Genomic DNA, 60,948 nt, shown 5'->3' on the forward strand with positions numbered 1-60,948 from the left:
GGGGTTAAAAAAAAAAAGATAAAATATTAAGTATTTTAACGAGATAATTGCATTGAATTTTTAATTCGATTGAGTTTTTAAAATTTTAGATTTATATTATTTTCAGAAAATGTGAGAGTGGAATGAAGGTGACTTACTATATTATTTAGAATTTTGAAATTCAAAATTATAGATAATTAGTGTCTTTATTTTTTTTATTTGAATTTTTTTGATCAATATTATTTTTGGAAAGAGTGAGGATGACTGTGGAGAAGTGGTTTGGAAATACTCTTCTAATCTTGGGGAACGCTCGTGATCCTCTTCTAGTCACCTAAAAAGGAATAAACACTCCGGTCAGGGGTGCCGGAATTAGCACTCCGACGGACAAGTCAGTCTCAACGCTCAAGAATGCTTGTATTCTAAGTTTAGCACAACAATTCTCACATGCCTCTCTTATTCTGCCGCTCATTTATTTATACTTGTTCCTTGGCCTCGGGGCCAGGCCCACTTTTCACTCATCATCCTTTTATTTACTCGGTTACATAGTTCAATATCTATTCGACCTATCTGTATTATTCGGCATTTTGATCGTCCAGGATAGAGCCGTGTAGTATATGTCTTCCAGAGTACGCTTCCGACTCTTCCAATTATCCGGCTCCCACAATTGCCCCCCAAACACCCCACTAGCATCAGTTAATCGGCGTGTTTGGCTTCTAGTCTAGGCAGTCAAAAATTCGGCGGTTAACCCTCTTCTCAATGCGCGTCAGAACGCATACATGCCTTTTGGTCACTGCAACACTTTCCCGCCTCATTCATGCTTCTCTCGCATTTATTACGATTTGAAACTTCAGTCCCTTCGAATGTATGCTTTTTTGAATATTTGAACCTCCCGGATTGCCAGTCGGTGTCTCTCCTCCAACGCGTTTTCTGCGACTCCTCTCCGTCTTCTCCTTTGCCTTTCGTAAGTTTTCTTCTCTTCTCTTTGCAACCCTACTTTCCGTATTTATCTTTGATTTTAGAATATCCTTGGGTCCTTACCAGAATGGCTAAGCATTTGAAAGACCTCCTTTCTGAGGGTCGAATTTCTGGGTTCTGAAGACATTTCTCTATCCCCGATGATGTCCATCTATTTCTAGTAACGGACAATACCCTTGATATGGAGAGGGATGACCAAAATACAATCGTCTTTCCTCTCCTATCCATTGTGGAGGGCGGAGTTCACTTTCCCCAACACCCATTTCTTAGGGCCGTCCTCCGCTATTGGAGTTTGATTCCTTCGCAATCTAATGTGAATTTTTTTCGAATTGTAATGGGAATCGTAGAGTTGAACCGGCGTCTCGGGATCAATCTTCGCATTCCGACGATTCGGCACTGCTACACTTTAGCCAAATCCTCCGGTCGGCTCGGGCGCTATTTTCTCAGGGCTAAGGACACCGACCATCACTTGGTAACGATGTTTGCCAGCTCTAGCAAACGAGTTGATGATGTAATGGTCAATGTCCGAGGCAATAGGGAATTCGACGAAGGCAAAGATCACCTAGACCCTATTCCCAGACGGAGGGGTGAACCAGGTTATCGTATAACTCCTTGTTTGTTGATCTTTCTTTTATTCAGCTTTTTCTCTAAGTTTAACCCTTTGTTTCTACAGGCAATAAGTTGAAGAGGATTCTGACCTCGGCAGACGACGAAGTCCTTACGGAAATTAAGACTGCACTAAAGTACTTTGGCCGTCCAAATGTATATAAGCAAGGGAGAGTCACCCATATTCTCCTGCAGTACGAGCCTACCTATACTACATTCTCGGCCGCAGACGACATTCTGATCCCAACCGGGGAACAACACCTTACGACTCTTGTCTTTCCCAGCTTCAAGACCCTCAGGCAAATTGGTCTTGAAGCTTCTGATTCGGAGCAAGACTTAAAGCCGGTGGTCGAAGTAGTTGCCGAATCAATGAAGATGTTCGCTGCGGAGGCCGAAGAGGTTGACGAAGCTTTGAAATCAGCGTTTGCGGCAGCCAGTCTTAACCAGCTTAACTCTCCGTCCACTTCGAGTCGGACAGAGTTTTCCTTCGGAGATATTTTTACAAACATGGGAGATCTACCCGGTGCTTTTTCTGAAGGCATGGCTGGGGAAAATCTCACGCAGATGGCAAGAAAGAGAAATGCTGAGCGAATGGCCGCCCGAAAGAATGCCGAGGCCGCTCGTTCTGAGCCTGCCCCGGTTGAATCTTTACAACCGGTTACTGGAGAAGAAATGACTCAAGTTATTGTGGCCGAGATGGAGGGGGCTAAACAGCAGGTTACGGAAGAACGGCTGGTTTCAAAAGAGCGGGGCGAAAAACGTTCCGCCGAGGGAGAGGCCAGCTCAGAGGATAGTCCTGCTGACAAACGGCCTCGCTTAGAGGAGTCTGACGTGGTTGTCCCTTTCGTTGTTCAACCAAAGATCAAAGACACGTTAATCTCCGCTGACGCATCTGCCATGAAGGATCCAGCCGTGGCGTTGAGCTTGGCCACCTCAGTTTCGCTACAGGCTGACAAGGCCACCTTTCGAGAAGAGCCGAATTTGGTAGCTATAGCGTTCGCTGCCCAGTCGGCCCTTCTGGTATGCATACGATACTTTCTTTTTTTGCCCGTTTGGTTTGGTTTGCAAATGATGTTGCTTGATGTGGTGATCCAAACTTGTTTTGCAGACGGTTGGATGGATAGCCGAACTAGGCCGCCGGCAGCGTGATGCCATTAAGAGAATTGGTCGCTTAAAGTTTGAAGTTGAAGGTAAAAGAAGCAGGGCCGAGTTCGAGGCGATGAGAGCCGCAATTGGAAGTGCTCGAGTTGAAACTAAAAAGGAGAGGGCTCGGATTGCTGACCAGCTCAAATTCGAAGCCGAGGATAGGGCGAACGCAAGTGAGGAGTCGCTCAAGTTAGCCCAGGAGGCACTTTCCAAGGCAGAGGCTGAGTTAAAAGAATTGAAAGCGGCCAAGGAAAAAGTTGAATCTGAAGCTTCTAAGGCGCCAGAGGCTGGGAAGAGCGCCGCCTTGAAGGAATACGTAGATGAGGCCTCCAACTTCGAGAATCGGGGATTCAAACATGGGTGGCTTAAAGCCCTTGTTGCCGCTAGAGTTACATTGGCCTTGCCAATTCCATACGAGCAAGTGGACGTTGAGCCACTTGAGTCTGATCCCGAGGATTGATCTAGGAGACATTCTAGTTTTATTAGGTATCTTCAATTTCAATGTACGTTTTTGTTTAGTGGATTCTTGTTAATTCAAGGTAATTTTCATGTATAAATTAGTTACTATTTGCGCTCAATTTATTAATGAAAATTTCTTTCCCGTTTCACTATTACTTGTACGCAGCTTTTGATATTAATGAAGAGTTTTGCCTTCCATTACTTTGGATAAAATGATTATTGTCCATTGTGCCTTCTAACTATCGATTGGATAGCAGTGTAATCTTGGCAATTATATTAGTTAAACTTTAATTTATCCGAACAAGTAAATCAACTCTTGGTGCCGAATAGGACTAGTAAATCGATTCGTGAAGCGGCTGCGGCACTCAAGCCGAATAGATTGATGAATCTGCCCTTGCCCCAGCTGGTTCATGAACATTAAATGCCGAATCAGACAATATTAATGAGTTAATTCGTGAAGCGGCTGCGGCACTCAAGCCGAATAGATTGATGAATCTGCCCTTGCCCCAGCTGGTTCATGAACATTAAACGCTGAATCAGACAATATTGATGAGTCGATTCGTGAAACGGCTGCGGCACTCAAGCCAAATAGATTGATGAATCCGCCCTTGCCCCAGCTGGTTCATGAACATTAAACGCCAAATCAGACAATATTGATGAGTCGATTCGTGAAGTGGCTGCGGCACTCAAGCCGAATAGATTGATAAATCTGCCCTTACCCCAGCTGGTTCATGAACATTAAACGCCGAATCAGACAATATTGATGAGTCAATTCATGAAGCGGCTGCGGCACTCAAGCCGAATAGATTGATGAATCTGCCCTTGCCCCAGTTGGTTCATGAATTTGCCCTTGCGAAAGTTAAGACTGCCGAATAATAGTGTTTGATGGGGGCACGACTTGGTCAGCGCCGGCTATTAAGGTTTCAATATTAATGAGATTGCCTCGGTGGTGCTGCCCTCGTAGGGAATAAATGAATGAAGGTTCTATCTATGTGCTCAGTGAGCAACTCAGTCCAAGTCTTTGATAAAGAATAAACAAATGCGAATGTCAAATAGACTCTTCTTTAACAGCAAAGGGGAAGCAAGGACGCTAGCTGAGTTGGGAGGAGACATGAATCGAAGTGGTGAACCTTCACGCGCGGGAGGTAGGATTTCGAGGGATCGGGAGAGACGTGAATCTCCTCGTCGTCAAAGTAGGTCGCCTAGGAGGGACAAGGAGCCACAGGGCAAATCCCCGCAACCCCATTCTGGAAGGGAGCCCGGTGCTAACCCACGCCTATTGAGTTTTGCAGTCTTCGTGGGAAATAGACCCATGATAGATGTGGACTCAATCATTCGAGATTCAAGTGTTGTAGTCGAATTTGCTCGACAGATTTTTCCTCCCGAGGTCCAGCAGTCGATGATAGGTCGGCAAGACTTCGAAGTGTTTCGTGAAGGCATTCACGGTGCAATGAAGGGGCTCTACACCGCCTACGAAATCGGCATGCGTCTCCGTACTGCTCGCCAAGAAATAGAGAAGAGGGATGAACGCATCCGAAGTTTGGAGGCTCACGCGAAGGCGGCTGAGCGTGAGCTAAGAAAGGTCAAGGCTGTTCAGGCACAACTCGTTGGACAGGCTAACCCAATCGTGGAAGAACGGGTCACCCAGTGGCTTATCAGTACTGCGCTCGCTGATCGCAATACGACGAGCATGTTCGCAATGGAATCCGCGAGGGGGAGGGCCTATGAAAAAGGCTTCCACGAAGGCCGAAAAGTAGAGATACGGAAGACCAAGGAAAAGCTCGCCGATGAGGTTTGCCGATGCAAAAATCGTGGATTTAAGCATGGTTGGATCAAGGCGCTTCAGGCCGAAGAAGCTCTCCGAGCAGCGGGCGTCGACTCGGCATTGCCACTGTACCAACGTAACCATTTTCTGTTTTCCGCCTTTGAAGTCGAGCAAAGTGAGGATAAGGGCGACGTCGTGTAAAAACACTCAAATGTAACGTTCGAACGCAGATCGCGTTCATTACTATGTAATTATTGCCTGATTGAATAAAATGTTTCATTGTAATTTGCATTCGGCACACACGTGTTTGCATGTGTTTCATTGTATAAACATTGACCGGCTCGAGTCAACTAGGCATTTTAATTCCAAACAGTTATATGCCGGTTCGTCATGAGCATTCTTCATTAAATATATATTTGGCATGTGTCGCGCATGGTCCATTGCGTCGATAAGGCTCCGAATTCGGAGGCTTAACTGGCCCAAAGGTGTCATGCACTAGGGGCTCCGAATCCGAAGACAGTCAGCCCATCTATAATTGTCGTTTATATAATTAGGCCATTTTAACTCCAAAAAAGCCAAAAATTAGTACATGGAGTGGTTGTGGCCAATATCGCTTGGCGTCCTTTTTTTGGGGTTGTGTTAATGAAATCGCCTCGGGATCGCTGCAAGGATTTAGAAATAAATTGCCTCAGACTTTTCGCTCTAGTAACTTCGCTTACTGTGTTCAGACTCGATTTAAAACAATTTTGTTGCGTGGGGTTAGATAAGTGTGAATGTCAAATGGAGTTTTCTTCAGCAGTAGAGAAGAAACTTGGACTTTGGCTGAGCTTGACATTGCAATGAATCGCAGCAGAGAACCCACTCGCGCGGGAGGTAGGGCGTTCAAAAAATGGGAAAAACGTCAATCTCTAAGTCGTCGAAGCAGATCGGCCCAAAGGGAGGAACAGCAATGGGGGAGTTATCCACAACCGCCATCGAGAAATGAGGCTGACGTAGCGCCGCAACCGTTGAGTATTACTATTTTCGTGGGGAATTCCTTTCTTGTCCTGGATCTTGGCCTTGACGTTGTCTATGGTGTCGAAGCTCTCCACCTCGAGAGTGATTGTCTCGCCGGTGTGAACATCATGGATTCAAGCATGGTCAGATCAAGGCATTTCAAGTTGCGGATGCTATCCAATCAGCGAGCGTTGATTCGGCGCTGCTGCTGTACCAACGCGACTCCGCATGAGAATAGATATTGTAATGCTTCGAGCGTGGATTGCATTTTTGTAATTACTGTTTAATCGAATAAAATGTTTTATTTTAAAAGTTTATCTCATTCTGAATTTTTATATGCTTAATTAAGTATCTTATTTTGAATACTGGCACGTTTTGTCTTGTTCATGCGGTTGTACTGGCTCAATCTACATATCCCTACCTTGATGTGTAAATGTTTTCATTCTGGGAGGCGCTCCGAATTCAGAATATTACTCGGCCCTTGAGTGTCGCCAGGTGGCACTATCTGGTTAGCCGAATTTGGAAGCTTTATTGGCCAAAGACGTCTTGTGCCGATGGGGCTCCGAATCCGGAGGCTTTTTCGGCCCAAAGACGTCATGTGCCGATGGGGCTCCGAATCCGAAGACTTTTTCGCCAATCGTGATATCCATGAAAGGTGCTCCGAATCCGGAGGCTTAATCGGCCCAAAAACGTCATGCGCCGATGGGGCTCCGAATCCAGAGGCTTTTTCGTTGGAGCGCTATTTTAAATAAGAATCCAACTTCTAAACAAGAATCCTTCCAATACAAAGGTGAAATGTGTACATGGCGAATCATTTAGAACTAGGATCATTCCCCACACGTCAGGGTTTGATGACAGAATTTTCGTGAGTGCTTCAGGAGCAATGCTGCATACCTAATTTTCCATTAACTAGTCTCCTATCATTCGGAAATACCTTCAGGAGCAACTTTCCCGGTGTGTAGCGGCGCGGCTGAATGCAATGATCATACGTCCTGGCAAGCTGCCGCTGGTATCGTCTAGAGCTTCCGTGGCTTTTCGCTAGGGAGCCGTCTGACGTCGTCGACGCTGTTTCGATTCAGCACTTCAGTGGAGTTGACCTACGACTCCGTTGGTGTCTTTCCAAAAAGGAGAAAACATGCTTATGTGGATTGCCGAGAACCACAGATCTGCTCAATGCTTGTGCATAGCAGCTGATGATAAGTGCTTGGCACGGCCTGAATACGATGCAACCAAGTTCGCCCCATGATGAGATTATACGGTGAAGGGAGCTTGACGACCAAGAATTCCACATCCACTGTTTGGGAGCCCGCTCGAACGAGAAGTGTGATTTTCCCCAACGGGTACTCTGGATTTGCGTTGAAGCCGAATAATGGATGAGGAGCCAAAGTCAGGTCTGATTTGTTGAAGCCGAGTTTGATGAAGGTCTCGTAACACATAACCTCCGAAGTGCTCCCCTGGTCTATGAGGACGCGTTCAACGGTAAATCAGTTTACGTGTAGTTCGATGACCAATGGATCAATATGGGAGAGTGTTATGCCGATAAGATCAAAATCGTCGAAGATAATACTCGGAGCTTCATGGGGCTGTTTCGTTGGTGTGCGTTGCCTCTGGGGGACTGAATGAATTACGTGTACGGTACGTGGCGTTGGAAGGCTGTATATTATATGAATAATGCCGAGCGGAGGTGAGTTCTGCCAAAGGGCAACTGTTTTGATTGCGCTCTTTCGGACATGTTGCTGGAGCCAACCATCTTGGACCAATTCCTCAATGTGGTCTTTCAAAGCATAATAACTGTCCGTATCATAACCGTGATCTTTGTGATATTCACACCGCCTGTCCCGCCTTCTCGTGTCAGGGGGTCCAACCATTTTGGACGGCTATTTGAACAATGGAAGATGTTTGATTTTGGACATAATCGAGCTGATTGGCTCTGATAGCTCCGTATATTTCTTATCGACGCGCTTTGTGCGCCTGCTATCGACCTGCGATTGCTCATTTGCTCGGTGTGAGCATTGATCTCTTGATCGACGAGAATCCCATTTCTTGTCTCGTTTAGCTCGTTGTCGTGGTTCAAGACTCTGAGGTGGTACGGAACTTATTGGCTGAGCAATTTCAAGAAGCGCCGTTTTGTTGGCCATTTGTCCGGCTTTAACTCGCAAGGCGTCGTCTTCCACTTTGCAGTATTCCTCAACTTTCTTCATCAATGCCCAGAATTTTTTGGGGGGCCTTCTTGTCAGGGAACTGCGGAGGGCGCTGCCTAGGTGTAATCCTATTTTAAAGGCGGTGATGGCCATTGAGTCGTTGCAGGCGTCATCAACAAGATTAAAGCACTCCCAATATCGTACCGAATACGCCCTTAGTGTTTCTCTTAGCTGGATCTGCATTGCCCAGAAAGAGTCGGCTTGTTTCGGTTGGACCTCGTTAGTGATGAATCTGGCCCTAAAGGATTTCTGTAATTGATGGAAAGTTTTGATCAAAGCCGGCTCCAGTTTATAATACCACTTGACAGCTAATGGTCCTAAACTGCTGGGGAATATTCGGCACATGAGGGCCTCGTCATCTGCATGCAATGTCATGGCTTGCTTGTAGTGGCGGATGTGGTCGGTGGGGTCTAATTTGCCGTCGTACAAGGTGAATGACGGTGCTTTGAATTTCTTGGGTAGCATCGCCTTTGCAATCCGTCGTACGAAGGGATCGTGTTGATCTTCGTCCGAACTGTGCCTTCTTCGCTTGTACCTGATACGGGGACTTTCTTCAGAAGAACATGTAGTTTCAAGTTGCCCCTTCTTCTTGGGCTTCGGGGATAACGAGTCGAAGCCGTTGTCTGTGTCGTCTTGTCGGGCTCGAGGTCGTCGACCACCTGCCTTCGGAGATTGATCCGTATTTAGGTGTACAGCTTGTTTGGACTTCGCCACTTCCAAGGCCAAATCTTCACGAAGACGTTCGTTCTTCGCGATCATGTTCTCTAACCTTTGTTCGTTTTGCTTTGCTTGTTCCATGATCGCTTGCATTGCTTCATGCTCTGGAGTCAAGGGTGAGGCGAAGTTCAAAGCTCGTCTTACAGGGATGGCGTCCGGTCCAAGCATGTTTGATGGAGTGAGGTCGTCTCTTTGCATCGTTTCATCAGTGGCTATCGGAGGGTCTTCCGTTGCGCCCGCCATGGATGTGTTTGAGTATTCCCACAGACGGCGCCAATTGTGGAGAAGTGGTTTGGAAATACTCTTCTGATCTTGGGGAACGCTCGTGATCCTCTTCTAGTCACCTGAAAAGGAATAAACACTCCGGTCGGGGGTGCCGGAATTAGTACTCCGATGGACAAGTCAATCTCAACACTCAAGAATGCTTGTATTCTAAGTTTAGCACAACAATTCTCACATGCCTCTCTTATTTTGTCGCTCCTTTATTTATACTTGTTCCCTTAGCCTCGGGGCCAGGCCCACTTTTCACTCATCATCCTCTTATTTACTCGGCTCCATAGTTCAATATCTATTCGGCCTATCTATATTATTCGGCATTCTGATCGTGCAGGATAGAGCCGTGTAGTATCTGTCTTCCAGAGTACGCTTCCGACTCTTCCAATTATCCGGCTCCCCTCATATTGTTTTGAATTTTAAAATTTACAATTGTAGATAATTAGAACTTTTTTTATTTTTGGACTTTTGACTTAAAGAATTAATCAATAATTTTTTTTTAATTTCTTTAAAAATTAATAAATTAAAAAAATTAGAACTTCCACCATCATTATTCAAAAAAAGATCATTCTTCATATATATGTATATCAATAATTCTTCGTAACTCGAATTTTTCTCTCCCGAATCCCCTAACTGCCCAAAACAACGTCGTTTTGGGCAGTTTCTTTTTTTTTTTTTTCTTCCTCCTTATGTCTGAAAACAAAGAGAGAGCAGAGAGAAGAGAGGAAGAGGAAGAGAAAGAGAAAGAGAGAAAGAGAAGAGAGGGCATGGAGAGAGAGAGAGAGAGGGTCGGTCGCCTGGCGGAGAAGAAGACGATGATTTGTTGATCTGGATGATGATCAAGAAGACGATGATTTGTTGATCTGGATCCAGAAATGGTATATTTAGATCCAGGGCGTGATGATGATCCAGAAGGGTATATTCAGATCCAGATCAAGAAGACGATGATTTGTTGATCCAGATCCAGATCAAGAAGATGAAGATGATGATTTGTTGATGATTGTTGATGTTGATGATGGTTGATGAATTTATGATTGAATTTTTTTTTTCAGATTTGACAAAAATTATGATGTGTTGTTGAATGTATGATGTTGTGTTGTTGATGAATGTGTTGTTGTTGTTGTTGTGTTGATGAATGTTGTTTCTCTCTCTCTCTCTACTACCCTCCTCCTCCTCTTCTTCTTCTTTGTTCTTTTTTTTTTATTTTTCTTCTTCTGCCAGTAATTGAGAAAAAAAAAATCAGAACGAAGAAACAACATCGTTTTGATTTTGGGCCAAATTCGAACTCGAAAGTTTCGAGCTATGTAGCACAATTGGTATATATATATATATATATGTAGATAGATAGATTTCCCTCTACATCTCGTGAGGAGTAGCCTTTTTATTAGGTAAAGTAGGTAGGATGTAGTTATTGTTAACCAGACTTGCACAGCATTGATTGCGTTGATCATTTTCATTAGAGGAAGGCTAGAGATCTAGAATTTTTATCAAATATTTTATGTAAATGTAAAATTCTATATAAAATACATAATATAATTATTAGTAGAATTTTTAATAAATTTTTTTGAGATTTGTAATATTTTTGTTTCGGTTATCGCAAACAAGTGCATGGATTAGACTTTGGGTCAACACTGTGAGATAATTAATTCCTGACAGCCAATTTTAAACGACAAAAGTGGTGACGTGATGACTTGGTTTACTCTGTTCACCATTTAATCATCATCTTTGCTCCTCCCTGTGAAATGCCAAAAAATAAAAAAATTAAAAACAGAGAACACCGTGAAGAAATCAATGGAAGGTTTCACCATACCTCTTTTTTTCCTCTACTTTTTATTTTCCATCGTAACAACCTCCAAAGCACTTGACACCATAACCAAAACTCACTTCATCACATATAACAACACCATAGTTTCACCCAGCGAAAGTTTCGAAATGGGGGTTTTCACTCCAGGCAATTCCAAGAACTGGTACATCGCAATAGGGTACAAGAAGATAGCCTCAGGGACCATTGTATGGGTTGCCAACATAGATAACCCACTTCCCAATTCCTCTGGTGTCTTGAAACTCATCGACCCAGGAATCCTCGTCCTTCTCAATTCCACCAACAACACCGTATGGTCCACCTACACCTCTCGATCCACAAACAACCCAGTTGCCAGCCTTCTCGATTCGGGAAATCTTATCATCCAAGACCCAAACGATCACAACCCAGAAAATTTTCTCTGGCAGAGCTTCGATTACCCTTGTGATACTCTGTTACCGGGCATGAAGCTTGGAAAGAACTTGGTCACAGGCCGAGAATGGCACATGTCTTCGTGGAAGAGTAAAGATGACCCAGCCCATGGTGATTACACTTAGGTCATGTTTGTTTGGGTGGACATGAGCTTGGGATTGGATTAATAGTCCAATAAAATTATTAATCCGATGTTTGATTAAACAATTGAAGTACGGACTAATTATTTTAAACTTGACTTTTAGTTAAGATAGGATACATAATCCAATGAATTCGTAATCCCAGGATTATTAGTCATGGGAATGCTAATCCAGTCCGCCCAAACAAACATGGCCTTACTGGTTAGATCTTCGTGGATACCCACAAATGTTCTTCAGCAAAGGCTCTGTTGTGTTGTTCCGAGCCGGACCTTGGAATGGTCTCCGGTTCACCAGCACTGTGACGATAATAATCAAGAATCCAATTTTCAAATTTGGAATGCATTTTGAAAAGGATGAGATTTACTACAGGTATAATTCCTTAATAGCTCTGTTGCTTCCAGGTTTATCTTGACTCCCAATGGTTTTCTACAGAGACGGACATGGATTAATCAAAACGAAGGTTGGGTGCTTTATGTGAATCAACCAACAACTGTTAATTGTAATAGTTATAATTTGTGTCGTGCTTATGGTAGCTGTGATGTCGACAAATCCCCTGTTTGTGGATGTTTGAGTAAATTTGTGCCCAAAAACCCGAAAGATTGGAACACGACGAATTGGTTGGGAGGGTGTGTTCCGAGGACGGTGTTGGATTGCAAGAATGGAGACGGGTTTTTGAAGTATTCAGGGGTGAATTGCTATACAAAGAGAAGAAAAGATGTTAATCTATGAATTCATGCCTAACAAAAGCCTAGACTTGCTTAGTTTTGGTTTGGCTCTCAAAATTTTTTGAATTTTTGTTATGGAACCTTTTCTTGTTCATGGACTGACTTGTGTGAAACTTTGCATAGATGAAGGCAGAAGAACATTAATGGGATGGCCTAAGTGTTTCCACATTATTAATGGAATTGCACTTGGACTTCTATATCTTCATCAAGATTCTAGATTGAGAATCATTCATAGAGATCTTAAGGCTAGCAATATTTTGCTAGATATAGACATGAACCCAAAAATATTAGATTTCGGCATGGCTAGAATTTTTGGAGGAAATGAGACAGAAGGAAATACGAATAGAGTGGTTGGCTCATAGTAAGAATATCTCATAACATGTCCTAAATAACAATTCATTAATTGTCCTAAAATATGTTTCATAACTCAATGCTTTGTTGTAGTGGCTACATGTCTCCAGAATATGTAGTGGGTGGGCTTGTTTCAATAAAATCAGATGTTTTTAGTTTTGGTGTTATGGTGTTGGAGATTGTGAGCGGGACGCAAAACAGAGGTATTCATCCAGATCACCATTTCAACCTTCTCGGGCATGTGAGTATCAAGTATGGAAATATTTGCTCTTGTATTAAAAACTAAAGGTGTTAATACCAATCGTTGTGAATTGTTTAGGCATGGAGACTGTATGAAGAAGGCAAGTCAATGGAATTGGTTGATGGGTTTGTAAGGGACTCATGTTGTCTATCTGAAGTGTTACGATCAATCCACATGGGTCTATTATGCGTGCAACAACATCCAGAAGATAGGCCAACCATGTCGTCTGTGGTTATGACGTTAGGAAGTGAAGGTGAATTGCCATGGCCTAAACAGCCTGGCTTTTTTACTGAATCTGCTGGTTCATCCAGCAAGTATGCACCATGTTCAGCCAATGAACTTACCCTTACAACAATGCAACCTCGATAGTCGCATTCTCTAGGAATTGATTGTAATATAATCATGTGGTAGAGAGAGAATTTGAGACAGGAGAGAAAAGATAGGGCCAAGAACCATTGTATGACATGATATAATTGCATTTCTCTGAAAGCCAGAGGAATGTGGACTATTCTATTACCTTGGGCTAATTGTATTTGGATTATCTTCTCATGATCCATATCCTCTGTAAACATTCTGACTCATCCTTTGGTTGTTCCTATAAACTGTGCACTGGTTGTCTCATGTCCTCTGTTCTTTCTTTTGCTTTCTCTTTGAAATTCTTTTTTTTTTTTTTAAATGGTAACCTTTTAGTTAAAACATTAAATACTTGATGATCAATTTAACCAAATACCAATCCAACCAAGCAAGGCAACAAATCAAAACTAGATCTAAATAACTAATGGAGACACACACAAGTTTAACAATTCAAAACACTGTGGATCATCTTCAGCCTGTTAAATCACATCAGCTCTAAGTTGTAGCTTAAGTTCATGAGAGGGATTCACACACACAAGAACATGACTTGAACTATGTTAAATATGATTTCAAATACAAACATGATTAACACTGAAATAAATGATGGGATTGCCAAAACTAAGTCTTAACACTATTTCTTCCAATGCCGATGGCCCATGCCAAAAAAATAAAGTAAAATTTTAAATTAAAAAACTAGGGCCCTGTAAACAATAACAATGGCTTATGTACCAGGGAGTCTCCAATATACAATACATCAGAATAAAATAGTTCCGTGAAGATATACATACATATTTATGTCATCGAGGCTCTAGTATTGTAATGGTGAATTCATTGGTTGAAGTAGGTGCCTTTTTACTAGAAGGATTATCAGCTTCAATTAGATTCCTTTCAGTAAAAAAAACCAGGCTATTTGGGGCAAGGCAATGCACCTTCACTTCCCAACATTAGAACCACATATGACATGGTTGGCCTATCTTTTGGACTTTGTTGCACACATGATAGACCCACATGAATTGATCTCAACACTTCAGATACATGACAAGAGTCCCTTACAGCTTCATCAAGCAGATCCAAGGACTTGCCCTCTTTATATGCCGTCCATGCCTAAATAATAAGCAAACAAATTAGGACTATTGCTTTTAATTTAATGTAGATATCAAAATAGCATTACCAGTCTTGATTTTTACATGTCCAAGAAGGTTGAGGTTATGACCTGGATGAAAGAATTCTCTATTTCTCTTCCCGCTCACAATCTCTAGAACCAACACGCCAAAGCTGAATACATTTGATTTTACTGAGAAATGCCCATCAACCGCATATTCGGGAGACATGTAGCCACTGCAATAAGACATCGAACAAATTGAGAAATTTAGGACCATTAAGTGCATTACAGATTACATAGATCAAGTTACAATAGAGATTCGTACTATGTTCCGACCACTCTATTTGTGTTTGCTTCCACCTCATTTCTTTTGAAAGTTCTAGCCATGCCGAAGTCTGATATCTTTGGGTTCATGACAATATCTAACGAAACATTGCTAACTTTGAGATCCCTATGGATAATTCTTAGTCTTGAATCTTGATGAAGATAAAGAAGTCCCCGAGCAATTCCATTGATAATGTGGAAGTGCTTTGGCCAATCAAGTATGGTGCATCGGATTGGATCTGGATATCTTTGACTAAGTTAATTGTGCTTATATATTTGAGTGTAAAAATGTATTTTTAACTTTGAATACACGGACATTCAATTGACAGCAAATTCACATAGGCAGCCATTTAAAAATAATAATAATAATAATTGCAAGATGGCAGATACTTCATTTCTCTGCTCACATAGGCAGCCATTTGAACTTGGTCCAACCAAATTCTAGAGGAACTATGTGCCAAAGCACCACACTAGTAGAGGGAATACTTTAAAAATATAGTGCACTTTTTGATCTAAAAATTACTATGGTTTTGACAGAGCCGGACCAAAAATAAAGGAGTCCAAGCTTTTGTTATGTATTCATAGATCAACATCTTCTCTTCTCCTTGAATGCAGCACCCTAGAAGCTTTACAAGATTCCGATGCTGAAGTTTGGCAATACATATAACTTCATTCTTGAACTCATCAGTTCCTTGTCTAGAGTTTCTCGAAAGCCTCTTCACAGCTATTTGTTGTCCCCCTTCCAGCGTACCCTGAAGATTGGCAATTGTTATAAACCAAATATCCAACCCTTGGAGAAAGGCACTTTTGTTCTTACTTTCCTTACCTCTTTTCTTTTTCTTTTTTTCCTTTTATATGAATTACTCCCTATCAACATTAAAAAAATTACCACCTTTGACACTAACTACATAGAGTTTATTTAAATGCTTACCTTGTAGACGGTGCCAAAACCACCATCTCCAAGCTTATTGCCTGCTGAAAAGTTACTGGTAGCATTCATTATTGGAGCTAAATCAAACAATGGTAGCTCTAAATCTTTCTTCTGGCTTTCATTGTTGCTACCTTGTTTAAAGATATCTCTCATTGTTCCTGCACAATAGCAGATAGAGTGAATTTGAATGAAAGAACCTGTTTAACTAGGTAGAGATATGCAGTGATACTTTTTTTAGAAACACACAAGCATGCGTGCACACACACAAATTTTGCCACAGAATGTGTCATTTGAGTACCTTTTCTCTTTATCTGCTGCTGCTGCTTCTTTCTCCAATCATAAAAGATGAGACAAAAGATTAGTAGGCCAAGTCCCATTGATAATGCCAAGCTGATCTCGATTTTCTCTCCTTTCTTCCCCACAGAGCTAGCTTTGGAAATTGTCGAGTATACTATCCAATTGAAGAGATTAATTAATATCAAAGGTACAATCAAATAGTTACAAATTTAGAAGGATTGCTTTTGCCACATAGTGAAAATATTTTGTTTAGTACTAAAAGATACAATGACTTGCAATTTATGATGTTAGTTGCTTCATAAAAGTTAAAGGACAACAATACAAGTAACAAAATATTATTGTGACATCAATATATATGATGCTTAATTGTCTGATTACCTCTTCCTACAAGCTGACTCATATGAGAGTTGGAAATGGAAAGATTGCAAGTCTGCTACACTTTTCAAAAACTTATTGGAGACAAATATAACATAATTTTTTTGCACCAGAAAGGAAAAACCAGTAATATATAATTTCATACCTAACTCAGAGGAGGTCATCCTTATGTAGAGGTCTTGTCCATTTTCATCTTCTTTAATGCCAATCAAGTCACCAAACCAAAGTAAGTAGCCATTTCCTTCTCCACTACTTATATTCAATGTTGCGTATGCCATACAAGTGCAATTGTGCAAGCACGCAGTTTGGCATTCTTTAAGGGTCATGCTCTCATTAAACCAGGAATACCGTGTGTCTGGTAGCTTAATCCCCAAATACTTGAGAAAACCATCGCTATTTTGGCAATCCAAGGCCTTCCTCCTAACATAACCACTCGATGAAATTCCCATTGCCCATTTTGTTGGGAGCCTTGGCACAAATTTATCCAAACACCCACATATTGGTGAGTTGCCAATGTTGCAACTGGCATACGCGCCACACATGGCATAACTGTCACAGGTAGTTGTTGGTCCGGTTGTGTAAAGCACCCAACCTCTTCTATCCACCCATGTCCATCACTACATGTAACCGTTCTTGTTGATCAGAAGCTTTGACACAATTGAACTGTTAAGTAGCTCATAAATATAATACGCCTCCTGTTTACTAAAAACAAAACTAAAATTGTAAATGCTGTTCTGATTCAAACTGGGATACCCAGTAAAACGCTGACCATTCCATGGTCCATACCTATACCACTCAATTGAGCCATTGCTCCCCCAAAACTGTGGATATCCATGAAGATCCAACCAATATGTATATAATCCTCGCGCAGGATCATCATTGCTCTTCCAGGAAGATAGGTACCAATCACGACCAGTTACGAAGTTCTTTCCAAGCTTCATGCCTGGTAAAAGAGTATCACACGGATAATCAAAACTTTGCCACAAAAAGTTATCTGGGTTATCATCATTTGCATCTTTGACAACAAGATTTCCAGATTCCAAGAGTTGTGCAACTGGGTTCTGCACAGATCTTGAGGTATTGGTAGACCACATGATTTTGCCAGCGGTTTTTTTGAGAAGTACAAGAATTCCAGGGTTGACGATCTTTATATCGCCTGAGGGATTCGTGATCGGAATTTCTCTGTTAGCAACCCATACCACTGTCTGAGTTGTTATTTTCTTGTACCATATTCCCCAGTACCATTATTGGAGCTTCCGAGGCTAAAAAATCCCATTTCAAAGCTTCCACCGGATGAAACTATGGTTTGGTTGTCTGTAATGAATTGTGTTGTTGTTATGGTGTCAGATGCTTGGCAGATTATTGAAATTGAAAATAAAAATGATAGGAATAGAAGCATGGTAATGAAGGCTTCAGTTGATGTGTTCATGCTGCTTGTGAAGATCATGCATGTATTCTGTTTTCCAATTTATTCATTCATTAATCCATATACTCAACTCAACAACACCTCCTGAATTTGACCGCCAGCCTTATTTTCCTGCAAATATTTTTCCATGATCTGTGGCACCAGTGGAGACTTTTCATATGATCACATTTAATTCTTTCTAAATGTTCAAAGTGAAGTCAACCCTTTTAGTGACTTGACTAATAATAAGGCCTTTTGATAATGGCATGCACCCCAAACATTCTATCAAACATCCCACCTTTTCCCCTCTCTATTTCTCCATTTTATCGTCTGAAGCAATGCATTACCAAATTCTACAGAAGAGAAAACTATCCAAAAATCTGATGACAATATCACCAAAAACCTCTTTTTAGACCATCTCTAACGATTCATCAATTCTCTCATCAAATTTAAATTTGATGAAAAAAATAACCTCTCCATGAGGAAAAAGGTTGTTCCTCATAAAAGATGAAAGGATTAGATCATCAAAGTAAGAGTCAAGATAAGTTCACAAGTCTATACGAGACTGATGTAATAATCTACAGTGTAAATTAAAAAAAAATCCAATCCCCATTTTTTTTGTAGGTGCTGTTTGGAGCCTAGTATTTTTATTCGTAATATGCCATAACATTGTTCAATTTTTCTTGAATGGTGCTAGACTTTTGCATATTGTTACTTTTCCAGCGAAGACTTGGAAAATGGTGTGCAGAGAACGCAAGTCAAAAGTCAACATGTATGTGGAGTGTACGTAGTTTCAGCATATGTGTGCCAAATACAAAAAGCTTGATAAGTCTGATTTAGGAAACCTTTATGTGTGTGTCAATTTCCGATCACATTACCAATCAAGCACTCAGCTGGAGAACACTGGCAGAATAGGTTAAGCCCGAACAACCTGCAACAGAAAAAAGAGATTCCGGCGGTGGCTCGTCCACCTAGGGGCACTCCGATGATCAAGTCAGTAAAATATCTCTCAAAGATAACCAATAGTGCTTAACTCACTAGACAGAGCATAAAAGATATACCTTAGACCCATGGGGGTGCCTCTCTTTTATAGCCAACATTTACCTAATCCCAATAGAAGCCTAGCTCTAATGGACTTAGGATTACTGCTAATCTTAGACTCCCAGTAGAATTAGGATAAACTCTCTAAGAGTTTTATCTTTATCCAAACTGAAGTCTTCTCCCATTCTAGGACTCTTGTCCGTTATCCGCTTATCTCGGATTCCGGTATTCTCGTAGATAACCTCGGCCTAACCGAGATCCTCTCGGTATCATGACCAGGACACGTGGCACCTCGGCTGGCACTTCGGTGATATCTCAGCCACGTGTTGTCATTCAAAAATTATGTCCCCACACTTTATTATCGTCTTTGTCTGACTTTTGTTGCTGGGATAGTTTTTAATTCAAGAATCTGAGCTTTTACTATTACAGGATAAGGAGATGGAATGGAATTGCTCATTTTGGGAATCCCAGAATAAGGGAGGCAAGGGACGATAATAAATTCTCTCTCTTCATGGGTGGTGGTGGTGGTGGAGTTGTCACGGGAGTGAGGGGTGATGGGTCTGTGACGGTGGCTGGGGAAGGGGATTAGGGGGGCGGCTGTTGAGGACAGCAAGAGACAGGTGCTGAGGCTAGTGGTGTGTATTAAAAAAAAAAGGTTTTTACAATTTTGTATATAAAAAAAATGTAATTTGATTAAAGGTCAAAAATATAATTAAAAGAATTACCGAGATGATGTATATTAATAGATGACCGGATGGATGATTGGTCAACCGGGTGAACAAACGGATTGGGAAAATTTTGAAAAAAATTTACACGTTGGTGGACGACTGCTTGGACATCTTTCGATCGACCGGTTGTTTGATGAAAATTAAAAATTTAACGTTAGAACATTTGATATAAGATAAAGGAAAAAATTGGTAGCTCGAAAAATAGTTGGCCCGAATGGCTCAACTGCCCAAATCGACGTCGTTTTGGGCAGTTTTTTTTTTTAATCGCGTTTATACCTGAAACAGAGGGCAAGAGAGAGAGAGAGAGAGAGAGAGAGAGAGAGAGAGGAAGAGAGACCTTGCGACAGTGATAAAGGGTATGTTCTTCTCTCATTTTTGATGATGATGATGATGTATAGATCCCTCATATATATATATATAGATGTGTGTATGATGATGATGATTTGGTTTTGATGATGATGATGATTTGGTTTTGATATAGATCCCTCTCATATATATGTATATATATAGATATGTGTGTGTATAGTAGATCCCTCTGGTGTTGATTTTGATTTGGTTTTGATGATATAGATCCCTCTCATATATATATATATATAGATATGTGTGTGTATAGTAGATCCCTCTGGTGTTGATGATGATAATTTGGTTTTGATTCTCTCTTTCTTCTTCCTCTTCTCTTTTTCTTTCTTTCTTCTTCTCTGTTGAAGAAGAGAAGACACATATGAGAAACGAGAAAGGGGAAAAAAAAAAACAAAAACAAAAACGATGTCGTTTTGATTTTCGGGCCAGTCGAGCCATGCGAAATTCGAGCTACGTAGCCGAGTCGTTTTTTTTCAATCAAATCTTTGCTAAAAATTGATTGAAAAAAAATAAGCATTGGAAATGCTTTTACCTGCAAATCTCCTTCCTCCCAAAATCAAGCCCTAACACCCATTCGAGCCCCACCCATCATCAAACTCTACAATCAGCAATGTTTCGGCACTATAATCCTGCTTCGTAGCCATCCATCCTACTTCCTCACCTCCTCTGGCTTACCACCCACTGCACATCATCCCTACTTCAACCATCACTTGTGACGACTAGTGTGGTTCAAAAATATTTTTGTATCATTTTTTTTTTTTTATGTTGATATTTTCATTTTTGTCATACATTCTATATTTTGCAAATTTTAAAAATAATTCCAAAAATTTGAGTATTTTAAGAACATTTTCTCAAACATAATTTTTAGAAATAGTTTGCCGATGTCCTTTTTTTTATTATTTATTATTTCTACATTCTAGATAAAAAAGAATATTTACTATTTTAATTTAACAAAAAGACCTATAAATACATGACTTTTTACAATTGGAATAATGAGATTTTTTTTTTAGAATGTCAAATCAGTCGTCTTTATAAAAAAAAAACTATAAATCGGTAATAAATTTTATAAATATTAATAATTAAAAATATAATTTTTTTCATGTATTAATTATTTTTTAAAAAAGTACGCTAAATGGTATTTTTTTTTTTTTGGAGAATTTTTTTTAAGATGCCTGATATTAAAATTTATAAAATAAAAAACATACAATATTTCATAGTAGTTAGGATCCCTTAACATTTTTACAAAGAAAATTTGACTTAGAGAGAAATTTATGCTCGACTTAGAAAAATTTCAACCCCACAGAGAAATTTTAAAATTTTTTTGGTATGATCACGGAAAAATTTCATTAAGGGACCTTAACTAATAAAAAATATATATATATTAAACCTCTTCTACTATACAAAATTGAAGAGGGATGTTTCACAAATTTTCTCTTTTTTTATATGTATATTTTTTTCTCACGTCCCTGAATTCTATGAAAGAGTGTTCTATGTAATTTCCCCAAAATTTTGCTTGAAACAATTTTTGTGCGACTATCACCACACTCCAAACAAGGTTCCACTGAAAAAGGCTGAAGGAATATATGAATTAACTACTCGAGCATAGTGTTATATATGAAAATGTTATATATATTTATTATCTTTTTGTATGATTTCTTACATAAATATTTATTATTTTTTTAGGGGCTTTTGATTTGGTTTTTTTTCTTCTTCATTTTGTTGTTCCGGTGGCCGTTTCGAGTCTTCCTTGCACTGATGTTTTTTTAATAATACAGTTTTCCTTGTTCTCCAAAAAAATAAATAAATAAAAGAGTCAAATAAGGGTAAATTAAGCATCTTTTAGCAAACTGAGATTTAAAGGGGTTCAAAACATCACCTTCAGTCTTTGAAATGAAAAAAAAAAAAACTTTAGTCAAGGCATTCACACACACACAAGACCATGTACAGATGGACTATGCTAAATGCTACTTAAAATATAAGCAATATTCCTTGCAAGAGCAATGATTTATAACTCCAAATTTAAAACTCTAACAATGGTATTAATGATGTGGTATGAAACAAAAATAAATAAATAAATAAAAAAAAAGACACATACATCAAATCATTCATGAGTGGAGCCCACTGCAACATAAGTAGAGCTCTCATTAACGCTCTACTTTTAATGCTCTTAAACATTTTTGTTACCTACAATTGAAATAAATGTTCGTCAAATGATATTGCCAAAATTAATGTGTTTGGTAAAACTTTTCAATCACAATTCCACCTCTTCATGTGAACAAAACATTTGGATAGGGTTTTTAAAAATTAATTTCACCACACATTTCAAAACACATTTTTGTTTCACATTTGGCAAAATTCCTTCCAAAAACAAACTTCCAAGACAAAGCTCTCACCTTTTCGTATAGTTTTTTAATTTTTGAGTCTACCCGATTGTCGGATGTCCAGCCGATTGACCGTTACAGTGATTTTTTTATATTACTTATTTTTATTTTTTAGTGGCAATTGCCACCAGAAAAGACACCAAGAAAGAAATTGGTAACTCTTTCATACATACATACATTTGTTTACAACAATCTAGACGATATTTGACACCGATCTAGAGGACAAGAATAAGTGACTAACCTTAGTATCATATCCCTGAGGCAACTGAGAAATGAAATTATGAGCATACGAAGCTTTTGCAGCCTCAATAACTTCATCCATGTCAGCCTCCTCCTTGTCGAAAAGTATGTTCTTGTAATCGTGGTCGCAAACAGCGCCGCCTCTTGACTCACCAACCCCATCTGTGACCTCAGCCTCTTCTGCATCTTCTCTATCCCCACGCCATCAACCAATATCTCTTCCCCCAAGTGGATCATAAAATCTCTAATTGAATATTTATTTTGAATTTTTTTTTATTTCTTTTGTAATATTTGCAATTAAAAAAATTGATTAATATTATTTTTTGTTAATAATTAATTTTTTAATTGAATTTTAAAAAGAATTTGCTTATGAATATTGATCAAAATTTTTAATAGAGTTTTGAGTAGTGTGTTTGGTTATGAGTTATAACAATTTGAATTAAGTTTTGAAAATTCTTTTCAAAACTCATAATCAAATAAATTTTTTTATTTTACATGTCACATGAAACATTAAAAACTCAACTCAATACTTAACTCAAAACTCAATTCAAAACTCATAACCAAACAAATTTTCTACACTCAAATCATAATTCCAAAACTTACAAACTCAAAATACAACTCTATTCTCAAATTATATTTAAAAAACTCTACTAAACGCTAAGGGCGTGTTTGGTAACGTTTACGTTTTCAGTTTACATTTACAAAAATTTTAGAAACTGATTTTTGTTTATTTTTTATTTATTTTTAGAAAAATATAAACTACAAACGCGTTTGGTAATTGACAAAAATGTTTAAAAAATTTTAAAAATATAAAAAAGAGTGAGAAATGGCAAGTAGTGACAAGTGGCGGCGGAAGACGGTGGTGGAAAGTGGTGACAATGGGTGGTGGGTAGCTGGTGGTGTTGGGTGGGTGGGTGACGGTGGCGGGTGGTGGGTGGTAGCGAGTGGGTGGTGGTGGTGGTGGCACGTGGATGGCGGATGACGGATGGTGGTGGGTGGGTGGTGGTGGTGATGGTGGGTGGGTAGGTGACGGTGGGTGGGTGACGGCGGTGGGTGGTAGCGAGTGAGTGGTGGTGGTGGTGGTGGTGGTGATGGCGAGTGGGGGGTGGTGGTGGCAGGTGGGTGGTGGTGGTGGTGGTGGTGGTGGCGGGTGGTGGTGGTAGGTGGGTGGCGGATGGCGGGTGATGGTGGGTGGTGGGTGAGTGGGTGACGATGACGGGTGGTAGATGGTAGTGAGTGGGTGGTGGTGGTGGTGGTGGCGGGTGGTGGGTGGCGGGTGGCGGGTAGGTGGCTGGTGGTAGTGGGTGGCTGGTGGTGGCAGGTGGGTGGTGAGTGGTGGTGGCAAGTAGGTGACGGGTAGTGGTGGCGGGCGGTGGATGGTAGTGGCGGGTGATGGGTGGTGGTGGTGGCGGCGGCGAGGGGTGGGTGGTGGTGGTGAGTGGGTGGCAGGTGGTGGTGGCTGGTGGATGGTGGTGGCGAGTGGTGGTGGCGGGTGGGGGGTAGGTGGCGGGTGGCAGAAGACGGTGGTGGAAAATGGTGGCGGGTAGTGACTAGTGTTGGGTGGTAAAAAAAAAAAACTCAAAACTCAAAACAGAAATACATTTTTGTATTTTCATTTTTTTGCCAAATTTATAAACTGAGACCACTGATTTATAAATTAAAAATTTTACCAAACAAGTTTCTATTTGAGTTTTTTGAATTTTTGTAAATATAAACAGAAAACTGAAAACGTAAGTGTTACCAAACAACACCTAAGTATTGCTCTTTTCTTCCCATCTCAAAAATTTGAAGAAAAAAAAAAAACAAAAGAAAAAAAAGAGAGAGCCCCATAAACAGTAGCAACGGCTTCCCTACTATGGAGTCTCCAGCATACAAACACGTGAGAATAACACAATTTGGTACATGCACACGTACACATTTATGTCATCGAGGCTCTAGTATTGTAATGGTGAATTCATTTGTTGAAGTACGTGCATTTCTGCCAGAAGATTTATCAGCTTCAGTTAGATTCCTTTCAGTAAAAAAACCAGGCTGTTTGGGACAAGGCAATGCACCTTCACTTCCCAACATCAGAACCACAGAGGACATGGTTGGCCTATCTTCTGGATGTTGTTGTACACATAATAGACCCACATGGATTGATCTCAACACTTCAAATAGATGACAAGAGTCCTTTACAGCTTCATCAAGCAGCTCCAAAGATGTGCCCTCTTTATACACCATCCATGCCTAAACAATAAGCAAACAAATTAGGACTACTACTTTTAATTGAATGTAGATATCGAAATAGTATTATCAGACTTGATTTTTACATGTCCAAGAAGGTTGAGATTGTGATCTGAATGAAAGAATCCTCTGTTTCTCTTCCCGCTTACAATCTCTAGAACCAAAACACCAAAGCTAAATACATCTGATTTTATTGAGAAAAATCCATCCACTGCATACTCTGGAGACATGTAGCCACTGGAATAAGACATCAAACAAATTGAGAAATTTTGGACCATTACAAGTGTATTACATAGATCAAGCTACGGTAGATATACGTACTATGTTCCGACCACTCTGCTTGTGTTAGCTTCAGTCTCTTCACCTCTGAAACTTCTAGCCATGCCGAAGTCTGATATCTTTGGGTTCATGTCAATGTCCAACAAAACATTGCTAGCTTTGAGATCCCTGTGAATAATTCTTAGTCTTGAGTCTTGGTGAAGATAAAGAAGTCCTCGAGCAATTCCATTGATAATGTGGAAGCGCTTCGGCCAATCTAGTATGGTGCTTCGAGTTGGATCTGCATATTTTTGGCTAAGTTAATCGTGCTTATGTATTTGAGCGTAACAGAAAAAGTATTTGGCCAAGTTAAAATTACTATGGTTTTTGAAAGAGTCGGACCAAAAATAAAAGAGTCCAAGCTTTTGTTAGGCATGTATTCATAGATCAACATCTTCTCTTCTCCTTGAATGCAGCACCCTAGAAGCTTTACAAGATTCCGATGCTGGAGTTTGGCAATACATATAACTTCATTCTTGAACTCATCAACTCCTTGTTTAGAATTTCTCGAAAGCCTCTTCACAGCTATTTCTTGTCCCTCTAGCATACCCTGAAGATTGCCAAATGTTATAAACCAAATATTCAGTACTTCAAAGAAGGCCTTTTTGTACTTCTTTCCTTATCTCTTTACGAGAAACTGCATAAAAAATACAGAAAATTCTCTGCATATATAAAATTTATTCAAAAAACTTCACAAGAATGATGTGACAATGCCATTTCTGTTAATAAACTAATATTCAATGGTGTATTGTTTTGAATTGAAAGGTCCACAATGAGCCATATCATTATGTATAAAAATTATGTAAGAATTTTTTATTTGCATAGCATTACTCAAAAAATACACATATATCCTCAATTTTTGTCTCCATTGAATAGGAGTATGAGAGGAGTAGATTGGATACAGATCTAACTTTTGACAATAATTGCATAAGAATTTGCTTCAATGCTAACCTTGTAGACAGTGCCAAAGCCACCCGCTCCAAGCTTATTGCTTTCCGAAAAGTTATTGGTGGCATTCATTATTGTAGCCAAATCAAGCAATGGTAACTCTAAATCTTTCGTCTGGCTCTCATTGTTGTAACCTTGTTTAAAGATATCCCTCGTTCTTCCTGCACAATAGCAGATAGAGTGGATTTGAATGAAAGAACTTGTTCAACTTGATATATATATATATATATGTAATACTTTTTCTTTTAGTTTTTACAAGCATGCGTGCGCGCGCACATACACAAAGTTTGTCACACGCTACAAAAATTTGCATTTTCTCGCAACAGTCTTTGTGGACAAACACAAATTTTGTCGCCACATATTGAACATTTGGTGACAATATTCATGACCTGTAGCTAAAATATGATTTTTAGTGACAAATTCTTAAAATCGTCACAAAATTGTTACATTTGGTGACGAATAATATGTGGATAAATGTGATTTTTTTGCATAGTCACAGAAAGAGTCATTTGAGTTACCTTCTCTCTTTAGCTGCTGCTGCTGCTGCTTCTTTCTCCAAACATAAAAGAGGAGACAAAAGATTAACGAAAGTGTTACCATTGATATTGCCAAGCTGATTCCGATTGTCTCTCCTTTCTTCTCCTTAGAGCCACCATTGGAAATTGCCAAGCCTTCTATTCAATTGAACCAGTCAAATCAACTCACAAATTTAACTTGTTCGATTCAAATATAGCATAATTTCTTCACACCATAATGAAAAAAAAAAAAGAAACAAACAAACAAACAAAACAGTAATATATAATTGTTGAGGCATAATATCATACCTGACTCGGATGAGGCCATCCTTATGTAGATATCTTGCCCATTTTCAGTGTACTCTTTGATGTCAATCAGGTCACCAAACCAAAGCAAGCAGCCACTTCCTTCACCACTTATATTCAAAGTTGTATAAGCCATACAAGTGCAATTGTGCGAGCACGCGGTTTGACATTCCTTAAGTGTCATGCTCTCATTAAACCAGGAATACTGGGTGTCTGGCAACTTAATGCCTGAATACTTCAGAAATCCATCGCCTTTTTCGCAATCCAATGGTGTCCTCCTAATACACCCATTTGTTGAAACTCCCATCGCCCATTCTTTTGGACGGCTTGGCACGAATTTATCCAAGCACCCACAAACCGGTGAATTCCCAACATTACAACTGCCATACTTGCCACACAAGGCATAAGTGTCACAAGTATCTGTTGGTCCGCTTAGGTAAAGCACCCAACCCTTTCCATCGACCCATGTCCACCGCTGCACGAATCCATTCTCGTTGATCGAAAACCTCGACACAATCGAGCTGTTAAGTAACTCATAACTGTAGTACACCTCCTGTTTGTTGAAAACAAAATTGAATTTGTAAATGCTGTTCTTTTTCAAACTGGGATTCCCACTAAATCGCAGACCATTCCACGGTCCAGACCTGTACCACTCAACTGAACCATTGCTCCCCCAAAACTGTGGATATCCGCGAAGATCCAACCAATACGTAAAAACCCCTCGACCTGGATCATTGTTGCTCTTCCAGGACGATAAGTACCAATCGCGGCCAGTTACCAAATTCTTTCCAAGTTTCATGCCCGGTAAAAGAGTGTCACAAGGATAATCAAAACTCTGCCACAAAAAATTATCTGGGTTATCGTCATTTGCATCTTTCACAACAAGATTTCCAGATTCCAGAAGCTGTGCAATTGGGTTCTGTACAGTTCTCGACATGTTCGAAGACCATATGATGTTGCCGGTTTCATTGAGGAGAACGAGGATTCCCGGGTTGGTGATCTTTAGGATGCCTGATCGATTAGTGATCGGAATTTCTCTGTTAGCAACCCATACCGCTGTTTGAGTTGCGATTTTGTTGTACCATATTCCCAAGTACCGGTTCTTGGAGTTTCCAGGGCTGAAAAATCCCATTTCAAAGCTTCCATCAGATGAAACTATGGTTTGATTGTCTGTAATGAACTGTGTTGTTGTTATGGTGTCTATTGCTTCAGAGATTATTGAAATTGTAAATAAAAATGATAGGCGGAGAAGTATGGGAAAGGCTTTAGTTGAGGTGTTCATGCTTCTGATCATGCTTGTACTGTGTCTTCCAATTATTTAACAACAGCTCATGTGTACACCAAATCCTGATTTCTCCTTCTTTTGGTCTTTAAATTTGACCTTTGTTATTATTTTTCTTGAAAATATCTTTCAATAATCAGTGGACTGGGAAACTTGGAATTTTATATGCTAGATTAATAATCGATCACTTTAATTTTGAATGCTCAAAGTCAAGTCGACCCCTTTTGGCAGTGTTAGCGACTTCTAAGGCTCTGCCTCGCATTATAAACGTTTGAAAATTATTATTTTGACAACAATATTGTTGCCTAATAGTGCACTAATTTTACATTTATATCATACATCTCATTTTGATTTAAATTTTCAAGCAAAAATTCATGATAGATAGCACTTTCGTGACAAAGTTTAAAAAATAAAAACAAAAACTTGTTTGGTATCTAGGAAGCATGGATATGGATACAGATATGGAATACGGCGATAAGTCAAAATCTAAAAAAGTAGAATACCGGTACAACAGGCATATGTTTATAAAAAAAAAAATATTTTTTATAATTTTAATAATGTTAATATGCATGAAAATAAAACCTTAATAAATAAATAGATGGATTCCTATTAAGCTAAGAGTCTTCAAACATTCATAAAACATCCAAAACTAAAAGCAAAAGCAGATGCAAATGTAAATGCAAATTAAACATCATCTTTACATGCCAACACCAAAAAAAGAAAGAGCAGAGAGAAGAAACGTGAGAGCGTAAGAGAGCGAGAGAGAAATGAGAGAAACAATAAGGATATATTAATTTGATAAATTATATTACTTTAACTCTCACTATATTCCTATTATCAAAGAACCAAACAAAATATTAGAAGTAATATATGATTTCGAATATCCGATACTTTAAAATTAAGTATCCGATACTCCAAAATTAATAAAAAAATTAATTAAGGAGTATCCGATATGTATTCGTGAATATCCAAAGAGTATTGGTATCCGATAAGTATCTTACACAAATACGTCTCCCCTTTTGAATATTTGTGCTTCATAGTTTGGTATCTGTTTATATTTACAAAAAAATTGTAATTCATTACAAAAATCTACTAAATTCTATAAACATTAAAAAAAAAAAAAAAAAACGTTTTTATTTATTTTATGGGTGAATTACAATGAATTACCCAAAGGTTTGGAAAAAATAAGAACAAATTCTAAAAAATATAAATACACGTACCAATAAAATAAAATACACATTTCAATATAAAATAAATAATAATATGTACCATATTTTTAAAAAATATAAACACACATACCATGTATTTTCGTTCTCACCAATAATAAATTATAAACTTGCCCAGTCGCACCAAACATATTGGATTTGTACAGAAAACAATGTATTGAGAATTCTTAAGTAAATCTAGAACACACCAGAAAGATTAAAAAAAAAAAAAAAAAAAAAAAAAACACATAGTGGTCGTTTTCATATTTTAACACCAAGGGCGACTTTGTGTGACACATTATTGGAATTTAGTTGCAACGAATTCAGAGAATGAAACTAACCAAGTGATGATTACCCTATATACAATAATTTTTGATCTGTCAAGTTGTCAACTTTTGAGTGCTGTTGATTTTGCGATGCATTTGAAAATGTGCGTCGGAGGACCGGCATTATAGCCCATCATGGTTGATTCCCACAGTGACCAGGACCCAGACCGGCCCAACCCAAGGATGGGCTATCTGCCTCAGCCCTGATATATGATTTTGATTTGTGCTGATGGGACAAAACCCATATCCTAGCCCGATGGGTTACTTGAAGCTATGTCTGAAGCCTGGTCCATAGGCTTAGCCCAGAGTCCGGTATTAGCCGCTATTTTCATTCCACTTTGCTTTAAATACACTCTATTTTTTCACTCCAAATATATTAATACCCTTAAAATTTTGGTTTTTTCAAATAATGTATTTTGTGTAAAAGAGTATTATGTAATTATGTATAATAAAGAACAAAAAAGAGAATGTATTTAAAGTAAAGTGGAGTGAGATTAGTAGCTCATTTATTACCATATGATTATAGTTTTCTAAATTATGGGCACACTTATATTTTTGTGAATGTTTGAAGTTTTTTTTTAAGGCAACAAAATTAAAATTTAAAAAACAAGTAGCATGTCAATTGTGAAACTAAATGTAGATAATTTAATAATATAACAGATGAGAATTTTTATTTAAATAACAAAGATCATTTTTTTTCATTACTTAATATTTAAAAAACAATATATATATATATATATATGATGAATCTTAGGCTCTGTTTGGCTAGAAAGAAATAAATTATGAAAAGTGAAATCACAAGAGAGAAAAAATTAGTCGAAAGCAAATTACACAGACCAGTCCAAGCAACTACTGTAAAACAAAGAATGTGATGTAAAACTGGGTACTGATTGTCATACTCCACAAATTAACCCAAGCAGAAAGACATATGACCTAAGCTAGAAATTACAAAAGAAAAAAGAAGAAGACAAGTTTCATGATTTACATGTTAAGGAACATGCAAAATACCTATATCAACCATCTAACAGAGTAACCGTTCCGACAAAAAACCATCTAACAGAGTAACGGTGACTAACCTTGGTTGAACTTGGTGCATCTCTGCTTGTCGAACAATCAGTATCACCTACATTCCTCTCTGTGAAAAAAACCGTACTGTTTAGGCCGAGGCAGTTACCCTCACTACCCAACATCAGAACCACTGAGACACTGTTGCACACATAACAAACCCACATGGATTGATCCTAGCATTTCAGATAGATAACAGGTTGCTTTGAACATATTTGCAGACAAGGGCAGACCCAGGATTTGTCGATGGGATGGACTAATATGAAGGCAAAATTATACAATATATTTGAAGTATAACCACATAAGGAAAAAGATAATTTAACAATATAATTTAGATTAATATCTAAATTTATTGATTAGAAACAATCTAACTAAATTGTGCTTGACAAGTCTTTAAAGATTCGAATTCATCGATTACAGAATCTAGATCAATTTTCAGTATCTAGATCAATTTTCAAAAAATATGAAAAACAATATGCTTTATCCTTTGAAGGAGAATACTCTAACCAAGAAAATTGTTTAAACCAAATATGTTAAAATCGGCGATTCTGTTTTCCAAATGAGGACTTAGGATACTCAAGTTTAGGTTGATAAGACCTTAAGTTCATATAAGCTCGTCTAACCTCATCCCGTTGATTAATCAGATATTCACAAATTTGTAAGCGTAAACCAGGAACCCGTTTAATAACAGTTGAATCAAATTCGTTTGGTTTATTTGCTTGAGGCATGGAAGGCGGTTGCACATCAGAAAATGAGGTTTCAACAACATTGGATGTTGTACTGTTAGACTTCTGTTTTGATTAATCGAATGAGAAAAGGGTTTTCCCCTTTTTGAGTGTGGAGGTTCCATTATTTATAACCTAAAAAAAATTAAACAATTAAAAATTTAGCCCTATTTAATATTAAATCAGAGTATATTCGCAATAATTTTAAATATTAGGATTTTTATATATATCCTCAATAATTTTTATTTAAGCTTTCATTATTTTTATATATGTCCAAAAAAAACTCCTTCAGCAATATAAAACATTAAACAAGGCAACATCACAAAAAACTAAGGCCAAGTTTGGCTATCCTAAATAAGTACACACTTTTTATCTTTTTTCCATCACATCATCTCTCTACTTTTCTGTACATCTTTTCGTAAAAAGACAAAAAGTGCACTTATTTAAGTCATCCCAAACAACCCCTAAGAGCAATATAATATTTGTTGCATAAAGACAAAATTTCAAAACCATTGTTAATCAAATCTATTCTCAACCAACGAAATAAAATAATTGGTTAATTACACTTACTAAAAATGTTATGAAAGTGAAGCTGCTGGAGACGACGGAGAAGGCGTCTATCTATTGAAAGATGTGAGGATTGTTTCGGAAGATTTGTTCTTTAAACAAATACAAACCTATTGGGGTGCCTATCTATTTTTTTTTTTTTTTTGTAAGTATTAGACTGCTATTGGACTACCTATCTTAAAAACAAACAAAAAAACTATTGGCCCTTATTTGGGACAGGGCTGGGCTAGGAGAGGTTGGGAGGCTGGGCTGGGCTAGAAAAAAAAAAATTTCTACAATTTTTTAAATTTTGAGCTGGGCTGCAACCACCTATGCCCAGCCCTAGATCCGCCCTTGTTTGCAGATATTATGTTTGAATCCTGGAATTACTTAAATTCTTTTCTAAATTTCTTGCACCCCAAAGTCCAATGTTCTCGGTCCTTGGATGCTCTCATGAGCTAGTAAAAGATTGTGAATTGAGGACTATAATGTAGAGGTTTTAAGAATTATCTCTTGTGATTGTTTTCTATTTGTAAATTAAGAAATAGTTTGGTTGTTTCCTATTATTATATCTGTAGATTAGGAAATAGCTTGATTATAGTTTTGATGATAGGAATAGCAAATTATTGGACTTACTAATTACTGGTCATCCATCTCTATAAATAAGTAATTGTATAATGTATTGAATTAAGATGAATAAAAATATTCTTCTCAAAATAATTCTTATTTTGATATCTTTATGAAGATTATGTGAAAGTATGTTGGTCAATTACATACAACCACCAACACTAGGGCCAAGCAATGCAGGGACTTGGCTGTAATTGCATTATGACCTGATTAGCTTTTTGTACATGGACAAAATGCAACTACAGACCATTTTAGAGTTCAAAATAAAATTAAGAAACTTCCTTAAAAAAATGTTAAAAACTGTTAGTAAAGTTTGTTTAGTAGACCTGGTTATGAATAGACGATTTTGCCCTTGACAACAAGCTAAAGTCTCCCCAAGAATTCAGCATACCTTCCGCATGAATGGACGATTATACCATTTGTAGAGAGCTTCTCCGAAAGCGAGGAAATTTGCTGGATCAACCACTGAACCGACCTTTGCGTTAACTGTACCTGAGTTGTCATCCCATTCCATGGCCTCTCCTTCTCCGAAATCCCAAACCCCCTATTTATCTCAATCTCAATCTCAATCTCATCCCCACAACCCATCTCTTTCTTTCTCTACAACTTTCTGTGTCTACGAATCTTTACATCTCCTTGAATGGCGTCCAATACCCAATCCAATTTCGAAGATTTGTTGCCAATCATGGCCGACAAGTTGGACGGGGAAGGCTTGATCGAAGAGCTGTGTAATGGGTTTAGGTTGCTGATGGACGGTGATAAAGGGATCATCACGTTCGATAGCCTCAAGAGAAACGCTGCCCTGTTAGGGTTGCAGGAATTGAGGGACGATGATCTGAGGGGAATGTTGAGAGAAGGCGATTTCGACGGTGATGGAGCACTCAATCAGATGGAGTTTTGCGTTCTGATGTTCAGATTGAGCCCCGAGTTGATGGAACAGTCTCAGTTTTTGTTAGAGGAAGCCCTTCAACAGGAATTGAGAGACTTGTATTAATTTTTTTTTTTTTTTTTTGGGTTACAGAAAGACTTGTATTAATTCTAATTATGATTTTCTTTTTACATACAAATCTTTGTCCTGTTGAATCAAAAAAAAAATGAATCAAAAAAATTCTGTCTTGTTGATTGCTTCGGATGGATTCTGGCTTTTTATTTTTTATTTGTCTTTCAAAAAGGATAAAAATTATATAGGTATTTTTCAAACTTCCTAATATTTTAAAATTTATTTCTTTTATTATATTACTTTCATATCTATTAGTTCTCCTGTTAAGTCATCCTCGCAGCGTGTTTCAAAGTAAAATTTTATTTTAAATCATAGTAAAATTTACTCTGATTCAGAATAAAAAGTAAAATTTTACTCTAAATCAGAGTAAAGTTTACTATGATTCAAAGTAAAATTTTGTATCATTAAACAAATCAATATGTTTTTAATCAGAGCAAAATTTTACTGTTACAAAAAATAAAATACATACTAAATAAACGAACCAGAATCAAATTTTACTCTTAGATCTATTAACAAATTAAATAATAATAAAAAAAAAAAAGCCAATTGAAAACACCAATCAATCTCTCTCTCTGTGTCGCCTTTTCTATCGCTGCCAAGCTAGCCACCGCCACCACCACCGGTTTCTCCACTCAATCTCCTCTTTCCAATCTCTCTCTTTCGACACTAGTCATGAACTCGGATTGGTCCTCACTATCGCCCGTCGCGGGCATGGATCCACCGTTGCAGCGGAGATCTGAAAGACTATCCGTCGCCGCCGTCTTCAATCTCATCTTCCGCTGTCACTGCTCTGACACCTTTGGTTCGATCACAAACTACAGATCTACTCCTCATACCAAATTTGCTCTATCGTCTTCGATCTCTATCTCCGCCAACTAGATTTGCTCCTTTGACCAAATCTACTCCGCCAAAGGATCCGAGGATATGTGTATACTTATCATCAGATCAAAAAAAGGTTGCTTCATTTTTTCAGATCTCCTCCCCAATTTCCAATGCTACAATTTCGATTTGATCAATTTATATACATTATATATCCATACATATATACATATATATACACATACATCCCTAGTTAAACCTCAATTGCGTGCTCATTCGATCGTCTCTCTCCTTTTACTTTTCCCTAGCTTGCATTTTAGTTGATGATTTCGCTTCGAACTTCGTTGTGTACTGAGGTTGATTATGAGGAGAGACGGAGAAGGTGGGGAGTGAGTAAGCGGAGAAGGTGAGAAGATTTAGTTGAGGGTACGATAGTCTAATAAAATATTTAAATAATAATTTTTGTCCTTTATACAAGACTTTATAATAATGAGGGGGTTTTGAAAGTATAATTTTTTTCTTGATCCTTTTAACAATAAAAGAAATGTAAATTATAACCAAATTTTCCATATAATATACATGTTTTGTAAGACAATAAAATTAAAATTGAGAAACTGAGCAACATGCTACTTATGAAACCAGCACCTATATTTCTATGAGATTGAAGATGTATATAATTTAATCACATAATGAATGATTTTTTTTTTTTTCCATAAATAGAGTTTAATTTAATTTTACTTTATGCAATATAAAAATGATGATCTCATCTAAGGGTGTGCGCAGTGCGATTCGGGCAGTTTGAGAATAAAATTATAAACCGAATGGCGGATTAGCAGATTGACAGATTGCGGTTTGAGCAGTTTTTAACGGATTTGACGGATTGAAAAATATTCTAACTAATTATCATACATTTACATAATATATGACGCTAATTTGTATAATATTTTTTAGATATATGACACAAAGTAATTTTACATATTATGTTTCATATATATAACTACTAGTTTGTAATAAATTTCATATCTTAAATCTCTTTCACACTCATTTTTACATTGATATTTCATTGGAAGTTAAAAAATATACATGTATTAATTATAGCGGAGCGGAGCGGTTCGGTTGATGGATTATAAATTTTGAAGTTTAAACCATGGTTAGCGGTTAGAATAGTGCGAATTTATCTAGATCGGTACGATTTTAACGAATTTGACGGTATTTTGCATAATCCGACACCTATGTCAATCACAAAAGAGGAAAACCATGGCACTACCTCTCTATATGCAAAAATTGCTCAAACTTTGCATACTTCTTCATTCCCAAAATAATAGTCATTTTTTTTTGTAGAATCTTTTTTTTTTTTTTTGATAGTACAATTGTTGTACCTTAAAAATATTAATTTTTCAAAATTATCCTTTAATAGTACATTTTTTTTTAGAAATATCAATTGTTATATTTATACTTTTTTGTATTGTTAATGAATTTAAAAGAAGGGTAAAATAAGAAATTCATTTTATCTTAGTTCTTGATTTTTGAAAATGGACTAATATTTTGGAACAATAAAAAATAGAATAAGGGACTAATATTTTGGGATTGAAGGAATATCAAGTTTTAAGGGGGTTGAATCAAATTACTGCCTATTTTGGCATCTGGGTTAAAAGTTAACTTTTTAGTTTTTTGACTTTTTGGGGTCACATTACCTCTCTAATTTTTTATATATCAACCCGAAAATTTAAGTTGCTATTTAAATTTTATACTAATATTATGGTTGTATGTGATAATATATTATTAAATAAATAATAATAAATACAGAATCTAATTTGGCATTGAATTATCAAATATGAGATTAATTAAGAATTATTATTTGGAGCCAAATTAACAGAAATATAGAATTATAATATTAGTTGGGCCAAATTAAAGTTAAAAATAGTAAATAAATAAATATAAAAGTAAGAGCAAATAAATAATAATATTAATAACAACAACAACAACAACAACAACAACAACAATAATAATAATAATAATAATAATAATAATTGGTGTGGTAGTAAAATAAATAATTAATTTTCTGTTGGTATATGATAGAGTATAATTTAATTAGGGATTAATTTATTTATATAATTATATTACAAAATTGGGCCAAAGTGTAATTATCTTAAATATTTATTAAAGATAAGCATAAATCTATATAATTTATGAATCAAATTTGGGGAAGATACGCGGGCCACGTTCTTATCTCCCTATAAATAGGGAGGAGGTGATCAACTGGGCCGAAAGAAAGAAAGAAAGGGAAAGAAAGAAAGAAAGAAATGAAGGAAAAGGAAAAAAAGAGAGGAAGGAGAAGGGAAAGAAACGAAGAAAAGGAAGAAAAAAATAACGGAAGCCGAGAGGGTTTTGATAGTGGAAAAAGGAGTGAGGTATTAAAGTTAAGGTGAGTTATATTATACCTTGAGTTACCAACGTATGTTTTGATTTACAATATTTATTTTATACAAGTTACATTTTATAAATTATTACAAATTATATTAATATCTCAGTCACATGGATTAATTTCTAAACTCTATTTGTTTAAATGAAACCCATGGATATATTTGTTTATATTTTAAAGAATATTTGACTATAACTTTATAAACAACTATGTTTCGTAAGTACCACCACGGGAGTCTCATGCCTTGGGGGACTTAAATAACCATTGGCTTCTGTTTGATCACTTTGTGACCCTCTGTTGTCATGGATCCATTGACCTCTGTTTTGTACAGAGTGAAGTGCTGTGCGGAGATAAGTACTACACCATTGTAGGAGCCACCTCTATGATCCGTACGAGTCACCTCTTGAATCTGTACCTCTGCTCTGACTGTCACTCCTGTGACCTCTGTTCTATTCTGTTCGGTACCATGATTATGGTTATTTATTTACATAATCTCAGTTTTGCTGCTTAAATGATTATTTGCTCAGACTAAATTATCTTAAATATTTTAGTTACATAACTATCCATGGTTATTTTGTGTTCCTTATACTCTTGGTATAATATTTCTCACTCTGACATGTGTTTATAGTTGTTTACCAATTTTCAAGAAACAATGCAATTCAGACATAGTTTTTGGAAAGTCTTAGACGCAGGGCTGCGGAATAGACATACACAGCACTTTTATAATATTTTTATATATAAATATCGGCCTTTTTGGTCAATAAATTTTGTAATAAAAATAGAAGCTCCGATGATTATTTTGGTACCCTCACTTAAATATTTTTTCCGCTCGCGTTTATTAATTTTTTTAAGAATTGGCCGTAGGTAAGCTCAGTTACTGGCCATCGCGATGCTTAACCCTTGGGTACGGGGAGCGGATCGTGACATTTTATATATTTTTATAAAAAAAATCAAAAAAAAAAAGTTAAAAAGTTAATTTTTAATCTATTTCTCAAAATAAGCCAATAAAAAATACCAAGACTATATATCATGGCAACTTACAAGTCAGTCAAAATGAAATGACTCCAAGAGTAAAGGGTTAAAGAAAACTAATATCCTACAAAGAATGTGATGCAGAATTGGATATATTCCACAAATTAACCCAAGCAAAAAGATAAATGGCTGAAACAAGAGAAAATAAAAGGAAAGAAAGAGAGAGAAAGTTTCATGATTCACAGGTTTAGAAACATTCAAACATTGGCTTAATTATGTTCTCTATCGACCGTCTAGCAACATAATAGTGACTTCATTGGTTGAACTCGATGCATCCTTACTTGTTGAACAATCAGCATCACCTAGATTCGTTTTTGCGAAAAAAACCAGGCTGTTTAGGCCGAGGCAATGCACCCTCACCATCCAACATCAGAATCACTGATGACATATTCGGCCTATCTTCTAGACACTGTTGCACACATAATAGACTTACATGGATTGATCTTAGTATTTTAGATAGATAACTTGAGTTCCTTAGAGATGCATCAATTAGTTCTATTGACCTTCCTTCTCTATAGAGAATCCACGCCTGAACAATTCAAGATGATATTATCAGTATATGTTTAAAAACAATCATATGTAAAATGTTAAAACATTTTAGTATTATACTAGACTAAAACTCACGTGCCCAAGAAGGTTGTGATGGTAATCTACATGAACGAAACCTCTGTTTTTCTTCCCACTAATAATCTCCAGCACCAAAACACCAAAGCTAAATACATCCGATTTTACTGAGAAATACCCATGCACTGCGTACTCTGGAGACATATAGCCACTGCAACAAAATAAACATTGAAGGAACATAAAAGAAATAAGTACAAAGAAAATTTATTTGCATAGAGACAGTTATAGATATTATTACTATGTTCCAACAACTCTGTTTGTATTTGCTTTTGTTTCGTTTCCTCCAAAACTTCTGGCCAAGCCAAAGTCTGAAATTTTTGGGTTCATGTCAATATCTAGCAATATATTACTAGCTTTGAGATCTCTATGGATAATTTTCAGTCTGGAATCTTGATGAAGATACAAAAGCCCTCGGGAAATTCCATTGATAATGTGAAAGCGCTTAGACCAGTCCAGTAATGTGCTTTGAGTTTGATCTGTTCAACATTTTTGCTTCATTAAACCAAGCTTTGCTAACCGAATTCTTGAATATAACTAGAAATTAGTTTTTACAAATCAACCAAGGATTTTCCATGCTAGCAAATTCTTGCAGCCGCTCATGTAAAGAATTTGGAATATAGAACATCAATGATATCTTCAAAAAAAACACAATAGTTTAAATATAACAAAAATATTTAAAAACAAATCACTTTTTGGAAAATTACTTCATTTCTCTGCATAGATGAGACACCACTTGACCATTTTTGGTAAATTTCTATTGAATCCATGGGCTGAATTGCTGGCATAGTACTTCATTTCTACTCAGACTTGATCCGCCTTTACCTATATGAACAATTGCTATCGAAACCAAAGACTAAAAAATCACTCCAACATGGTGTGATGAGAGTATAATTAATCCATAGATACCAGGTTCACTGCCTCCCCACACCTTATGTATCCATGGGGTTCATTAGCTCCTTCTCCATATGGATTATGGATATTCCACAATACCAAAAAGGGCAAAAGCAACATGTAGACACCCCATTTTTGACCGACCTTAAGATTCAGACATCACCAGTTGAGCGCTCGGTGATGTTGCATATTGTGCTCGTTCTGAGGTTTCAGAGTCTCGGCTGCGAACCTTGCCTCCGGACTTCGGGGCTCTTTTGTGCTTTGCCTCGGTTTGCGAACTAGGTCCTGTTTTCTCTGTTTCCTCTTCCCGAAGAGAGGGAGAGGTCTCATAGACCATCTCTCAGTGGCCGTAGGCCACGTTTCGTGGTCGTAGGCTATTTTTCCCGTTTGGAGTCCAGTTTCCGATTTTCGGAGCCGTCGGCCGTGTGCCTCGGTTCGGGACTGCTTAACTACCTCCGTTTGCTCCGGTTTTTGTCACACACCTTATTTCCTCCCTTTAGAGGGACACTGTGGCCCAGGAGACCACCTTCGTAGTCATACGCCACTTCCGGTGCTTAACAGCCTATTTTCAGGGCCTCAGACCGCGCGTTTTGGCCCCCAAACCTTCGTTTTGCATCCGTTTTGGTCCATTTTTGGTAGAAAGCCTATTTTCACTATTAGGGAGGGGGTAGTATGGTGGCCGGCCACCTTTTCCCCTGAAAAACCAGTTTTCTCTTTTTCTCTCTCCAAAAGCCCTTTTTTTTTCTAACAGAAAGCTGGTTTTTCTCACTTTTGAGCCACAATTTCTGGTTTTTCACACCATCATTGTGTTGTGCTCATCTGGGAGGCCACCAATATGGGTAGGCCGACCAGTAAGTCTTCTTGACCCTTTTGAACCCCTATAAAAGGCTGGTTTTTCTCTCTCCTAGGTCACATTTTCTAGTTTTTCACCATACAGCTGTATTCTACTCATCTGGGAGGCCACCTTTCTGGGGAGGCCGACCAGCTTTTTTGCTTGACCCTTTTGACCCCTGGTCGGCTAACCAGGGGGGGTGGTCGGCCGGCCACTTTAGCTGGTCGGCCAGCTTTCTGCTTTTTACTCTTCTCAAGTGCAACACAGCTGTGCCAGCTATGAAGCATTTGACCTACTGTCCGAGACTTTGACCATCCTTTTGATCCTTTTTAATTGGTTTTGCCCCCTTTGCTTAACTTCTCTAGAAGCTTGACCATTTTGGTCTAGCTTCCTCAAGAAGCTTGACCCTTTTGGTTAAAGCTTCTTTGAGAAGCTTTGAACCCCTCTTAAGGCTTCTCCAAGAAGCCTTGGCTCTTCTCCTCTATATAACCAACCCTCCATATCATTTTGCAAAGGTTAGAAAGTTTGGCCAAGGCACATGCACTCCACCCTCCATAGCCTTCTTCTCCAAAGCTCCAAACCCTAATTTTCTTGGCCATTTACACTACACCTCTAAGCCTAACACCTCCACCATCCATTCCAGCACCTTGGAACTCATTTTTAGAGGTTCAAAGCTCATTTTCTTGGTCCGAGGTTGGCTGCATTGCTGTGCTACAAGGGTAAGTCCTCATTTCTCCCATTTTTTGTATTATTTTGCTACAAGGGTAAAGTTTGTTTAGTAGACCTGGTTATGAATAGACGATTTTGCCCTTGACAACAAGCTAAAGTCTCCCCAAGAATTCAGCATACCTTCCGCATGAATGGACGATTATACCATTTGTAGAGAGCTTCTCCGAAAGCGAGGAAATTTGCTGGATCAACCACTGAACCGACCTTTGTGTTAACTGTACCTGAGTTGTCATCCCATTCCATGGCCTCTCCTTCTCCGAAATCCCAAACCCCCTATTTATCTCAATCTCAATCTCATCCCCACAACTCATCTCTTTCTTTCTCTACAACTTTCTGTGTCTACGAATCTTTATATCTCCTTGAATGGCGTCCAATACCCAATCCAATTTCGAAGATTTGTTGCCAATCATGGCCGACAAGTTGGGCGGGGAAGGCTTGATCGAAGAGCTGTGTAATGGGTTTAGGTTGCTGATGGACGGTGATAAAGGGATCATCACGTTCGATAGCCTCAAGAGAAACGCTGCCCTGTTAGGGTTGCAGGAATTGAGGGACGATGATCTGAGGGGAATGTTGAGAGAAGGCGATTTCGACGGTGATGGAGCACTCAATCAGATGGAGTTTTGCGTTCTGATGTTCAGATTGAGCCCCGAGTTGATGGAACACTCTCAGTTTTTGTTAGAGGAAGCCCTTCAACAGGAATTGTTGTATTAATTTTTTTTTTTTATTTTTTTTTTTTTTTTTTTGGGTTACAGAAAGACTTGTATTAATTCTAAGAAAAATGATTGGGAGCTCTAAATTAGGAGCACTAAAGGAGCTCTAGAGAGTGGGTCCCACTGACTGATGTGATGTTTTGGCCTTAAGTTCTTTTTTTTTTCTTTTTTTTTTTGAATTTCCACCTCATTAGTGGTCCATTAGTGCTCCCAAATTAGTGGGATGTATCATTGTTGTAATTCTAATTATGATTTTCTTTTTACATACAAATCTTTGTCTTGTTGAATCAAAAAAAAAATGAATCAAAAAAATTCTGTGTCTTGTTGATTGCTTCGGATGGATTCTGGCTTTTTATTTTTTATTTGTCTTTCAAAAAGATAAAAATTATATAGGTATTTTTGAAACTTCCTAATATTTTAAAATTTGTTTCTTTTATTATATTACCCTCATATCTATTAGTTCTCCTGTTAAGTCATCCTCGCAGTGTATTTCAAAGTAAAATTTTATTTTAAATCATAGTAAAGTTTACTATGATTCAGAATAAAAAGTAAAATTTTGTATCGTTAAACAAATCAATATGTTTTTAATCAGAGTAAAATTTTACTGTTACAAAAAATAAAATACATACTAAATAAACGAACCAGAATCAAATTTTACTCTTAAATCTATTAACAAATTAAATAATAATAATAAAAAAAAAAAGCCAATTGAAAACACCAATCAATCTCTCTCTCTCTCTCTGTTGCCTTTTCTATCGCTGCCATGCTAGCCACCGCCGCCAAGCTAGCCACCGCCGCCACCACCGGTTTCTCCACTCAATCTCCTCTTTCCGATCTCTCTCTTTCGACACTAGTCATGAACTCGGATCGGTCCTCGCTATCGCCCGTCGCGGGCATGGATCCACCGTTGCAGCGGAGATCTGAAAGACTATCCGTCGCCGCCGTCTTCAATCTCATCTTCCGCTGTCACTGCTCTGACACCTTTGGTTCGATCACAAACTACAGATCTACTCCTCATACCAAATTTGCTCTATCGTCTTCGATCTCTATCTCCGCCAACTAGATTTGCTCTTTTGACCAAATCTACTCCGCCAAAGGATCTGAGGATATGTGTATACTTATCATCAGATCAAAAAAAGGTTGCTTCCTTTTTTCAGATCTCCTCCCCAATTTCCAATGCTACAATTTCGATTTGATCAATTTATATACATTATATATCCATACATACATATATATATATATACACATACATCACTAGTTAAACCTCAATTGCGTGCTCATTCGATCGTCTCTCTCCTTTTACTTTTCCCTAGCTTGCATTTTAGTTGATGATTTCGCTTCGAACTTCGTTGTGTACTGAGGTTGATTATGAGGAGAGACGGAGAAGGTGGGGAGAGAGTAGGCGGAGAAGGTGAGAAGATTTAGTTAAGGGTACAATAGTCTAATAAAATATTTAAATAATAATTTTTGTCCTTTATACATGACGTTATAATAATAAGGGGGTTTTGAAAGCATAATTTTTTTCTTGATCCTTTTAACAATAAAAAAAATGTAAGAAGGGTTTATAACCAAATTTTCCATATAGGTATATATACATGTTTTGTAAGACAATAAAATTAAAATTGAGAAACTGAGCAACATGCTACTTATGAAACCAGCACCTATATTTCTATGAGATTGAAGATGTATATAATTTAATCACATAATGAATGATTTTTTTTTTTCAATAAATAGAGTTTAATTTAATTTTACTTTATGCAATATAAAAATGATGATCTCATCTAAGGGTGTGCGCGGTGTGATTCGGGCGGTTTGAGAATAAAATTATAAACCAAATGGCGGATTAGCAGATTGACAAATTGCGGTTTGAGCAGTTGTTAACGGATTTGACGGATTGAAGAATATTCTAACTAATTATCATACATTTACATAATATATAACGCTAATTTGTATAATATTTTTTAGATATATGACACAAAGTAATTTTACATATTATGTTTCATATATATAACTACTAGCTTGTAATAAATTTCATATCTTAAATCTCTTTCACACTCATTTTTACATTGATATTTCATTGGAAGTTAAAAAATATACATGTATTAATTATAGCGGAGTGGAGCAGTTCGGTTGATGGATTATAAATTTTGAAGTTTAAACCATGGTTAGCGGTTAGAATAGTGCGAGTTTATCTAGATCGGTACGGTTTTAACGAATTTGACGGTATTTTTCATAATCCGACACCTATGTCAATCACAAAAGAGGAAAACCATGGCAGTACCTCTCTATAAGCAAAAATTGCTCAAACTTTGCATACTTCTTCCTTCCCAAAATAATAGTCATTTTTTTTGTAGAATCTTTTTTTTTTTTTTGATAGTATAATTATTGTACTTTAAAAATATTAATTTTTCAAAATTATCCTTTAATAGTACATTTTTTTTTAGAAATATCAATTGTTATATTTATACTTTTTTGTGTTGTTAATGAATTTAAAAGAAGGGTAAAATAAGAAATTCATTTTATCTTAGTTCTTGATTTTTGAAAATGGACTAATATTTTGGAACAATAAAAAATAGAATAAGGGACTAATATTTTGGGATTGAGGGAATATCAAGTTTTAAGGGGGTTGAATCAAATTACTGCCTATTTTGGCATCTGGGTTAAAAGTTAATTTTTTAGTTTTTTGACTTTTTGGGGTCACATTACCTCTCTAATTTTTTATATAACAACCCGAAAATTTAAGTTGCTCTTTAAATTTTATACTAGTATTATGGTTGTATGTGATAATATATTATTAAATAAATAATAATAAATACAGAATCTAATTTGGCATTGAATTATCAAATATGAGATTAATTAGGAATTATTATTTGGAGCCAAATTAACAGAAATATAGAATTATAATATTAGTTGGGCCAAATTAAAGTTAAAAATAGTAAATAAATAAATATAAAAGTAAGAGTAAATAAATAATAATATTAATAACAACAACAACAACAACAACAACAACAACAACAACAATAATAATAATAATAATAATAATAATTGGTGTGGTAGTAAAATAAATAATTAATTTTCTGTTGGTATATGATAGAGTGTAATTTAATTAGGGATTAATTTATTTATATAGTTATATTAGAAAATTGGGCCAAAGTGTAATTATCTTAAATATTTATTAAAGAAAAGTATAAATCTATATAATTTATGAATCAAATTTGGGGAAGATACGCGGGCCACGTTCTTACCTCCCTATAAATAGGGAGGAGGTGATCAACTGGGCCGAAAGAAAGAAAGAAAGAAAGGAAAAGAAAGAAAGAAAGAAATGAAGGAAAAGGAAAAAAAGAGAGGAAGGAGAAGGGAAAGAAACGAAGAAAAGGAAGAAAAAAATAACGGAAGCCGAGAGAGTCTTTGATAGTGGAAAGGATAGTGAGGTATTAAAGTTAAGGTGAGTTATATTATACCTTGAGTTACCAACGTATGTTTTGATTTACAATATTTATTTTATACAAGTTATATTTTATAAATTATTACAAATTATATTAATATTTCAGTCACATGGATTAATTTCTAAACTCTATTTGTTTAAATGAAACCCATGGATATGTTTGTTTATATTTTAAAGAATATTGGACTGTAACTTTATAAACAACTATGTTTTGTAAGTACCACCACGGGAGTCTCATGCCTTGTGGGACTTAAATAACCATTGGCTTCTGTTTGATCACTTTGTGACCCTTTGTTGTCATGGATCCATTGACCTCTGTTTTGTACGGAGTGAAGTGCTGTGCGGAGATAAGTGCTACACCATTGTAGGAGCCACCTCTATAATCCGTACGAGTCACCTCTTGAATCTGTACCTCTGTTCTGACTGTCACTCCTGTGACCTCTGTTCTGTTCTGTTCGGTACCATGATTATGGTTATTTATTTACATAATCTCAGTTTTGCTGCTTAAATGATTATTTGCTCAGACTAAATTATCTTAAATATTTTAGTTACATAACTATCCATGGTTATTTTGTGTTCCTTATACTCTTGGTATAATATTTTTCACTCTGACATGTGCTTATAGCTGTTTACCAATTTTCAAGAAACAATGCAATTCAGAAATAGTTTTTGGAAAGTCTTAGACGCAGGGCTGCGGAATAGACACACACAGCACTTTTATGATATTTTTATATATAAATATCGGCCTTTTTGGTCAATAAATTTTGTAATAAAAATAGAAGTTCTGATGATTATTTTGGTACCCTCACTTAAATATTTTTTCCGCTTGCGTTTATTAATTTATTTAAGAATTGGCCGTAGGTAAGCTCAGTTACTGGCCATCGCGATACTTAACCCTTGGATACGGGGAGCGGATCGTAACATTTTATATATTTTTATAAAAAAAATCAAAAAAAAAAGTTAAAAAGTTAATTTTTAATCTATTTCCCAAAATAAGCCAATAAAGAATACCAAGACTATATATCATGGCAACTTACAAGTCAGTCAAAATGAAATGACTCCAAGAGTAAAGGGTTAAAGAAAACTAATATCCTACAAAGAATGTGATGCAGAATTGGATATATTCCACAAATTAACCCAAGCAAAAAGATAAATGGCTGAAACAAGAGAAAATAAAAGGAAAGAAAGAGAGAGAAAGTTTCATGATTCACAGGTTTAGAAACATTCAAACATTGGCTTAATTATGTTCTCTATCGACCGTCTAGCAACATAATAGTGACTTCATTGGTTGAACTCGATGCATCCTTACTTGTTGAACAATCAGCATCACCTAGATTCGTTTTTGCGAAAAAATCAGGCTGTTTAGGCCGAGGCAATGCACCCTCACCATCCAACATCAGAATCACTGATGACATATTCGACCTATCTTCTAGACACTGTTGCACACATAATAGACTTACATGGATTGATCTTAGTATTTTAGATAGATAACTTGAGTTCCTTAGAGATGCATCAATTAGTTCTATTGACCTTCCTTCTCTATAGAGAATCCACGCCTGAACAATTCAAGATGATATTATCAGTATATGTTTAAAAACAATCATATGTAAAATGTTAAAACATTTTAGTATTATACTAGACTAAAAATCACGTGCCCAAGAAGGTTCTGATGGTAGTCTACATGAACGAAACCTCTGTTTTTCTTCCCACTAATAATCTCCAGCACCAAAACACCAAAGCTAAATACACCCGATTTTACTGAGAAATACCCATGCACTGCGTACTCTGGAGACATATAGCCACTGTAACAAAATAAACATTGAAGGAACATAAAAGAAATAAGTACAAAGAAAATTTATTTGCATAGAGACAGTTATAGATATTATTACTATGTTCCAACAACTCTGTTTGTATTTGCTTTTGTTTCGTTTCCTCCAAAACTTCTGGCCAAGCCAAAGTCCGAAATTTTTGGTTTCATGTCAATATCTAGCAATATATTACTAGCTTTGAGATCTCTATGGATAATTTTCAGTCTGGAATCTTGATGAAGATACAAAAGCCCTCGGGAAATTCCATTGATAATGTGAAAGCGCTTAGACTAGTCCAGTAATGTGCTTTGAGTTTGATCTGTTCAACATTTTTGCTTCATTAAACCAAGCTTTGCTAACCGAATTCTTGAATATAACTAGAAATTAGTTTTTACAAATCAACCAAGGATTTTCCATGCCAGCAAATTCTTGCAGCTGCTCATGTAAAGAATTTGGAATATAGAACATCAATAATATCTTCAAAAAAAACACAATAGTTTAAATATAACAAAAATATTTAAAAACAAATCACTTTTTGGCAAATTACTTCATTTCTGTGCATAGATGAGACACCACTTGACCATTTTTGGTAAATTTCTATTGAATCCATGGGCTGAATTGCTGGCATAGTACTTTATTTCTACTCAGACCTGATCCGCCTTTACCTATATGAACAATTGCTATCGAAACCAAAGACTAAAAAATCACTCCAACATGGTGTGATGAGAGTATAATTAATCCATAGATACCAGGTTCACTGCCTCCCCACACCTTATGTATCCATGGGGTTCATTAGCTCCTCCTCCATATGGATTATGGATATTCCACAATACCAAAAAGGGCAAAAGCAACATGTAGATACCCCATTTTTGACCGACCTTAAGACTCAGACGTCACCAGTTGAGCACTTGGTGATGTTGCATATTGTGCTCGTTCTGAGGTTTCAGAGTCTCGGCTGCGAGCTTTGCCTCCGGACTTCAGGGCTCTTTTGTGCTTTACCTCGGTTTGCGAACCAGGTCCTGTTTTCTCTGTTTCCTCTTCCCGAAGGTAGGGAGAGGTCTCGTAGACCATCTCTCAGTGGCCGTAGGCCACGTTTCGTGGTCGTAGGCCATTTTTCCCGTTTGGAGCCCAGTTTTCGATTTTCAGAGCCGTTGGCCGTGTGCCTCGGTTCGGGACCGCTTAACTACCTCCGTTTGCTCCGGTTTTTGTCACACAGCTTATTTCCTCCCTTTAGAGGGACACTGTGGCCCAGGAGACCACCTTCGTGATCATACGCCACTTCCGATGCCTAACAGCCTATTTTCGGGGCCTCGGACCGCGTGTTTTGGCCCCCGAACCTTCGTTTTGCATCCGTTTTGGTCCATTTTTGGTAGATACCCTATTTTCACTATTAGGAAGGGGGTAGTATGGTGGCCGGCCACTTTTTTCCTTGAAAAATCAATTTTCTCTTTTTCTCTCTCCAAAAGCTGGTTTTTCTCACGTTTGAGCCACAATTTCTAGTTTTTCACACCATCATTGTGTTGTGCTCAACTGGGAGGCCACCAATATGGGTAGGCCGACCAGTAATTCTTCTTGACCCTTTTGAACCCCTTTAAAAAGCTGGTTTTTCTCTCTCTTAGGTCACATTTTCTGGTTTTTCACCACACAGATGTATTCTACTCATCTGGGAGGCCACCTTTCTGGGGAGGCCGACCAGCTTTTTTGCTTGACCCTTTTGACCCCTGGTCGGCTGACCAGGGGGGGTGGTCGGCCGGCCACTTTAGCTGGTCAGCCAGCTTTCTGCTTTTTGCTCTTCTCAAGTGCAACACAGCTGTGCCAGCTGTGATGCATTTGACCCACTGTCCGAGACTTTGACCATCCTTTTGATCCTTTTTAATTGGTTTTGTCCCCTTTGCTTAACTTCTTGGAGAAGTTTGACTCTTTTGTCAAGCTTCTTGAGGAAGCTTGACCATTTTGGTCTAGCTTCCTCAAGAAGCTTGACCCTTTTGCTTAAAACTTCTTTGAGAAGCTTTGAACCCCTCTTAAGGCTTCTCCAAGAAGCCTTGGCTCTTCTCCTCTATATAACCAACCCTCCATATCATCTTGCAAAGGTTAGAAAGTTTGGCCAAGGCACATGCACTCCACCCTCCGTAGCCTTCTTCTCCAAAACTCCAAACCCTAATTTTCTTGGCCATTTACACTACACCTCTAAGCCTAACACCTCCACCATCCATTCCAGCACCTTGGAACTCATTTTCAGAGGTTCAAAGCTCATTTTCTTGGTCCGAGGTTGGCTGCATTGCTGTGCTACAAGGGTAAGTCCTCATTTCTCCCATTTTTGCATTATTTTGCTCTATGCCTTAGCTCCATTTGCAAGAATTTTCGAGCCTTGGTGTAAACTGAAAATAGTCTTATTTTGAGCTTCTCTTCATGTTTGTTTAAGAGTACTTTTCTGTTTGAGGTCTCCTACCCCCTTGAATGCTTTATCTCTCTTTTAGGGCTTATTTTGCATAATATATTAGCCTTATTTGTGAGCATTTTTGGACCTTGACCTAAACTGAAGAAAGTTTTTTTTTTTTGACCTCCTCTTTCAGTTTGATTGAGGTAACTTTTCTTTTTGGAGTCATTTTCTTCCTTGCATGTTTCATTTCCCCATGTTTTGAGCCATGCATGTGAGCATTTTCATTGGCCTTGTTTTGGCCTCTTAGCCACTGAAATCCAGTGGATTTTCAGTGGCCTTGATGTGTCTTTGAGCTCCAAAATCATAGAGGGGTGACCCTCTCACCCCTCATTCTCTTTACTAGCATTGTTGGCCTTCCAAAGAGACTCTATTTTGCATGCATTGAAGTCATGTTTCAGGCCTCATTTTATGAGTTTTATAGTCTGCATTAACTCTGTCCAGAGCCCATTTTGCCATATTTTATGTCTATGATGCATGTGTAGAACAATCCCACTCAAGGCCTTTCAAAGGGTATTTCATTTGCATGCTTCCTAGGTTAATTTCATGGCATTTTTGGTGAGTTTTAGGGCTGCATAACTCATTTGTAGAGGTGGTTTTTCCATGTTACATGTCTATCTTGTATGTGCTTAATAACCCCTTGTATGGCCCTCTAAAGGAGCTCATCATTTTTGCATGTATTGGCTGCATTTCAGTGGTTATTTGGGCATCTTTTGTCATGTTTTATTCACTATTTTTGGCTGGTTTGATGAGTTCTCATACGCTTCATATACATGCCATGTAAACCATGCTTGCTAGCTAAATTTGCATGCTATTTTTGTCCATCATGTTAGCACCTTTTGGCCATGCTCTAAACTAGAAATGTCCATGTTTTAGGATTGCCTTGGCTCTGTCTTTGTACTTCATGGCCAAATAATGCTTGCTTTGCATAGTTATAATTCAATACATGTGCCTAGTTTTGAGTTTCGGGGCTTATTTCATGCATAGGGTGCCATATTTCCATGTTTCGGGATCATTTAGCATCATGTTTCAGTGCTGGAAATTGCATGTTTGTATGCCATCTTTCATCCCTTGCCATGCTTTGGTAGAGTGTCATTTTATGCCTTAGGTTCGGTCCTCGGTATGCGCGCACGTGTGTACGCATTTCGGTTGTCTCTTTTCCATCTCATGGCCACTGATGTGAGTGTGGCTGAGGTCCACTCATGATTGGTGTAAGTCCATCGTGCATTGTGTATGCCATTTCATAGCATTGCGTATGCTAGGTTGCATGTTAGAGCATTGTGTATGCCATGTTACATCGAGCATTGTGTATGCCATTTCATAGCATTGCGTATGCTAGGTTGTATGTTAGTCGCATTGTATATGCCATCTCATTTGCATTGTGTTTGGGATAGGAGTTAGCCCAAGCACGGGAAACGAGGGACGTTTCGTACTCCGAGTGACGAAACGTGTCTCAATTCTCGGTCGCCGACACTTCGGATTACCCATGATGGAGTTTAGGTCTTGTTGTGTTTATATGTGCATTCATTTCACATCGAGTCGTGCAATTCGACTCCTCGGCCATCATGCATCAAGATGCATGATTGGTGGCACGAGGATCGAGGACTACACTCCCTGAAGAGTAGTCATGCATACATATGCGAAAATACTTTGCTGTGTCCCTTTCTTGCTCTCTGTTGCAGCAAATCAGAAATCAGTAGCTTTCTAAAGCCTTGCACAGCATTCCGGGATTAATTGCAAACAGAGGCAAACCGGGGCATCGCAAGGAATTTCCCGACAAAGGCAACCCAAGCATGCATCATTCATCATTCGGAACAGAGTCGAGGCGGTCCATAGCTTGCATGCTAATTCCCTGCTTTCCTAGATTAATTTGTTAATTAATTAGGATTTTGTATTTATTCGGACTGTACTATTCATTCGGACTGTATATTATTTATTCAGACCCTCCGAGCGAGGGCAATGTTGTAATAAGTGTACGTGCGTGTGATGTATGTCTTCCAACCCCACGTCTTTCTCCCTTTTATTTACCAGCTTATGATGGTTAGATTAGGGCATGTTTCAATTAGCATACAGTATGATAGCATGTTTGCATTCATTTATCTGTCTTGCATGCACCAGGCTCGGCGCATCATACTAACTGCATTGTATTTCAATTCCGAGTTGAATACTTGTTAGTTGTAGCATTTCACACGCCATCCTTAGAATAACCGAGCCTACTATAGTTGCATTTTGCATGTGTTGCATTAGGCATTTCTGTATAGTTAGGATCATGCATGGATTTCTAACATAGCTTTTGTTTTGGCTTGGAGTACTCGATAAGTGTTTATGCTTTAGCATCCTTGCATGCGTGTGAGTGACTGCCATGACAGCATGCTTACCATGAGGCTATGTGTTTATATGATATAACTGCCTGAATGCCTGTGGGTGAAGGTTGGGTTATTTGGATTGGAACAATTCATTAATTGCGAATTTTAAGCCCACTAGATAGTGGCAAATCATCATATTTTCTAAGCCCACCTAAGGGTTGCAAATCCACGTCTTAGCCTACTTGCGGGTAGCACCATCAAACCATTTTCAAATAAACAAACATAAGATGTTTTGTTCCAATTCAGGCGATCCAGTCTATACTTGTATGCTGTGCGCATCACATAGTAAATCTAGGTTAATAATCGGAATAAGAACACATAATATTTTCAAAACTAGATATCATGGTTAGTAGAGGCCGATCTTTGATCGGGCGAGCGGGGGTGCTCACGAAGTGACCTTCCCCAATCGTACCCAAGTTCCCGAGCCGAGGCAACTTTGGTGATGACGGACACGTGGCCTTAGGCAGCAAGTCAGGGTTTCCTAAATTTCCCAAAATAAAATATTTAGGTGGCGACTCTGTATCTGGCAAAGCAGTCCATGTTTGGCACTTCTTTCAAAAAATCTGTTTTCAAAAACGATTTGCCGGATTTGGACTCTTTGATGATTTCATCGGTCTTGCATTGCACTCTGCGAGATTAGATACAGGACCGTGACAATTGAGTCCAAACTGTAGTAAGGCCCAAGGGCGCGTCTACACAACACTTTAATGGTGAGAAAACTAAAATCAAAGCAATGGATTTGTTGGGCTAAATAAATTATGATTTTGAGAAAGCCTAACCAAAAATAAAGAAGTCCAAGCTTTTGTTGGGCATGTATTCATAGATCAACATCTTCTCTTCTCCTTGAATACAACATCCTAGAAGCTTCATAAGATTCTGATGTTGGAGCTTTGCAATAAATATAAATTCATTCCTGAACTCATTGAGTCCTTGTCACGACCCAAACCCGCCCCTGTAGGTTTAGCATCGTAACCGGCCAGTAATCCGTGGATTACCAAATGCCTCTTAACAGATAAGCACATAATAAGGGGCTGCGGAAGCAATTAAACAAAATAGACAATGTCCAATGAGCTGTGATGACATACATGGGACAGAAGATTTCAAAACTTGCATATACATAAGCTTGTCGGTCGAAGGACATCAATATTTTCAAAACATTTACAAAAGTGTAATTCCCAAGACCCGACTATACAAAACAAATAGAGACTAACATAAGTACAAAAACAGCCATGTAACTAGACTTCGATCGGAACCTCCTCGGGAGGCACAACGGTTGGCTGACAAAAACAGAAATGAAGGCCGTCGGATCACCTACATACATAATATAAACTGTGCAGTGAACAATAACAGAGTAAAGGGGTTTCAATGAATGAGTCCGTACAGATTCAGAAATCATAATTCAGTTTCGTATCAAATTCATAATTTGTCCAGATCATATACAGAAACCATGAGGTATGCTTAAGTATACATGATACATCCCTTAGCATTAACAGAGTAGATACAGAACAGATGCAGACACGTGAGGGTTACGAATAACCAGTTCCATAAAGGAACCTCCGGATCTGAGTAACAGAGAATAAACACACTGAGCCCCATGATGGAGCCTCCGGTACGGGTAACAGAGTGCAGATATATTAAGTCCCATGATGGAACCTCTGATACCGGGTAACAGCTAACAGATATTACATGATGCTAAGGATGTCACGAATACATATCAGAAATTGGACAATCATTCATTGTACAGAACATATCATTTCAGAAAACAGATCTTAATTCATTATAAGAAAATAAGTAAAGTGGAACATAGCTTTACTATGTTATTACTCACAGTTGGCCTTAAGACGGATAGACGGAGCAGATTGGTCAAACGGTACGTGGCACGTGACCTATATAACACATAACAGACACACACTTGAAGCACACGTTCTAATTACATATAACTTATGTTGTTTGCTCTTAGTGTGTTTCTAACCTTTAATCCTCATTATGGAATCTTAAACATGGCTTAGGAATGCTTAGGATGGAATGAGGATGCAAGAATGTATTGAAAAACATTTCTTGAAACTTGCTGAAAATAAGGTCCACGCTCGAGCGTGGCTTTCCCCGCTCGAGCGGACATGCAGATAATGAAGCTCCACTCGAGCGTGACTTTCCCCACTCAAGCGGACTGTAAACTTTTGAAAAAGTACTGGATGCATGATTTTCACGCTCGACGGACGCTCGACCTCCGCTTGAGCGTGAGACTCAGACCCTCGCTTGAGCGGACTGTAAAACACACAAACTTCTAGGTATATGCATTTCACGCTCGAGCGTAACCCTCGACGCTCGAGCGGAAGTGCATGTATTCGGAGTGCACGCCCGAGCGTAAAGTTCCACGCTCGAGCGTGGATCAAATTTCTAGAATTTTCAGATTTGATCACCAAGCTCAAATTCAACCTTTGAAGCATCCAAAACTCTTTTTTCTAGGCCAAAACTTGAGGAAATACATAAAAACTCATAATACAACATGTTTAGAGAATTATAATAAGAAATCATGGCCTAAAGGCTTGCTAATTGTACAAAAACTCAACTTTAAACTCAAAATTAATTCATGAACATAACATGCATGTACATTTTTGAGCTAAGGCTCCCCAAAATATGATCAAATGCTACTAAATAACATGAAACTCATTGTGTTTCCAAAATTAGAGTGAACTCAACACATGCATGAAGGAATTCTTGAAAATCAATCTTCAAAATGCTATGAAACATGCATGCATGCATGGATTGACCTACTTCCCTGCTCCTTAAGCTTGATTCTCACATCTTATAGCTCAATTTACATGAATTCATGCATGAACAACTTAAATCAATTAAAAGAATGAATTTCCTACCTTAAGTCTTGAATTCCAAGTATGCTAACTCAATTTTGCAAGTTCCCTTCAATTCTTCTAACTTCCAAAGCCAACTCTTGTTGAATCAAAACTTTTCTCCTACTTTCCCTCTCTCTCTCGATTTTGGTCTTGTGGATGGAGAAGAGTGGTGAATCAAAGTGTATGAATTAAGCCTCAAACAATACTTTTGAAAGTGGCCCACTAATGGCAAGAATGAAATAAACTCAAACTAATGTAATTTAACCTCATTTATTCTAATTTAATCATTCCAAATCAGATTTAAATTAAACCTACCATAAAATTCTATAAATCCTAATTAGCACATAAATCAAGTCAATTTCTGATTCGGACGCTGATAAGGCTTTCAATTCGCAAATCGAAACTAAAACATGAACAAATCTTTCTACGCCTAACAGATATAGACACAAACAATGCATCACACACATGCAGTTCAATGCAGAATTCACCTTAATTGCTAATTAGGCATAATTAATCATGGATTAACGTTAATTAGAGGTTGGGGTTGTTACAGTCCTTGACTAGAATTTCTTGAAAGTCTCTTCACAGCTATTTCTTGTCCCCCTTTAAGCTCACCCTGAGGATAAATTACCATTGGTGAATTGTGGTAGGAACAATATTTGACTTCAAAGAAGGCATGTTTACTGACTTCTCTTTGCTTTCCCCTTTTTTTCTTTATTCTTTATTTATTGTCTTTTACTACCTTGTGTCTAAAATGTTCGAAGTAAATTCTACCATGACCAGTGATTTTTTCATGCAGAAGACATAAATACTAAGACATATTCAAACTTACCATTTGTTTGTTTTTCTAAAGTAAAAAAAGAATCATGTCATCAATGGAGGCATTTAAATTAGTCAAGGATGTGCAGTGGTAGATCAATAGCCCTTTAGTTAAGAATTGTACATTCATTTTTCATTGCTTTAGTCAACCAACTATGCTAAAGCTCTTATTTATACTTTTCGATTACTCATCATTGTAACTTTGCAAATGTTCGGTCCTAACAATTTTTTGTTAAAATAACTCCATGGTTTAAGAACTTTAATTTTGAGTACAGAAATGTAATTAAAGAAAATTGTTCTAACATTCAAGCTTCTTGGGCTTTAGAAGGAACTGGGTTCTGTACTGATCTTGACGTATTCGAAAATTTCATAAATAGTACTAGAAAGTCGAAAGTTGTGCAACTGGGTTCTCCATTTCTAATCAATACTATTTATGAAATTATTAGATATAGTACCTCGAAATAACTGCACTGTTGAGAAGCTCGTAACCATAATACACCTCCTCTTCATTAAAAGTAAAATTGAATTCAAAGATGGTGTTTTGTTTCAGGTTTAATGTCCCACTAAATCGGAGACCGTTCCAAGGTCCAGTCCTGTACGTCTCAGTAGTAACGTTGCTCACAATCAATTGTGGATATCCACGAGTATCCATCCTGAACGTATAATCACCTTGAGCTGGATCGTTGATGCTCTCCCACGATGACAAGTACCAATCTAGACCGGTTAACAAGTTCCTTCCTAGCTTCATATCTGGTAAAAGCGTGTCACCTGGATAATCAAAACTCTGCCAAAGAAAATTCTGTGGGTTATCATCATTTGCGTTTCTCACAACAAAATTTCCCGAGTCCAAAAGTTGTGCAATTGGGTTCTGTACTGATCTTGACGTATTAGAAGACCATATCATGTTGCTAGTTCCATGAAATAGAACAAGAATTCCTGGGTTGGTGATCTTTAAGACTCCTGACGCATTGGCGATTGGAGTTTCTCTGTTAGCAACCGATACCACGGTCCTTATTGTTATTGTCTTGTACCATATTCCAAAAATCGATTCTTGGAACTACCGGGGCTGAAAAATCCCAGTTCAAAGCTTCCGCCAGATGAAACTATGGTCTCGTTGTCTCTAATGAGCTGAGTTGTTGTTATGGTGTCTACTGCTTCGGAGATTATGAACCTGGAAAATATGTAAGATTTAATAATATATGTAACCATAATAATAATGCGGAATTAAACTTTACAGGATCTTGAATTCAATACAACTCAAGAATAAAACGAATATACCTTTGTCAGCCATTGAATTAGAGAAGTTGAGAAAATACCCCTTAGAGTTGAACCTTTAATTCTTGGCTCACCTTCTTCTCTCTGTCTCTCTTAATTAGGATGACTATAAAACTTAAAGTGATGGAAAAATACTCATGATATGAAAGGGGAGTCACCCATCCTTATATAGAGGAGAGAAGAGGGCCAAATAAACTCTATCAGAAGAATTCCTAATCCATCAAGGTTTCCTTCTTTATCTTAGAAGAGTGATTATATTAAAATTCTAATTGCTGAACTTTATCTCAAATATTGGCTTTATCTAATTGTGGAGTCCAAATAAAATAAAATATGTAAAAATATGTAGGCTATTGGGCCACACTAGAAAATAAATCCAACATTCTCTCACTTGGCCCATTAAGCCGATTATGATGCAATTATGAGTTTTTTCAAAAATATGCAACTTAAAAAATTTTGACTCATTGGATTCCACACTAAAAACTTTGACACGTGATCACGAATTTTAAAAAATAGCCAATAAGTTCAGATATATTAGAAACTATAATACTGTGATTACTTCAGACCACCAATGTGAGTCATAGCGGTTATATAACATTTATGTCATATTTTCTTCTATGCACTACACCATTGATAACCTTCACCAACCCAGTCCTTTTTGGGATATATAATTATTTTTCTAAAAGACCCCTGTAATTTGTCTTGTTAAGACATTCCCTATTTATCAATATTCAAATTAATGTGTACACACACTTTTAGAAACAGGAAAAACAGAAAAAAAATTATTATTGCGCAAATAGTGTCAAATAAAAATAAGCACTCACGATTAACCATACACATCAAGGGTTGCTTAAAAGACCCATCCTGATGACATGCTCTTTGTATGTCTTTGGTGGCAATCCCTTTGTGAATAGATCAGCAATCATAAGAGAGGTGCTTAAGTTTTCAATTAACACTTGTTGTTTCTGTACTCTCTCTCTAACAACCAAGTACTTCACTTCCATGTGTTTAGAACCACTGGAGTACTTTCCATTCTTAGAGAAGAAAACTGTTGCGGTATTGTCACAATATATCTTCAGCAGCCTGGCAATTGAGTCAACAACACCAAGTCCTGAGATGAAATTTTGCAACCATAAAGCATGATTTGTAGCCTCAAAGCATATGGAATGTCCTTCATTTGTTTTCTTTCCAAGTCATTCCTTGGACACTGTTTTTCACTTAATTTATCACCCTTCATGATGGGTGCATCACCGGCTGAACAAAACTGCATATTGAATCTCTCCAAAACACGATCAATATATCCTTTTTGAGATAGTCCTAGCAATCCTCGAGATCGATCCCTAAAGATCTCTATGCCAATAACATAGTTTGCCTCACCCATATCGACCATTTTAAAGTTCTTGGAGAGATATTCCTTGGTTTCATGCAATAAGCCAAGGTCATTACTAGCTAACAAAATGTCATCCACATATAGTACCAACATAATGAACTTACTCCCACTAACCTTCAGATATATGCACTAATCAACTGCATTGTCACGACCTAAACCTGGCCCTATGGGTTTAGCACCGTAACCGGCCAGTAATCCGAGATTACCAAAGGCCTGCTTAACAGTAGTACAATAAAACAGAGTACAGGGCCTGGCGGAAGCCAATACAGTAAATAAACAATGCCCAATGAGCTGTGACAGTCTGTATGCAAAAAGACTTTTCATACATATATACATGATCAGTACAAAACAGTATGCACAATATACACAATCATTCAGACTAGGGACTCCATCCCTTACAGAACAGTACAGTAAACATTCAGTCTATACAATCCATTCGGTTATTATAAAACAATAAGACAGTTCTAAAACACCCCTAAGACTTAGCATGATAGGCTTGGAACCTCGCAGTGAGGCACGGTAGTTGGCTTGACAAAACTGGAGTAACCCTGACGCTCCTAGCCGCGGTCTGGTGCCTGAACACCTACATATATATATGAGCAGTGAGCAAAAGCCCAGTGAATAACATAATGCGTAAAGAGGTTAAGAATGAATGTCCTTACAGTATGAAAACAGTTCATTTAAATAGTATTTCAGTTGTTCAGTCAGTACAGTCATATGTGGTACACCCATTAGCATAACAGTACAGTAAACAGTAGGTCTTAAAAGACCGAGCAGTAATGATGGCCATCAGTCAGTAAACAGTAGTGGTTCCAACAAGGGAACCGACAGAGATTTCTGTCTCGGTAACAGTAAACAGTAGGTGCTAAGGATGCCACAATACAGTTCATAATATAGGACATACATTCATTCAGTTAACAGTAATCAGTTCAGAAAATAGTACAGTTCAGTTGTTCAGAAGATAATCATTTGTGAACATATCTTTACACAATCGTTACTCACAGTGTTTGAGCTACAGTATGCTAGAGCGTGCCTCCCCAGTCGCCAACCCTACACAGTTAACAGATTGAACACACTAAGCTACGCAGCTGGGAAAGATAATAACTTAATCCCTAATTGCCTCGGTGTGTTCTACATCTATGCCCTCAAAGATGTCTTAAACTAGGCCTAAGAATGCCTAGAATGGGATGAGGATGCAAAGATGTACTTTTAAAAGCATTTTCAGATTTTCAGAAAATAGGGGTCACGCTCGAGCGTAGGTCACTCCGCTCGAGCGGACATGCAGACAAAGGTACCCGCTCGAGCGTAGAATTACCCGCTCGAGCGTTCTGCAAAAACAGTCAAAAGTGCTGGATGGGTGGAATCTCCGCTCGACGCCCGCTTGAGCTTGAGACACATGATTCCGCTTGAACGCCCAATCCTCCGCTCGAGCAGACTGTAAAACAGTGCAGAGATATACGGGATGCTCGGATTCCACGCTCGAGCTCCAATTTCCCCGCTCGAGCGGAAGTGCAAAATCTGGGAATTCCAGATTGCACCTCCAAGCCAAAACCAGGTTTAAATGCATCAAAACCGATCCTCTTGAACTGAATTTTCAGAAAACACTTGTAAACATATAGAATGACATGGTTCAAAGCTCAATTTTAAGAAATCAAAGCCCAAGGGTGTTTGATTCAAATCCAATTTCAAACCATTTTCATGAACATGAAGAACATGCAAACATGCATGAATTCAAACCAATTTAAAGCTTCAATTTGATGCTCTAAAGAGCCAATTGATCCAAAAACAAGTTGAAAACATGGACCATTACAAAATTATGGACATGCATGTACCATTTTACCATGAAATCAACTCACAACTCAACAATTCAAACATGCATACATGAAATGAGCTTCAATTCACCATTAATGAACCAGTTAGCTCTACAATTAGACATGAACCATGCATGAATCAACTTAAAGACAAATCAAAAAGATGAAATTCATACCTTGGTTCCTTGAATGCAAGTCTAGAGGTTCAATTATGCACTTAAGCTTTCAATTCCTCAAGATTCAAGCCAAATCTCTATGTTGAATTCACTACTCTCCCTTCCTCACTCTCTAAGGTCGGCAAGAGCTCAAACAAGGCTGAGGAAATGTTTTGATTCAAGTGTGGTGTAGCTCAAAGGTGTATAGGTAGTGGCCCACTCAAGGGCAAAGTTGTAAATGAGTCAAACTCTACAATTGGTCAATATTTAATCTAATTTAATCATACCTAATCAGTTTTCAGATAATTACGCCGTAAAATCACATTAATTATGATGATCATAAAACATCAATCAATTCCGGATTCGGCCGCCGATAAGGCCTTCAAGTAGCAGTTTAAACACTAAAATACGAACAGATCAAATAAGCAATCAAACAGATAGAATACAAATTAACATACATACTCAGTCAATTCAGTTCCAGTTTTCAGTCAGTTAGTTCAGTACTTAATTAGTTCAATTATCAGTCATAATCAGTTCAGTTATCAGTCATGATCAGTTCAGTTTAACGGTAATCAATGTTTATCGGTAAGCAGTGGCGAGGGTTATTACAGTCTCTCCTCCTTACAAAGAGTTTAGTCCTCTAAACTCGAGTTACCTTCATTCTGGAAGAAAATAGGATTCAGTGAAAATAGTTCAGGATATCTTTTAGTCATGTCCTCTTCCCTTTCCCACGTGGCATACACACTACCATGGTTCTGCCAGTCAACTTTTACCTGCGGGATTTCTTTGTTTCTCAGTTTCTTAATCCGTCTGTTTACAATCTGTATAGGCCGTTCCTCGTAAGTGTAGTCATCACTCAGCACTACACGGGTAGGCTCTATTACATGGAAAGGATCCCGGAGGTAGTCTCTCAACATAGAAATGTGGAAGACGTTATGCATATGCTCCATTTCAGGAGGAAATGCAACTTGATACGCCACCGGATTGATTTTCTCAATAATCTCATATGGTCCGACGTATCTCGGTGCTAACTTGCCTTTGACTCCAAAACGAGTCTGGCCTTTCATCGGTGTCACCTTCACAAATACGTGATCACCCAC

At 37.8% G+C, this 60,948-nt stretch overlaps 4 protein-coding genes and 1 pseudogene across 13 annotated transcripts; 1 reads left to right on the forward strand and 4 right to left on the reverse strand.

The window, feature by feature from the left end:
* Positions 1-14,067: 14,067 nt before the first annotated feature.
* Positions 14,068-16,639, reverse strand: LOC114287464 (G-type lectin S-receptor-like serine/threonine-protein kinase At4g27290). Its single transcript, XM_082885860.1, has 6 exons — positions 16,336-16,639; positions 15,817-15,969; positions 15,519-15,676; positions 15,179-15,339; positions 14,349-14,499; positions 14,068-14,265 (listed from the first exon to the last, which is right to left on the reverse strand). Exons 1-6 carry the CDS (start codon positions 16,637-16,639, stop codon positions 14,068-14,070), a joined length of 1,125 nt encoding a protein of 374 aa, XP_082741986.1.
* Positions 16,640-16,669: 30 nt separating this feature from the next.
* On the reverse strand, positions 16,670-17,466 carry LOC114277798 (G-type lectin S-receptor-like serine/threonine-protein kinase At4g27290 pseudogene; annotated as a pseudogene).
* Positions 17,467-22,902: 5,436 nt separating this feature from the next.
* LOC114287458 (G-type lectin S-receptor-like serine/threonine-protein kinase At4g27290) lies at positions 22,903-33,353 on the reverse strand. Of its 10 annotated transcripts, none has more exons than XM_028230831.2 (10): positions 32,826-33,353; positions 30,548-30,606; positions 26,662-27,776; positions 26,356-26,511; positions 25,841-25,998; positions 25,232-25,439; positions 24,893-25,130; positions 24,658-24,808; positions 24,097-24,574; positions 22,903-23,002 (listed from the first exon to the last, which is right to left on the reverse strand). In XM_028230831.2, exons 2-9 carry the CDS (start codon positions 30,565-30,567, stop codon positions 24,269-24,271), a joined length of 2,352 nt encoding a protein of 783 aa, XP_028086632.2. In that variant the 5' UTR covers positions 30,568-30,606; positions 32,826-33,353; the 3' UTR covers positions 22,903-23,002; positions 24,097-24,268. The 10 variants fall into 10 exon arrangements, with proteins under 10 accessions (XP_028086632.2, XP_082740444.1, XP_082740441.1 ...); XM_082884318.1 differs by having other exon boundaries at positions 26,356-26,508; positions 30,548-30,677; positions 32,826-32,964; XM_082884315.1 differs by having other exon boundaries at positions 32,761-32,931.
* Positions 33,075-33,566, forward strand: LOC114287460 (calcium-binding protein KRP1). Its single transcript, XM_028230835.2, has one exon. It carries the CDS (start codon positions 33,075-33,077, stop codon positions 33,426-33,428), a length of 354 nt encoding a protein of 117 aa, XP_028086636.2. The 3' UTR covers positions 33,429-33,566.
* Positions 33,567-37,781: 4,215 nt separating this feature from the next.
* Positions 37,782-56,124, reverse strand: LOC114287459 (G-type lectin S-receptor-like serine/threonine-protein kinase At4g27290). Its single transcript, XM_082885861.1, has 6 exons — positions 55,676-56,124; positions 53,970-54,022; positions 52,329-52,478; positions 38,570-38,807; positions 38,332-38,482; positions 37,782-38,236 (listed from the first exon to the last, which is right to left on the reverse strand). Exons 1-6 carry the CDS (start codon positions 56,122-56,124, stop codon positions 38,006-38,008), a joined length of 1,272 nt encoding a protein of 423 aa, XP_082741987.1. The 3' UTR covers positions 37,782-38,005.
* Positions 56,125-60,948: the final 4,824 nt, after the last annotated feature.

This window comes from Camellia sinensis, chromosome 8 (assembly GCF_055761805.1).
Source record: "Camellia sinensis isolate YWXY chromosome 8, ASM5576180v1, whole genome shotgun sequence".
Classification (NCBI taxonomy): domain Eukaryota; kingdom Viridiplantae; phylum Streptophyta; class Magnoliopsida; order Ericales; family Theaceae; genus Camellia; species Camellia sinensis.

What these genes read in the sequence shown, in the direction of transcription:
- LOC114287464 (XM_082885860.1), bottom strand. Translation starts at nt 16,639, where the DNA reads ATGGGAATTTCATCGAGTGGTTATGTTAGGAGGAAGGCCTTGGATTGC. An exon ending in GATGACCTCCTCTGAGTTAG is followed by an intron (nt 15,970 to 16,335) that starts GTATGAAATTAT and finishes TCAATTGGATAG; the next exon opens with TATACTCGACAATTTCCAAA. An exon ending in GCAGCAGATAAAGAGAAAAG is followed by an intron (nt 15,677 to 15,816) that starts GTACTCAAATGA and finishes GCTATTGTGCAG; the next exon opens with GAACAATGAGAGATATCTTT.
- LOC114287458 (XM_028230825.2), bottom strand. Translation starts at nt 27,952, where the DNA reads ATGATCAGAAGCATGAACACCTCAACTAAAGCCTTTCCCATACTTCTC. An exon ending in GCTTTGGCACTGTCTACAAG is followed by an intron (nt 25,440 to 25,840) that starts GTTAGCATTGAA and finishes GGCAATCTTCAG; the next exon opens with GGTATGCTAGAGGGACAAGA. An exon ending in AGCAGAGTGGTCGGAACATA is followed by an intron (nt 24,809 to 24,892) that starts GTACGTATATCT and finishes GTCTTATTCCAG; the next exon opens with TGGCTACATGTCTCCAGAGT.
- LOC114287460 (XM_028230835.2), top strand. Translation starts at nt 33,075, where the DNA reads ATGGCGTCCAATACCCAATCCAATTTCGAAGATTTGTTGCCAATCATG.
- LOC114287459 (XM_082885861.1), bottom strand. Translation starts at nt 56,124, where the DNA reads ATGATATGGTCTTCTAATACGTCAAGATCAGTACAGAACCCAATTGCA. An exon ending in AACAGAGTTGTTGGAACATA is followed by an intron (nt 38,483 to 38,569) that starts GTAATAATATCT and finishes ATTTTGTTGCAG; the next exon opens with TGGCTATATGTCTCCAGAGT. An exon ending in ATCACAACCTTCTTGGGCAC is followed by an intron (nt 38,237 to 38,331) that starts GTGAGTTTTAGT and finishes TGAATTGTTCAG; the next exon opens with GCGTGGATTCTCTATAGAGA.